This window comes from Notechis scutatus, chromosome 8, assembly GCF_049901735.1.
Source record: "Notechis scutatus isolate UNSWTSFEM ecotype Mainland chromosome 8, rNotScu1.2, whole genome shotgun sequence".
NCBI lineage: Eukaryota > Metazoa > Chordata > Lepidosauria > Squamata > Elapidae > Notechis > Notechis scutatus.
In genome coordinates this window covers 9186724-9251382 of record NC_142016.1, presented here as the reverse complement: position 1 = coordinate 9251382, position 64659 = coordinate 9186724, and the positions used below count along the sequence as shown (strand labels likewise).

Genomic DNA, 64659 nt, shown 5'->3' with positions numbered 1-64659 from the left:
TTGAATGGTTTCATCCATTGTATTTACTGGACAAAAATAATAGCTTCAAGAGCCAATTTTTTGTCTCCGAGAAGACTCTTCCAGAACTCTATGAACTTGTTTTAAGGTAAAAGCCAAACATTTTTGGACTGTGAAATAGTAGAGAATATCCGTAGCTCAGGTTGTAGATTTCTCTTCTGTTTATATATGTCTTGTGTATTGTCATGATCAGTTAGTCACATGACTGGTTGTTTGAATTAATGACAATGAATAACACCAGTTGTTTGGGACAAAGCCAGAATCATCAGCCAAGTCAAAACCTATCACGCACACAAATTCATTGAAGCCTCTTACTGTACAAATGGATCCATCAATAAACACATTGACTTAGAACCATATGAACCTATAAGAATCCAACAGAACCGATCACCTCCTCACCAACTGAATTTCACACCACGCATCTAGTTATGCGACCCACTGAGCACAACAACACACAAGACCTATGTAAACAGAAGAGAAACAAAACAAAACACTTCACCCCAAAACCCACTCTGTTACTAGGTCTGGTAACATCTAGTGTGGTTAGCTGGCAGCAGATGCAGACAGCTGAGGAGAGCGAGGACTCAGATGAGGGGCCAGGACCATTAGGGAGTGGACTGCTGCCTTCACAGATTGTGGAGCTGACAGCAGCGATGAGGAGGTTCCCGAGGAGCCTGTGCCAAGTGCGCATGCGCTCAGGGTTGCTCACAGGACAGAGCAGTTACAACAGCACGGGTGACTCGGGAGTAAGGCTGCAAGGTAATGGCCCCTTCTTCAAGAAGATAAAAGCCAGCTGTGAAACGAACATACTTTGCAGAAGGCAAAGACGTTTTGAAACTCCAGCCTCGTGGACATTCCAGTATCCCGAGTTTGTATTTGAAGATTCTTATTTTGCAAATTATTTCTTGTTTGTTATCTTTTGGCAAGTCTTGTTTTTTATCTTTTGGCAAGTCTTGCATATTGGCAAGCTATAATCACAGCTAATTATTTTGTAAAAGCATTGCAAGGTTTCTGTTCCTTTTGGAATCTGTTTGATTTGTTGGAAAAGGGCGTGGGTCAGAACCATCTAGGAGCTAAACAGCAAGCTCAGAGAACAAGCCAAAATTTTTGGATTGTCATTCTAGATGTCATTCCTCTGGACTGAGAAAATTTACAAACACCAGTCCTTCTTCCTCTCCTCTATCAGCTCTGCTCTAGATATGCTTTCTCAAAAAGTAGAGCTAGTTTTGCTATTCCTAAATAAGTGTTCCTTGGATTGTTGCCTTAGCCTTTACCATATGCTGTGCTCCTTTGGGAGGTGAGAACGATTCCCTTCCATTTCTTATTCCAGATTTGTGGAGCTGAAGAGAGAAGAGTGGGGCTTGCTTTGATGTTACTCAGAAGTCATAAAGGATAGCAAATGTACCCCATAAAATGAAAATGGATGTTTTCCAAAAGTTGGGTACCTGTTTCCATTAATTTGCAAGTCAACACAATTTAGAATGTGCAGGACAGATCCCAAAGGAGAAGATCAAGAGAGACACCAGGGCTACATAAAGCTTTATAACTAAAGCTTTTTAAAAGTTTATTAAAAATTGCCCCTAAATAAATGTCAGGAGGATACAACCCCGGTCAGCCAGGGGAGCCCTAATAGCATAATCACAGAATCCTTACCTAGGTTTTGTGGCCCGGTTCCAAACTGGCTGTGGCCCAAGGTTGGGGACCCCTAGCTTAAGATGGAGGCCTTTGGGTGTGAAATTGACTAGGATTATGCTAATTTCAGGTATAAGGTAAGCTGATCCTGGGTGGTAATCAATTAATGAAGATAGCAGATCTGAGCTAAGGTGCCCTTAACATTTGCTGCAGCCTGTGCACCAAAGAAATGCAGTTTAGGAAGAGATAACTCATCCAAACAAGCAGACCAAGCAAGAGACAAAATTCCGTGAAGGGGAAAAAGAAGAAAATACTTTAAAAATTTGAGTTGTTAAAATACAACAAATACAACCCTAACCTTAATCCTCGAGGCACAAAACAGTACCCCATCTCTGTTGCTATGTATAGCATTAAACCTTATGGCCTCCCTCTCTGTCTATCCTGCCGCCTCTACCCTCAACATTTTTTTTTACAAAATAGTGGTCTATACCAGAAGTCTCCAACCTTGGCATCATTGATAGGGTAGAGCAGGGGTCCCCAAACTTGGCAACTTTAAGACTTGTGGGATTCTGGGAGTGGAAGTCCACAAGTCTTAAAAGTTGCCAAGGTTGGAGACCCCTGATCTATACACAGGTAGTCCTTGTTTAGCAACCACAACTGGGACCAGTAACTCCATCATTAAGTAAAGTGATGCCTACATAAAACCACCGACTGTGCTTATGATCTTACTTCAACTTTGCTTCGCAGGCCCTCAGAGACCGTAAATGCATAGAATGGTCTTAAAAATTACTTTTCAAAGAGCAGGCAGCAGTGTGGAATCGAAAGTACATTCCATTCATATTTTCTTCAAAGACTGATTAGATGACTGAAGCTTCTGCCACGAAAAAAATCTAATTGGAGAGCATGATTGATGACTCTTGGCTATGGATGTGTTTCGTTGGATGATACACCCAGAGGGGTGGGGGGGGGGAAAAGCAGGATCAAGGGTGACAGTGAATTACGTATCTCAGAGTTGGCTACGCTCAGGCTAATGCCAGCATGTTAACTTCTAATAAATCCTTTGAAGTTTTGGGAGTGTGGCTCGAGGCTCATTATTTAATTGGAGTAACTGCCGGAATCCTGACATAGCCCTCAACAGTCGGTTGAAGTTACAATAGCACTGAAAAAGTGACACGATCATTTTTCACACTTGCATTCATTATAGCATCCCCGTGGTCACATGATCAAAATTCGGACACTTGGCAACTGGCTTGTATTTACGACGGTTGCAGTCTCCTGGGGTCATGTGATCTCCTTTTGCGACGTACTGACAAGGAAGCTGGATTCACTTAGCAATTGTGTTAGTAATTTTAACAGCTGCAGTGAGTCACTTAACAACCGTGGCAAGAAAGGTTGTAAAATGGGACAAAATTCACTTAACAAATGTCTCGCGTAGCAACAGAAATTTTGGGCTCAATTGTGGTCATAAGTCAAGGACTACTACAAGAAAAATGCAGCTGTTAAATATTTTGATTTTATCACTTGTTCTCTTTTAGATACAAGCCGGATCTTGTTTGGTCAGATGGCGACTGGGAAGCTCCAGATACTTATTGGAATTCAACTTCCTTCCTTGCCTGGCTATACAATGATAGCCCAGTTAAGGTATCTATCTGCACTTGCAGGTGTTTCGACTTGGAGGTTGTTCTCCTGTTTGCTTAAACTAAGAGGAAACCATTAAAATGACTTTTGATTCTTGGGTCCTTTGCACCTGGTTACATCCTAAATGAAACTTTGGCCTTGTTTTCCTGGTCCTGCGGGGAGAGGTAATGTGATGACCCGGAGTGTAACACAAACGTAACAAAATCCAAAACATAAATAAATGTCCTTTAATGCCTTTAATGCCTCCAGCTTGGCCCCACTGTTCAATAATTCTCAGTTGGAGATAAAACTTATTCAAAAATAGTCTTCAAAAGAAAGCAATACAGTCCGAACTTAATGAGCAGATAGAGGTGAAATAAAAAACCAAAACAAACTACAATGACGAAATTTCCACAACGGACCAGGATAAGTAATTACCAACTTCAAGGAGATAACAAGGCACAGTCTGTTGGAAGGACGCCAACCAAGATAACTTCAGCCCAAAATAACACACGCTTTGCAATGCTGTGTTTTAACCGTCTCTCTTATATACTATTCTCCCCAGCTGCAACCAATGAGGGGGATCATGGCCACTTCCTCTCTCGTAAGCCAAATTGTTGCCTTCTCCATTCCTCCCTGCATGTTCTAGGATGCAGAAGGGATGGGCCTGGTTCTTCCTCTGACTGCCTAGCCGGTCTCTGCCCTTCCCCAGCCTCTCCCCAACCTCCGGAGCCACACCTCCCCTCCTTGTCAGCTGTTCCTCCTCTCCCTCAGAGTCCGACTCTACCAAGGGACTCTACAGGTAACCTGGTGTCACTGGAGGGTTCATAGGTTGGGCACCTCAAGAGGTCAGAAATGCAAAAAAGTTCCTATCCTACATGTTACAAAGAAATGTGGAGAGAACTAGCTACACTTACGTTGTTCCAACTCCATGTATACAAAGTGTAAGATTGTAGAGCAGGGGTGAAAAACTGGATTTCTTTGAAGACCAGATCAGCATTGTAGTTCTCCTCTGTGGGCTGGCAGCGGTGAGGGGGATGTGGGACGGATGTCTCCTACAGTACTCTGCCAGACAAAACAGGGTGCACGGAGATCTGCGCCCAGCCCCCCCTGCACCTCGTTTTTGCCCTCCATGGCTTCCTGCAGCACTTTGCTGGCTGAAAACGGGCCACGTGGCCCGTTTTGGGGCCATTTTTCGGCCATCTTGGGCCTGTTTTTCAGCCCGGTTTCGGCTCAGTTTTCGGCTGGCAGAGTGCTGCAGGAGGCCATGGAGGGTGAAAACCAGGCGCCAGGGGGGCGCACACGGCCCACTTTAGCCACCCGAGGTACCACAGGCCAGTCCCTTGATATTTCCAGGCTGACCCCGTGGGCCTTGAGTTTGACAATCCTGCTGTAGAGGGAAAGCGATGGGAGGCACCAGCATCAAGAACCAACTTTGGAGTGCAACCTGGAGGGGAGACTTATCAATCAGTCGCCCTGTTCTTGTGCCTTTGCTCTCGATCAAATCAGGAGCATCTTGATTCTATATTATGTTGTAGTAAAACTTAATGTTTAGATAAGAGAGCAGAGGAAATCTGTATGATTAACATTAGCATGCAGAACTAATGTGTCTAAGACAAGTGTGTCGTAAGTTAGCCTGCAGCAATTCTTGGTATCTCTGCATTATAAATTATTTGCAGTATTTATTAATTGGAGCTATGCATTCAGATGCCTTGCCAAGTGAATTGGTACAACAGAGCACCAACTTTGCAGCATTAAAGTAGCTACATTCCATAATTCAAAGGCTTTGTCTAGCTAAGCATACCACATGCACACTCATGAACAGAAAACTAGATGTTTTATTCTGGGATCAAAATAAAGCATGTTCTTTGCTTTGTACACATCCTTTTACTTTCCCGTTTGCAAGTTGCTACCTCATGGAAGGGATGGATAGAAAGCTGCAAACCGTCCCTAACCGTTGCTTCCTGACACACATTTGATTCTGGGCTAGGCATCTTATAGCCCTCAAGAAGTAGACCAGTGTTTTTCCACCTTGATAACTATAAGATTGTGGTTTTAGATTCCCAGAATTCCCCAGCCAGCATTTTCTGTCCACCCCTCTTAAAGTTGCTAAGATTGAGAAAAAACTAATGTGGATGAACTGGGATTTTCAGAATCGCTCACCAGGCTTGACTGGGGCTGCTGAGAATTGCAATTGATTGATATTTGGAGGCTGCTTCCTTCCCATCCCAAGGGATGCCTCCCCTTGATTTTGACTGATCCACCCATGGATGAAGACCTCAGATGGAATAACATTGGAATAACAATCGGCCCACTTTGGAGGGGCTGGCAAGGGCTGCCCTAAAGCCTTTGCTTTACCCTTAAAAGACAGTAATGCAGCCCACCAACTTCAAAGGCCCCTTCTGGATTTCTCTTTCCAGGATACCGTGGTGGTGAACGATCGATGGGGCATCAATTGCTCCTGCAAACATGGGGGCTACTACAACTGTCAGGATAAATTCGAGCCCAGCTCTCTGCCAGACCACAAGTGGGAGATGTGCAGCTCTGTGGACCGAATGTCGTGGGGATATCGCAGCAACATGCAAGTTGATGAAGTCATGAATGAGTTTTCCATTATTCAGGTAAGGCCTGGGAGGGATAAGCAAAGGCTGAGGGGAAACCCAAGTTCAGTGGAACCTACAAAGAACCTCTGGATCTGCAACAATAGCATTATACTTAGACTTATATACAGGTAGTCCTCAACTTATGACCGCAGTTGAGCCCAAAATTTCTGTTGTTAAGCGAGACATTTGTTAAGTGAATTTTGCCCCGCTTTATGACCTTTCTTGCCTCAGTAGTTAAGTGAATCACTTTGATAAGTTAGCAACACGGTTATTAAGTGAATCTGGCTTTGCTTGTCAGAAGGTATTGTGGTTAGCAGGCAGCAGGTTGGGATGGCTGAGGAGAGCGAGGACTGAGATGAGGGGCCCGGACCATCAGGGAGTGGACTGCTGCCTTCAGAGATTGTGGGCTGGCAGCAGTGATGAGGAGGTTCCCGAGGAGCCTGTGCCAAGTGTGCGTGCGTGCAGGATTGCTCGCAGGAAAGAGCAGAACAACAGCACGGGTGACTCGGGAGTAAGGCTGCAAGGTAATGGCCCCTCCTTCAAGAAGATAAAAGCCAGCTGTGAATCAGACGTTCTTTGTAGGAAGCAAAGACGTTTTGAAACTCGAGCCTCGTGGACATTGCAGTATCTTAGTTGGTATTTGAAGACTCTTGTGTTGTAAAATATTTCTAGATAACTTTATCTGTTATTCTTGGCAGCCTTGCACACTTTTGGCGAGGCTCGTGCTTATCAAAGTTAATTAGTTTGCAGCAGCCTTTTAACCGGGGATTCGTAAGAATCATGAAAAGGTTTCTGTTCCCTTTGGTTTGTGTTTGTTTTATTGGAAAAGGGTTTGGGTCAGAACAGTAGGTCACAAAAGGTGATCGCATGATCTTGGGACACAGCAATGATCATGAATATGAGTCAATTGCCAAGCACCTGGATTTTGATTACATAATCAGAGGGATGCTGGAAAGGTCGCAATGGTGAAAAACAGTCACAATTCACTTTTTTCAGTGCCATTCTAAGTTTGAACGGTCACTAAACGAATTGTTGTAAGTCAAGGGGGCTATTCATATCACCTCAAGGTGCTTCACAGTCCTCTCTAAGCAGTTTAGCATATTTCGCCCAACCATCCGGCTCCTCATTTTATCGACCTCAGAAGGATGGAAGGCTAAGTCAATCTTGAGCCGATCAAGATTGAACTCCAGGCTGTGGGCAGAGTTTGCTCGCAGTAAAATACTCTCCACATTTGTATCCAAGAGAGTTGGTGAGATAGCAGCTCCCACCTCCACTTCAAGGGCAGGCTTTTGTTTAGTTGATTTCTCTCCAGTATTTACTATTATATAAGTCACTCCAGGCCGTGAATGTGTGTAATACGCCTTTTTTCTCCTCAACAACCACCCTGAGAAGTGGGTCTGGCTGAGAGAGAGGGACTGACCCAGGGTCACCCAGCCAGTTTTCCAGGGCTGAGGCCCTCACTGTTTCCTGGTTCCTTCATCACTAAACCAGACTGGCTTAAATCGAAAAGGTGAATGAACAACCGAGCAAACCTAGGCAGCTTGACAGAGAGGCGTCAATTCCTGCAACTGATATGCTATAAAGCAAGGAGCAGGAATTTTCTACAGATTTCCCCCAAATAACCTGTAGCCTTCTGGTGTTGCTTTCCACTCAGCTGGCTAGAGCTGGCTTGCTGCGTTGGCCTCCATTTTGTGTGTGCACTTGCTGACTGGGAGGCTAGATGTGTGTGTTGACCTCGTCTTACACAGGCAGCCCCAAAAGTACAAAGAGGATTACAACAATGAATATAAAAATTGGATTTTGTTAGGTCTTTGAAAGCGGGAATGATTTCCAGGAATTGTTGGACCTTTCCTACAATTGTTAGGCCTTTGAAAGTAAGATAGGTTTCCAGGAATACATAAATGCAACTAAATTATCTTTAATTATACTAGTTATTATCTCTTAATTATTAAGACACTGGGGGTGGTGTCAGTGGATGATGAGTAAAGCTTTTCAAAATCAGTACTATAAAGCAGGGGTCTCCAACCTTGACAACTTTAAGACTTGTGGACTTCAACTCCCAGAATTCCTCATCCAGCTTCAGGTGAATCACATATGCAATTTATTGTTATTTTTAGGGCTGGTTAGAAAACCCCTTGGGATGAATGAATATGTAGTTTACAGGTGGCATTGCTTAACGACTGGTTGCTTGCTTAGTGACTGGTTCCTTGTTTAATGGTCACTTTGTGACCATTTGAAATTGGTTTGAATTGGAAAGCGGAGTGTAATCCCATAATTAAAACAATTATGGATTGTGTGGAAATGAATAAGCTTACTATGGAGTGGCAAGAGAAGGGAAAAAGAGAATTCTATACAGTCTGGGAGAATCTATATACTTTGATAGATAACAGGAATAATAGATAATATATAATGTAAATATGAATATGAATAATGTATATATGTATATAGATATGAATAATAGAAGATGGAAAAAACCGATGCTAGAATGTACTGCAAAAATTGTAAACATGATTTGTGATTTTTTTAATTGTAAAACTTTAATAAAATCTATTTTTTTAAAAAAAGAAGTTGGTTTGAAGACCACCCCCAAAAGACACATAACTCAGATTCAAAGTTCTGAGCCAGAAATGTCATGTGATTGCATTATGGGCACTTAGGGACTGGCCCATATTTACAGCAGTTTGTGATGGACATGTGATCGCTGTTTACAATGTCTTTTTGCTGGACACCATTGTTTGCTTCCGGTTCTAGCAAAAAATGCTTGTTTCAAGAATGGGTTTGCTCACTTACCGCCACATTCATTTAATAGCCACCGCTAAAAATGTCCTAAAATCGAGTCCGTTGATGATCTGCTTAATGAACAGCATGACGTACAGCCATAATTCTGTGTTCATAATAGAATAGAATAGAATTCTTTATTGGCCAAGTGTGATTGGACACACAATTTGTCTTCATGCAAATGCTCTCAGTGTACATAACAAAAAGATACATTTGTCAAGAGTCAAGAATCATCAGGTAGAACACTTAATAATAGTTGTAGGGTCCAATAAACAATCAAATCATACAGTCAATATAAATCATAAGGATACAAATGACCAAAGTTACAGTTATGGAGTGATCATTGCAGTTTGCCATACCTGGGGGGAGGGAGTTGGTGCGGCGGTGGTGACAGGCAGCAGCGGCGAACAGCGGCAGCAATCCCTGCGCCTGGCACAGCTGATCGGCGGTATTCCAGGAGGCCGCCCAGTGGAGGCAGCAGACCTGGAAGAGGCAGCAATGGTGGCGTTTCCAGTCGGCCAGCCCATTGATTGGCAGGGCTACGGGAGGCTGGGATCCAGCTGTTGCCCGGCTGACCGAGGGTGAGCGCAAAGGAGTGGAGCCCTGCCGAGCCACATGCTGGGGCTACGATAACATGCTGAAGCTGACCAGGCTGTTTGTGGCAAGGGTGCAGAGGCAGATATATTTTTTTTCTTGTTTTCCTCCTCTAAACCTAGGTGCATCTTTATGGTCATGAGCGTCTTATGGAGCGAAAAATACTGTAAAGACCTTGGCCGACGTTCTGAGGCTATGCAGATGCTTTCATGGCTGCATACCCCAATGTTTTCCAAAGCCTGGAATGCCGCCAGACCGAACGCATGGCTGTAAAGGGTTTTAAATACATTTCCGTTCTCTTTCTGCTTCGCCATAGCAACTGGTGCGTACTGTCAGTTACGGAGGAAATTACCTTCTCAACGTGGGGCCCACCAAAGAAGGACTGCTTGCTCCAATTTTCCAAGAGAGGCTCCTGGCCGTTGGCGCGTGGCTGAAGGTGAATGGGGAGGCCATCTATGAATCCAAGCCTTGGCGGACCCAGAAGGAGAACCGCAGTGAGGAGACCTGGTAAGGCAAAGTTTGTTGACATCGGCTGCTTGTTCTCGGACCCTCTGCTGCATTGAACAGTACAGAACAACAGAGTTGGAAGGGACTTTGTAGGGTCTTCTAGTTCAGGGGTCGCCAACCTTTTGGACCTCGGGGACCACCAAACTCATAAATTTTAAATCCTGCAGACCAGACATCCTGGGAAAATGCCCCAAAAAGTCTGCTCCCCACCCCATTTTCCTACTGATCGATCATTCTTTATTTGGGATCGCAGGATATTGTCTCCAGATCTCTCTCAGGGGGAGAGAGAGAGAGACTTTTGGCTTATGCAAGGAAAGCAGCAGAAGTCTTTCTTTCTCTCCCCTAAATTCCGCAGAAATGAGTCTTTGGGAGACTTGTCGTGCCGGCGCAGCCTCTTGGAGCAGGAGGCCTTGCAGGGTCCCAAAGACTCATTTCTGGCGGAGTTTGGGGGAGAGAAAGAAAGACTTTTGCTGCTTTCCTTGCGTGCAGCCAAAAGCAGAAGAAGAAAGAAGCGGAAAGAAGCAGCCTGGTGGCCAGGTGAGGCACGTGGGGTGAGTGGGGCAAGTTCCCCCTCTGCCCTTTTCCCCCCTCCCCTCACTACTTTGTGGTGTTTGCAGTGCAAGCGACGCAAGCCTTGTGTTCCCGCGGGCCATGTGGGCGTTGCAGCCTTGTGTTTCCGCGCCTGGATTAATTGCTTTGGGGGTGACCACCAAAATTTTCTCGCGGACACCAGTGGTCCCCGGCCCACTGGTTGGCGACCACTGATCTCGTCTATTCCACCACCACCCCCAGCCAAGCAGGAGACCCTACTACACCATTTCTGACAGATAGAAGTCCAATATTCTTGGAAGCTTCCAGGGATGAAGCTCCCACAACTTCCGAAGGCAACTTCTGTTCCATCGGTGGATTGTTCTCACTGTCAGAAAATTCCTCCTTATTTCTAGGTTGAATTGCATTGTTTCTAACGCTCCTATGAACAAAAATTTGGCATTGCAGATAGTCCTCGACTTACGACCACAATTGAGACCAAGATTTCTGTTGCTAGGTGAATTTTGCCCCATTTTACAACCTTTCTTGCCACGGATGTTAAGCGAATCATTGCAATTGTTATCTTTGTAATCTGTTATTAAGTGAATCTGGCTTCCCCATTGACTTTGCTTGTCAAGTTGTCAGAAAGTTTGCAAAAGGGGATCATATGACCCCGGAACACTGAGACCGTCATAAATACATGCCAGTTGCCAAGTGTCTGAATTTTGATCACATGACCATGGGGGATGCTGCAATGCTTGTAAGTGTGGAAAACGGTTGTAAGTCATTTTTTCCAGTGCTGTTGTTAAGTTTGAACAGTCACTCAACAAAATGTGCAGTCGAGCATTGCCTGCATCTGCTTGGAAACCAGAGGAGCACAAAACATAAGCCATGGTGGCTCAGTGGTTAGAGTGCAGTACTGGAGGCTACTTCTGCTGCCTGCCATCTGCCTGCAATTTGGCGGTTCAAACCTCACCAGGCTCAAGGTAGACTCAGCCTTCCATCCTTCCGAGGTGGGTAAAATGAGGAGCCAGATTGCTGGGGACAATAGGCTGACTCTGTAGACCGCTTAGAGAGGGCTGCAAAGCACTACAAAGAGGTATATAAGTCTAAGTGCTTATTGCTCTTCCTTCCTTCCTTCCTTCCTTTCCTTCTATTCCTTCTATTCCTTCCTTCCTCCCTCTCTCCCTCCTTCAGCCTTCCATCCTTCTGAGGTGGGTAAAATGAGGACTCAGATTGTTGGGGTCAATATGCTGACTCTGTAAATCGCTTAGAGAGGGCTGTGAAGCACCGTGAAGCGGTATATAAGTCTAAGTGCTATTGCTATTGCTGTTGCTATACACAAATGTAGAAGTCACAAGGTTGAAGTTCTGAGCAAGTTTCTATAACTTTCTGGCTGGAGAGTAGGCCTTCTCCAGGAGATTGTTATGATTACAGGGAGTCTTCTACTTTTCAAAGTTATAATGGACCTCTGTGTGTGTGTGTCGGGGGGTGTAACATTCCAGATTGGAAGTTCCAACCCCTCCCCTGCAATCACATGACCTCACTTAGTAGCCAGTCCACAATTGCAGCGTCCTGCGCTCATGTGACCATACCTTATGGAGTTTTTGGTGAAAATGGGAATTTTCTTACTGTTTTCAGTTTAAGGAGTGCAGTTTCACTTAACAATTGCAATGATTCATTTAACAACCACTGCAGAAAAGCTTGTAAAATCTGATTCATCATGTGGGCGACCTGATTTATAACCGTCCAAGTTACGACTGTGATAGGCAGGCTCTATTTCCAGTTGTAACTCAAGGACTACCTATACGCACTGTTACCTTAGAAGTGGGCATGTTTTTGCCTCTCTTTATTTGGTTACCCTAGGAACATTCAGAAAAATAGCTGAAAGAATAGTCATCAAGCGTCTCAGTTAAGGTTTAAGTGTGTATTATTTTTACTGAAGTGGTAGACAGCAACTTTTGCAAAACGCTGCATGTGATGCTGCACTTTTAAAATGCAGGAAAAATCTGGTTAAATACAGATAACTAGTGTAAATTCAGTTGACTGAGCACGAGAGCCCTCTCCCCTCTTTTACTGTTCACAGTCCATGAAAATTTGTTTTCAAAATTGGCTTTTTTTTACTGCTTTGTGCTACTTTGGACTTAGTGGCAGGACGTGGCTACATTACAGCCTTTTACAACTGTTGTTTGAAGGACTTTCCTAGTACCTTCTCCTTGTTCAAAAATAATTAAAACTTAAGGCTTTGTTTATTTTAGTTGACTTGCTTGTGTTTTGATGGATCTGTGGAAAGTAAGAGAAAGAGGGTAGGATTGTTTTTATTCTGTAAAACAAAACCAAATCTGAATCTCCTCCCCTCACCACCACCACCCCCCGCCACCTTTTAAAAGGAAACCTAAAATTGTATGAAAATTTCTAGCCCAGCTGTGAAGGAGTGACAGATGGTCATAAACAAGGAAGGGTAGTTTTGGAGGTGACAAAGAGAACATTAGAAGAGCCTTTCTCTGCAGTGGCAGTTTGTGGAAAGTTTCGCACATGTCTTGCCAGGTTCCCTGCCATGTTGTTGACGGCAGCAGTTGAAAAACAAGGACGGACGGTAATGCAATGTTTGCATGTTCAGAGGGTGTGCAAGGCTGAGGGTTTCATCACACAGGGCTGATCAGCCCCAGCGTGTGAGAAAAGCTAAGTATTCTGGCCTTCACCTCCAGTCAAAGTGATCAAGGGAAGGAGTTGCACAAATGAAAGGCCTGTTGTCTGTTTCAATACTTCCATATTGTTTGCCACAATTCAAGTGTTTTGCCTTATGTTCCTCTCCAGGTACACCTCAAAGGGGCCCGCAGTCTATGCTATTTTCTTGGTGTGGCCAAAAGACAATGTGCTGACTCTTTCATCACCTGTTGTGTCTGCAAGTACTCAAGTAAGCAACGTGAAAAATAAAAGGCGGTTTGGAAATCATCTGGAGTAGCACATCGTGATGTTTGGGAAATCTAATTTGTTTTGTAAACTTAAGTCAGTTTCTTTTCCACAACAACACAAAAGTCTCTCACAACAATTATGCACAGAGGAAAGCCAAATCTGCAGGATATCTAAAACAAGATTAATAACATCGAAACACCAAAAAGCCCAACATTCTCCCCAACCAAAACGTTGCTGATAAATGCAATTTTTTTTTAAAAAAAGCAGAACATAAAACTGTTTTAACCAAATGAATACCCACATACCACACTTCAAAAATAATTTGGGAAAAATACTCTGCAACATGAATACGACTCCTGTCTGCAACTCTTGAATGCATCACATGGAAGATGTTACCTAATTGGATAATGAAACATCTTCAACAAAAACAAGTCAGCTTAGAGAACACTCAGGACCGCAGAGTTCAACCCCGAGCTACAAATATGCTATTGCTCCTCTTTAAATAGGTGCAACTTTTTCCAGAATTGTATGGCTGCTTTCCACTGTTGCTGTATCATCCTGGGAAAAGATGCAGCTGCTTTAAAGTGTAAGGTCCCAGCAGTTTCCCCGAGTCACTTAAAATGCCAAAAACAGTGAGACTCCAGACGAGGCTTGTAAAAAGAAACAGATTTTATTTATGGCCAGAAATAAAGATCTGGGTGTACTCTATCCAGGATATATAGATGCAACGCGTGCCGCACCTTGGAGAAAGTATGGTTTGCTTTTATACCCTGAAACCATCCTTGTCTTATTTTCGAACTCCAGCCTCCTAACCTCCTGCAAAAAGATGCTTTCAATGTTATCTTAAGCTTGGGGAATTTCCTTGTTGTCTTAATTAGCCAAATTAGCCACTTGGTTCCCTGCTGCTACACGGAACTAACATCTCAGATCAAAGGTGTGTGTGTTTTGCCCGGAGAGCTCGAGATACATTACGTGACCATTCCTCGGGAATAGGGGTGACAGGAAAAGGATTTATGGATTTAGGTTGGATTCAGATAACAGAACCATTTGTCTGACATGCCTGGATACAGGAAGGATAGAAGAGGGTTGCAGGAGATTACATAGCACATAACGAATGTCAAGTAAATGCTTGAATAACAAGCCCCCACCAATGCCACAATATATTCTACTTTTATTTAGTATACCCTTATTAATATTCCCCTACAAAAGCATTGCAGAGATTGGCAATTGGGGTATTACATGCTCTGGAGCACTTTGGGGTATTTAATCCAGAGCACCAGGTGACTCTTTCCACCAGAAGGAAGATGATGCGATTTTACTGAATGCACAGGAATTTTATTTTGCCATTTAACGTATCTCTGTCGAGAGGGCATTCTATGACTGTCAGCCTGGCTGCAACTTGCATTTTCTTGGGTTTCAGCTAGCCAAGAAATCTCGTACAGGTAATCTTCGACTTATATTAGTTCAATTAGTGACCGTTCAAAGTTACAACAGCACTGAAAAAAGCAACTGATGACTGTTTTTCACACTTACGACCATTGCAGCAACTCCATGGTCACGTGGTCAAAATTCAAATGGTTAGCAACCGACTCATGACGGTTGCAGTGTCCTGGGGTCATGTGATCTCCTTTTGAGTTTCTTATAAGCAAAGTCAACAGGGAAGCCAGATTCAACGTAACAACCATGACACTAGGTTAACAACTACTATGATTCACTTAACAACTGTAGCACGAAAGGTCATAAAATGGGGCAAAATTCACTTAACAGATGTTTCACTTAACAGAAATGTTGGGCTCAATTATGATAGTAAGTTGAGGGCTACCTGTAAGGCTCAGCTGTTAAAACGTAACTACGGGAGGAAGAACATCTACAGAAGAAAGCAGTCTTGAAATTCTCCAAGTCTGTCAAATTTTAGATTCATGTTCTAAGATTTTTAATTTAAAATAAGTGGATTATAGTTACTGTAAGAACTTGAAAATTCTATTTCTCAATCAATTAGAGGAAACTCTCTTACTAGCCAAATGGATGCCAGACTGTTCCTGTAATAGGCAGGAAATGAAAAAGCTTGCAGAATTCACCTTGTTAAATTCTTTCATCTGGTGGTTCATCTGTGTTGCAACTGCGGTGTACCTATTGCTCACATTAATTTTTAATTGTCTAATGCAGGAGTCTCCAAGCTTAGCAACTTTTAAGATTTGTGGACTTCAACTCCCAGAATTCCTTTGCTGGCTGAGGAATTCTGGGAGTTGAAGTGCACAAATCTTAAAGTTGCTAAGCTTGGAGACCCCTGGTCTAATGCTAACATACCATCAAGGGATACAATTAGACTATGTTCAGCCCTTGGGAAAGAAAGAGATGCTGTTTTATGGCTGTTGGCATTTAAAACAGGTCATAATGCAGCTCCCCATTGTTAAAAGTTACACACTGGTTCTTCTTCTGACACATCCGTCATCGGACGTTGGTGATCATGTTGGCAATCCTATTTTTATCAAACAGCCGCACGAAAAAGTGCTGCTGAGTTCTGTCCAAACCAGCCCCTTAGATTTTGGAGCCCTGGTGTTCTTCTGCCTGGACCTCATTTGCTTTCCATCTTTCCCTGGAGGATTAAGTGAAATATGCCGTTATTTTTCAGGGTGTTGCATCACATGTCCGAAATATTCTAACTTTAACTTTTTTATGGTTTTGATGATTTCCCTTGGCTTTCCCAGGCAGCCTCATTTCTGATTTTGTCAACCCAGCTTATAGGCAACAGCCTCCTGTAAATCCACATTTCAAATGCTTCTAGTCTCTTCAAGTGGCTTTCTGTCAGACCAGCTCTCCACTCCATGAGGCTGGTTAGCACCTTGGAAAACCTCTCTGCTTTTAAATTTTTAATTCTCTTATTGTTTTAACTGCCTGCTAATGAAGTATTTATATATAGCTTTTATGTATTTATAACTTATTTGTACACCACTCAGAGTCACTTTGTGAGGGAGATGGGTGGTTTCCAAATGTAGGGGATGGATGGATGGATGGACAGACAGAGTGATAGATAAAAATATTGTTGCCAAAAAAAACCTTACTTATGCACAGAGTCTCTAGCAGCTGAGCCCAACTGAAGGAAGTGTTTTACCTTTTGTTTCTTATCCTTGGCAGATCACAATGTTGGGATTCTTCAAGCCTTTAAAATGGCAGTCATCACCACAACAAGAATTGCAGGTCTTCTTGCCCCCAGAAAATCGTTGGCTTCTCCCATTCGAGCACGGCTGGGTTGTGAAACTACTTGGAGTATCCTGATGGGAAATTGGGAAACAAAATCGCAGAATGACTGTCCATCCTTTTTATCTCGTGCTTAAACCTGGTAATTAAGAGAGCCTGAACAAATCTGGAAGAAGCTGCACATAAAAGAATGCTTTAGCATTTCCAGGCTGGCCATCCTTGTGCTTACCATTTTCAAAAGGATGGTTGTAAATTAAGAGATCCAGCTTGAGTTAATCTCGATGTAACACAGAAAGCCAAAATTGGGCTGAGATACATCGTAACTTTGCTTCAGTGAAAAGAAAAATGTCTCGGGGAAATTACATTTTCTGACGCAAAACTGGTTGTGGAAGAGGCCTGAAATGCCATTTTTCCCAGGAGCTGGTTTTGAAATGCAAATCTACTTCGCTCAATTAGTCCTGGATGAAAAAAATTATATGAGGTTAAACTTCAGAAGGTGACTTCAAAAGCCTCCACAGACATTCTGGTTGAGGCGGAACAGAGAAGTCTTGAAGCTAGCAGGGGATGAGGGAACACTGAATGATCTGGGACTGCTAATAGCAAACCACTAATAATAGATCCCATTATGGGGCAATAGAGAACGATATGCCAGGTGTACTGAAATGATGAAATGACTTGAGAAGAAAAATAATGTCATTCTTGGAAAGCAGAGTATTATGATACGCAGTTTTGTTTTTGGGGATTTCAATATTGGGCAAGGCAAAGAGCTCTCCTGGAATAGGATCTAATGCTATGTTTGTTTTCATGAAAGTTACATTTAAAAAAAAATCCTATCTACTGGTTCCATCTGTGGAGGTGACAGATATTGTCCTTTCTTACTTTTTAGTCTTTTGTTGGTCATTCTTGCATCCAGGCAAGATTTGGTAGCTCAAAAGATCCAGTTGAAACAATTTGATTGCAGAAAGTACGATTTCAGCAACAGAGTGGTCAATGCCTGGAATGCACTACCTGACTCTGTTGTTACATCCTCTAACCCCCAACTCCTTTAACCTCAAACTATCCGCTATTGACCTTACCCCTTTCCTGAGAGGTCTGTCAGGGGCGTGCATAAGTGCACAATTGTGCCTGCCGTCCCTGTCCTATTGCCCCCATTTATTCGTACCTATTTCTTGTGTTCATACTCATGTTTATTCTTATACCTATTATCTTGTAAGCGATTGACAAATCAAATAAATAAATAAAAATAAACTGCATATTTACTAAGCCCCTTTCAGCCATAGGTTTCAGCCAATGGTTCTCTATTTGTCTACATCTACTTTCCTCACGGGCTTCTCATTCAATCTTCCTTTGCTACTACCTTCCCTTTTGATTTTTTTTTAAAATAGACTAGGAAATAGGTGATGAAATGCACTTCTGTTCCATCCCTCAAGGATCGTTCTGGTTTTCTAAATGCAAACCAGTCATATCCTTGTTCGGGAAAGAAAACGTATTTAGTCACAAGATGGAGCACTGGAGTCTAAACTGATGTTTCTCATTTAGACACTGTAAGATGTGAGCCTCATTGGGCAAAAAAAATCTGATAGCACCTTTCCCCAATAAACTGATTTTCCCCTTGCAAATTAATGTAACCCAGATGGTAAAAGGATCAAGGAGCTGGCCTGATGCTCTCGCAATCAGGTGTTCTTTGACAGTTTTTTGCCTGAAATAATGACCTTAAGAGAGATGTGGAGCAGTGTGATGCAGTGTGTGGAATATTGTCACCTCTCCACAATCTCCAGATTAGGAGAAGGGAACAGAGCAATGAATTAGCCAATATAAAGAGGTTTAAGTATTGTATGGTTCGTGTTTTGCAATTCTTCCCATTCCAATGATGTGTCATACGGCCAGATAAGACAGGGAATGAGAAACTGGGAGAATATCTAGAATCAAATTTCCAAAAAGAATAGCCTTTTGCATGCATAAATTAAATCAATGCTGGTAAATTAGGGGTGGGTGGGAAATACAGCAACATGTAGACTGTACAGGTAGTCCTTGATTTACAATAGTTTATTGACCATTCAAAATTATAGCACTGAAAAATAAACCGTTTTTTAATAGCTTATGACCTTTCCAGCATCCCATGATCATGTGATCAAAATTCAGATGTTTGACAACTGGTTCATATTTATGACGATTGCGGTGTTCCAGGTTGTGTGATCACCTTTTGCAACCTCCTGACAAGCAAAGTCAACGGGGAAGCCAGATTCACTTAACGACTGGATTACTAATTTATCAACTGCAGTGATTATAACTGAGACAAGAAATGTTGTAAAATAGGGCAAAATTCACTTCATAAATGTCTCAGTTAATAACACAATTTTTAGTCTCAGTTGTGGTCATAAGTCACAGACCACCTGGATAAGATTTCAAGAGATTATTCTGATTTAGATTTCTGAAATGTATCAATCACGGTGCCTTTATTTTTTTCTATCGGCTTTAGGAAAAAAAAATTTTAATGAATAAATATTGAAATACAAATAAATGTTTGCATTGGTCTTGCTTTATGGCGCAGCAATCCGTGGAACAAATTTGAGTAGAAATATTACTTTTGGCAAGATCATTAGAATGTTTTTTGGGGATCTTCTTAATTCTGTTCTGCAGGAGCACACATTTTTGTAAAACTACCTCTAAAACACATTTCAACTAAAAGAAGAATTTAACCTGATTTTGGATTAAATCATGTGCAATAGAATTAACTGTATTTAGTTGAACAGAAAAGTATGTGCTACCCCACATATTTTATCTCCCCCTTCCAAAGAGAGGACTGTTGTAAACTAGCAGAGACAGTGGAGACAAATAGGTCCTTACATTTTAATCCTCTTTTGAAGAATCAAAATCAAAGGTAATCTCTTTCAAGTAACGTAGTACCTAAGCCATACTTGAAATAACTTTTTAATTTAAGATAATGTAATTACAGAAATTCTACAAAATCAGAGGCTTGCTTCTGAGCAGAGTTTTTAAAGGGGAAGTAAGGACTTGAACTCACAGAATAGAAGCAAATTCTTGAGGGTCAAAGGAGAAACTGGCAATCTCATCTGGTGCATATCTTAATATTTCCAAAATGTTTGCTCAAGTGAAGGCAGGGCTAAAGTCGGGCATCACAGTTCAGGTTTGGCCGCTGCAACCCCTTAAGTAAACTGTCTGTTCACAGATAGGGGAATATGATTTGTCAATAGTCAATTTTAGCCTCAGTTTTTATTATTTAATTTACTCTTCATCGATGACGAGCAGGGATTTTCTGTCAGCATAATACAGATACTCCTCAACTTCCAAGCATTCATTTAGTGACTATTCAGAGTTACGGCACTAAAAAGTAGACTTGCAAACTAACACAGCATCCCCGTGGCCACATGAACAATATTCAGGAGCTTGGCAACAGGCGTGTTTATAATGATTGTTGCGTCCCAGCTCATGTGGTCCCCATTTGCAACCTTCCCAGCCAGCTTCTGAGCAGTTAATGGGGGCAGCTGGATTTGCTTAAAAACCTCATGATTCACTTAACGACTGCAGTACAGATAGACCTCAACTTACAGCCATTTGTTTATTGACAGTTTGAAGTTACAACGGCACCCAAAAAATGACTGACGACTTTTTCACAGTTACGACTGTTGCAGAATCCCCATGGTCACATGATCAAAATTAAGCCGCTTGGCAATTGAGTCTCATTTATGATGATTACAGTGTCCTGAAATCGTGGTATCGGCTTTTGTAGCCTTCCAACAAGCAAAGTCAGATTCAGAAGCCAGATTCACTTAACAACCGTGTTACTAACTTAACAACTGTAATGATTCACTTAACAACTATTGCACGAAAGTTGTAAAATGGGGCAAAACTCACCTAGCAAATGTTTCACTTAGCAACATAAATGTTGGGCCCAGGTGTGGTCGTAACTCGAAGACTATCTTTAACTGGCAAAAGTATTGTGAAATTGGGCATATTTCACTCAATAACCACCTTGCTTAGCAACAGGAGTTCTGGTCCCAATTTTAACAAGTCAAGGACTAACTACATTTTAAAGCAACTTTACTTTCAAACTATAGCTATAGTACAGGGGTGTCCAACCTTGGCAACTTTAAGACTTGTGGACTTCAACTCCCAGAATTCCTCAGCCAGCTTTGCTGGCTGAGGAATTCTGGGAGTTGAAGTCCACAAGTCTTAAAGTTGCCAAGGTTGGACACCCCTGCTATAGTATGTCAAAGTTCACTTGCAAAACACCACTTTCTGCTCTCAGCTTGACAAAGAAACGAGGGAGGGTATGAAGGGAATGTGTGGGAAGCTGGGAAGGGAGAAAGAAATCAAGTGAGCCATTTGCAGCTTGAGAAAATCTTACAACCTCAAGGTCACGAACCGAGGACTTTTGAAAGGTGCAGACTGTTTTGGCCAAAATAAAATGCTTGACCTGGATTGGTGGACAATGGACACTGGGCGGCCTGAGGAGGGGGGGAGTAAAAGGGGTTTCGTTATACTGTGCTTCCCGCCAAAACCTCAGAACTGGTTTTTCTTCTATGCCTGTATGGATCTCTCCGTAAATTTTTACTCTTGGTAATTGAACCAATGTCCCAGGTGTTTCTTTTCCTGTACAGGCCAACGGGGCGGTTGACATTGTAAGCTCTTTCCCCTGATCCAAAGACACCCCTGCCCTGCTCCTTTCATTACTTTGGATCAGTTTGGAAGTGATTTCTTAATGCCCCCAGGGGGAAAGAGCCAGGGTCCACTTGCTCCAAATAAAGGTGACTGCCAATGAACGTCATTAAATGCCGGGTTGTGCAAGAAGGGCCTGCAAAATAGACGGTCAGGTTGGAATCCATTCCAGCCGAAAGATCAAGAGACAAAGTTGATGTCATTGCTCTCCACCGACCTTATGGGATCTGTGGAATCCAAGACTACCGTAGTCCAGGCTGGCAAATGGGGCTTGGCATGGATTGCCCCTTGCACCACAGTGAAGAGCCACGGTGTTGACACGTGCCTTGTGTACAAGTGAAGGATGTGGCCTTGGCAACGCAGCACAAATATTGTTGAACCCTGGGAGAGAGAATAAGGGATACGCTTCTCTTCATTTTACCAGGTGGAAGGGACGATTGCTTGCAAGAGCCAAAACAAACAGTGGTGGGTCTGTTCCCAAGCCATCTTCTCTTGTTGATTTAATGGTATAAATGTGCTGAGGACACTTCTCCAGGTCTACAGCACAAGCTACACCTCTGCCTGAGCAGGAAGCACCAGAGTGCCAAATGGGGCCTTTACGGAGAGGAAGCTTGATAGGGCAGGTATGTGACATTTATTTTTTTGCCCCAAATACCAAAATGAGAGTAGAATTATCTAAATTGCTGCAATGGGTATAAGATGCAACAAAGAAAGATGGTCTGATTCTTAGATTTCAGTTAATATGCACCCTCTTGTGTGCATGCTAGGATAAGGGTAATCCCCATGGGATTTAGTGGGTTTTGTTTTTTTAACAACTGTGCATAGAATCAGGTTCTAAGAGGTTTGGTTTAACCAGAAATGTTCCAAGCAAAGGAGAATTTACAATTACAAAGGTTTATGAATGGTGTTAATTAAATTCAATTACATAAAAAGTCACAACAAAATGAAAGTCCACCTTGGATTCAAGAAAGACTTTTAACTAAATGATATAACTTTTTAATCCGATATCAATCTTGACTCCTAATGAGTACATGGATAGTTCATGTAGTTTTCTTGGCAACAATTCAGGAGTTTTCATTTGAGAGTTTATGGACTGACCCCCAAATCACCCAACTGTTTTTTTGTGCCTAAGGGAGGCCTAAAACTCTTCGTCTTTCCTAGATCAGTGCATTTAACCATAATATCAAACCACAGTTCTATACAATTTCCCAATTTAGGCACTTTCGATATACATATGAACTTTCAATTCCTAGAGTTCCTTACCAGACAGGTTTAATCCAGCATAGCTGTTTAAGGAGCAGCAAACTTTGGCTGGGCCGTGAATGTAATTAAACCTCAAATATAGTTATTCAAAACTTAAGTCCTCAAGGGTAATGATTACAATATGCTTATGACTGAAACTTCATTTAAGGGGAATGGAAATACGTAGGCTGAGAAGGTGTTTCCTGGCAAAGGTTAATTTTAAAAGGCGAGACAGATAGCATAATATATTTAAGAGTGATGATCACCGTCCTGTAGGAATACTGGGTAGGCTGGAAGCACAGGTAATACAGAGGATACCTGCTTTGCATCTAGGAAATCCCAGGTTTGATGCTGAAGAAACTCCTCCCGAAATCCTGGAGAGCCATTGACAATGTAAATACTGGAATTGGCAGTTTCCTCTGTTGGAAGATAAGTAGGCAATTCAATTCCTAGTGACAGAAAAATCCACACCAGTATGGTGCTGTTGTAAAGGAATAGAAGCCAGAGTAGAGGAGCTGTCAGGTTGGAGGATGAAAGGTTTGCAGCAGAGAGCAAGGAAGGAGTAAACCACACAAAGCCTCAAAGGTAGGAAGGTTCAGTTAAGGTCTGGAGTAAGCACTTTAAGAACTTCATGAGTGTTGTTTATGGCAGGGTCTCCAACCTGGGCAATTTTAAGCCTGGCGGACTTCAACTCCCAGAATTCCCCAGCCAGCTGGGGAATTCTGGGAGTTGATGTCCTCCAAGCTTAAAGTTGCCCAGGTTGGAGACCCCTGGTTTATGGAATGCTTAACCTAGTCCCTGAATTTCCTGACTCTGCCCCATAAACTGACACAGGGAGTCGAGTCTGCTCAACAAATTAAGCCACAAAAACTTAAATTTAGCAGGTCACGGGATTGCCACTGCCAGATTTGCAACCCTGTAGGCTTAAAAAGCAAACCTGCCCTTTCTCTGTATACTGCACGAGTCAAAAAGAGGGCTGGGGAAATATTTAGACCTCTCACATCCTGGACATAAACTGTTTCAACTCCTACCCTCAAAACGACGCTATAGAGCCCTGAACACCAGAACAACTAGACACAAAGACAGTTTTTCCCCAAACGCCATCACTCTGCTAAACAAACAATTCCCTCAACACTGTCCAACTATTTACAAAGTCTGCACTACTATTACTGTTAATCTTCTCATCACTACTCATCACTCATCCCCTCCCACTTGTGACTGTATGACTGTAACTTTGTCGCTTGTATCCTTACAATTTATATGGACTGTTTCCTAGTATGATTTGATTGCTTATTGTACCCTACGACTATCATTAAATGTTGTACCTTATGATTCTCGACTCTTGATGAATGTATCTTTTCTTTTATGTACACAGAGTATTTGCACTTGTGTGTCCAATCACACTTGGACAATAAAGAATTCTATTCCATTCCATTCCGTCCCACTCTACTCTACTCATCTCATCTCATTTCAGGCCATCTGGGGCTTCCTTACTTAGGTGCACTTTGCACGCTCTCAGAGGAACACCGCCTTTTCAATTTGAGTTTGAATTCTTTATTGCCATTGTACGTATATACACAATATACATACAACGAAATTCACATAACACCCAGAGACCAGACTCAACATGCACGCGCACACACACACACACACACACAACAAAATTCCCCGCCTCCTTAAAACACACAAGCATCCACACAACAGACCAAGTAATACTGTCCAACAGCTCACCCACCGATGGTGGTCCTTCAGTTCATTGTGAAGTGCAATTATAGCTCTGGGATAAAAACTGTTCAGAAAACGTGTGGTCCGTTTTGCACATGTTTGCAGCTGAACCTCGCCAGCAGCACATCCACTGCACGCATTTCCCTGCTCCTCTTTGTAACGGGCAGGAGTTAGGTAGGTGTGAAGCTCGCCCGCCTCCACTGCTCACAGGGAAGCCCGGGGTGACTGGAGGTTGCCCAGAAGTTTGGACTCCATATCCCATAACCGCCTCAAAAGGTGCTTTTTCAACTAAATTTGAGACGACGGGGGCCCTGGATGATAAGAACCTCCCAAGACATCGCCCATAAATCTTGCTGGCCGGGGATGATGGGACTTGTAGCTCGATGCTCAGAGGATGCCAGGGGAGAGAGACCACCCAGGGCAAGGGTCTTCAAACTTGGCAAGTTTAAGGCTTGTGGACTTCAACTCCCAGAATTCCTGAGCTAATAGGACTGGAGGAGGGAATTCTGGGAGTTGAAGTCCACAAGCCTTAAAGCGGTCACGTTTGAAGACCCCTGTCCCAGGCTCTCAGAACTGACCGCGGCCACGTGGTCCAGGGCGGTCACGTGACGCGACAAAAAAAAGGTTTATCACGTGACCCTCCTCCGCCTCCGGAGTGAGACGACGCGGCGGGATGGTGGCACTGAAGCGCGGGCTGCCGCGGCTGGTGGCTTCGCTGCGGCCGGTGAGCGACCAAGGCCAGCGGGGCGGCTCCTCCTGGGCCTTTTTGCAAGGTGGCCTCGGGCGCTGCCCTAGGTGGACCTTCGGGCGCCTTCCGCGCGCTCGGGACTACAGTTTCCAGCAACTCTGGCGTAGAGGGTGAATGGCAGAGGATTCTGGGAGTTGCAGTCCCTCCAAAAATCTGGAGGGCGCTTTCCTTGCCTGGGTTTCTTAGCTTGAAACCCCGTGGCTGCATTCGCTTCAGATACTGACTTGGGTTAAGTTTAAGGTTAAGGTTGTTGGCTGTTGGCTTCTTTGTGTTGGGAGAACGCCACCTGCTTCAGTCCTTTGCCAATGCAAACCATTTGAAAAACTCCCAAGCATCGCCTGAGCCTGTGTGTGTGTGTGTGTGAGAGAGAGAGAGAGAGAGAGAGAGATTTGCACTCGGGGATCAGAACAAGTGGGCCGTGAGGTGGGTTCCGCGAGTCTTGAAGTGTTTTGAGAAGTTTGTGATAAAGTTTAGTCTGCTCAACAAAACAACATGGGCAGAACGTTTGCACCTCTCCTTACTACATGGGTGTATGTCTGGAGTAGGGAGCTGCGGCTTTGAGCCTTCTTCGACTCTGGCTGGGAGTCCTGGGGAGAGGTGAAGTCTGCATGCACAACTCTGATCTGTGGCTGCAACATGTGCGGGATAAGAATAGTAGCTTTAACTTTTCCAAGGACTTAGGATGCACTCCAATTTGTTTGGTGGCTGGTCTTTTTTTTGGGGTGGGGGTGGGGGGGTCATTCTTATCCTAAGCTAAGCATGGCTCCCTTTTTACTATGTGGCGCTGTGCCTTTTTGGGGGGCAAGGACAAGGAAAGAAACATGATGTAGCATATACAGGTAGTCCTTGACATGACCACAATTGAGCTCAACTGTTGCTAAGCAATACAGCTGAGTTTTGACCTTTGCCACAGATGTCAAGTGAATCGTTGCAGTTGTTAATAACATGTTTTGTGAAGTGAATCTGGCTTCCCCACCGACTTTGCTGGTCAGAAGGTTGCAAAAGGTGACCATATGACCCTGGGATACTGCAACTGTCATTAATATTGCCAAGTGTCTGGATTTTTATCACGTGATCGTTGGGATGCTGCAACAGTTGTAGGTGTGAAAAATGCTGTAAGCCACTTTTTCAGTGCTGTTTTAACTTTGAACAGTCACTAAATGAATTATTGTAAGCTGAGAACTACCTGTATATGCTAGGACTTTTATGTGGATGGAGATGATTTAAATATTCATGCTTCAGTAGCACTCAAACCTTTGAGCCTCATTCACTGGATAACTTACTAATGCAGCCTCAAGGGCATTCCCAGGTTGCCTCTCCATGCAGCTGCCTTTTTACATTCATGAGAACTTGGGAATGGCCTTGGAACAGCAGCATTGAGCTTTCTGGCAGACATGGCTGCCTCAGTGCTTTGTGGAGGTGTGTATTGTTTGTACCCATAAGCTTCATGAAGTTTTTTTTTTTTTTGCATGCTTTGTACAGCTTTAAATTTTGTGTCTTTCACACCTGAAAATATGCAGAAACATAGCTAGTTTTTAAGTAGTTGGGGAGGGGTTCAGAGGCCACTAAATCATGGCTTGGGAGCCAAAGATAGCTATGGAGCCTCAGATTGCCCACTCCTGTCTTAAATGAAGAAAGCTTCCTAGGTTCTCTGGTTTCAAATCTACATGTTTTTTTGTCATTTTTTCCAACTACGTGTGGATTTTAGTCCAGTATTTTTTAGCATCCGCACAGGTCCACCACATATGGTAATATGAGCCAGGTGTCTGATGACATTTCCAACATTTTTCGGATTTATTCTTGAACATTCTTGCTATTCTTGTCCGGGGAAAATGCCACCTGTAAAACATCTTGTACAAATTTTCTTTATATGCTGTTGACATTGTCATTTTATAATTTTGAGACCATAATTTTTGCCATTTCTCAAGATCAATCCCATATCCAAAATTCTTCCCCCAAGCAATCATAGTTTCTTTAACTTGTTCTTCTTCTAGTTTATTTTCTAATAAATATCCATACAATTTTTTAATCACCTTTTCATCAGTACCTGTCAAAATCTTATCTAAGTCAGTCAGTTTATCATAGAAACCTTCTGTTTTAGAATCTTTATTATACCTTGAATGTATTTGCGCATATGAAAACCAATTCATCTTTATACCTTGTTCCTCTAGTTTTTGTATAGATTTTAGTTCACCCTTTTCATTCAATATTTCACCATATCTAACTGTTTGTTCCTTTTTGTATGTTATAGAATAAGAAAATGCTTCAATAATCGATAACCAGACTGGAATTTTCAAATAACATTGTCTTTTAATCTTCTCCCAGTTTAACCACAGAGACTCCCGTATATAATGTCTTCTAAAATACCCCTGTGTTTTAGTTCCTTTATACCATAAGTTTTACAATGAACTTTTAATTTTGCGGTTTCCTGCAGCATAGAGTTCCCTAGAACACAGTGGTTTTCAAAAACAGATGTTTGAAGACAACAGCCATATTCTGCATTGAAGAAGTGTACAGTATATAGTATCTGCATGCAGGAATGTCTTACGACAGTGGTGAATTACACCCCAAATGAAGCAATATAAAAGCAGAAACAGAGTCAAATCACAGTAGTAGAAAGCAAGGCAGGAGTTTCTTGCTGAGCCAACCTAAGGGAGATAGAAAGCTTCTTGATTTGGGATCCTCTAGTTTAGCATTGAAATCTGGGGCAGTGATGGTCCGTGGTTTCTAAAAGGTCTTTCCCAGCCCTGTCTGGATGTGCCAAGACTGTCTTGGAGACCTTGTGCTTCAGAATGGATTCTCTATCGCTGTGCCAAGGCACTTCTTATTTTCTAAAGGTGAGGCTTGAGGCTGGCCAGTGCTACTGAATGGAGCATTTGTAATTGGATGCCAATCCTGTACAGTTGTTTTGCAAACAAAATTAGTTGGAATGGAAGCGGTATTCCAAAAGTGTAGACATGAAATAGCCTTAGCTGCTTTGTACTTTGTTGGGATGGCAAGATAATTTTTTTTATACTACTTCAGGAATAAAAGTAAATTGGAGGGAAAAAAAATGGTTGAAATTATAAGTGCCAGCCTTGTGTTAATAAGATCTTCCTGGACCTGATTTATTCTAAAGACAAACTGCAATTCCATGATTCTCAAGGGGTTATAATCTGACATATCTGGAGATTGAAAGGTTAACGAATATTAACATATCTATCGCTAACAAAATGGCATCTCTTGCAGAATCACAGCAGGAGCAGAGTAATTTTTCATACATTTGATACACTCAGGATACTATAGATGGTCTACTGAATTGGCATTTTTTTTTCTTTCCCTTGTTTTACAGTTCAGTTTATCAGCCGCTGGAACATTTCCCAAGCATGTGAAAATAGTGGAGGTCGGTCCACGGGATGGCTTGCAGAATGAAAAGGCAAGTGACCTCTGCTAAGCTATGTTTGGCTTGTAGCTGAAATCTGGAATAAGTGGCTTTGGTGGTTTTATGCTTGTGAAATGAATGTTTTGACATCATTGCTGTTTTGATTTTTCTCCTAGGTAAAACACTGGCATAGCTTAAAAATTCAACCCTCACTCTGTGTTCCCAGAATTCCTATTAGTTTAATTACTTGAAATATGCTGGAATGTGCCAATAAATCAGTGTATACCAAAAATGCCCATTTGGGAGAGTGGATTTGGACATGACCATGTGATTTGCTTAATGACCACCCTAAAAGTGGTCAAATGACTGAAATTCCAGTCCCAATTATGGTTTGTAAGTTGAGCACTAGTTGTAAGCAATGAGGTTGTTAAGCGAGTTTACACATGACTGTGCCTGATTTTACAACTGCTTTTGTTGTGGTTGTTAATCTTCACTCTCTGACTTTGTTTTGGGAAACCAACTGGGAAGTAAATGTTGATCACATGACCTGGGACACTGCAGCCTTTGTCATGCCGATTGCCAAGCATCCAAACTGCAATCAGGGAATGCTGCAGTGGTTATAAATACATAGGCCAGTCATAAGTCCCTAATTTCAGCACTGTTCTAACTTTGCACAGTTGCTAAATGAGTGGTCATATGTCGAGGACTTACCTGTATGCAGAATCACAAGAATGGAGCTTTATTTGCAATGGGTAAACATTTGGGTCAGTCTCAAAGTCCATTCTAGCATTGGCAAACCTGAGAAAAGGAAGTGTTTACAAATCTGATTGATGTCACAAAGTCAACAAAATTAAATCCGGCAAATGTGTTTCTGTTTATTATAATAGGTATGTTGTTTCTGTGTGGCTGTTTGTGGGCTCCATTTTAAAAATCTACGGTTAGGGAAATATAGTATAAAGGAGCAAAAAAATGGGAAATATTATAGAATGTAGTAATTCAGCCAACAGCTAAATGTCGATAAGGAAATACCATTATAGAATTGCTATTAAAAGGGGAATTATCTCTCTCTTTTCAGAATATTGTTCCCACCCAGGTGAAAATTGACTTAATCGACATGTTGTCAGAGACTGGTCTCTCCGTTATAGAAGCCACCAGTTTTGTCTCTCCAAAATGGGTACCACAGGTCAGTATGGAAAAGAACGCAAAGAAGTTGTCTACACAAGCTACAATTACTTTGCTCCTTTGCAAGATCTAGTTCGGCTTATTCAACATAGCTTAATTAAAGCAAATTTTGGCTTCGTCTTTGGTATAAATCAGGGGTCTCCAACCTTGGCAACTTTAAGCCTGGTGGACTTCAACTCCCAGAATTCCCCAGCCAGCAAAGCTGGCTGGGGAATTCTGGGAGTTGAAGTCCACCAGGCTTAAAGTAGCCAAAGTTGGAGACCCCTGGTATAAATGAATGTCTCAGCTTGGTTTCTTTCATAACGAGAGGCACAATTTTATGTTTTCCTGCTAATCGCAGTAAATGCAAGATCTAAGGGCTGGAGGTACACCAGGGGTGTCCAATCTTAGCAACTTTAAGACTTATGGACTTCACCACCCCAGAATTCTGGGAATTGAAGTGCACAAGTCTTCAAGTTGCCAAGGTTGGATATGCCTGTTCTACACTTACAAAGGGTGATTAGTCATCTCAATTTAGTACAGCATGTGGCAGGATTATCTCCGAGGAATTTAAAAACCTGTTTGTTTTTCATTTTGGTACTTAGATGGCTGACCACACAGAAGTTATGCAAGGCATCAGGAAGGCCTCTGGGGTCAGCTACCCTGTTCTGACGCCCAATCTCAAGGGATTTGAAGCAGCGGTAAGAAATCTGCAGTCAAAAAGCTCCTAGGTCCTTTCACTAGTGGGGAAGGTACTAATGAGTGGAGCTATAAAACCTGTGGCACTCTTTTGTACTGCTCTTTGATAGGTATAGGAAGTCCTCAAGTTATGACCATAATGGAGCCTTCCCATTACGGTCGTAAGTTGTGACAAGTAAATCCATGGTTTGCTATGGGCCAGTTTTATTGAAAATGGGAAGTAAAAGTGCCGGTTTTCAACAAAACTGTCTTAAATTGAGCTCATGTGACCACAGGGCCTGCAAATGGCTGTAAATATGGCCTGGTTGCCAAGCACCCAAAATGTAGTTATATGACCCTGGGGGACACACACACACACACCCAACTATCAGAATTTTGAATGCAGGTAAAAAGTACCTCCCAGTTCGGTCCATCAGTAGTTCAAATGGTCACCAAGCAACTAGTCGTAAGTCGAGAAATACCTATCTGTCTTCTCTATCTCAGTTGAAAAAGCAGATCCACCCAGGCAGATCATTAGTCTGAACTGAAGAGCTACAGCTGGCTCTCCCATTCGTTGCTTTGGCACTGCCATTCTGGTTTCTCATCCAGAGTTTCTGCTTCCCTGTGTCTTGAGGACGTGGTTGTCTGGAAGACCTTGTGTCCCAGCAGGTTGGCTTGGTGACCTTGGCCAGTTACACTCCCAGCCTATCTCACTCAGAGAGTTGGTGCTGTGAGAAAAACAGGAGGAGGGAATATTAGATATGTTTGTCATCTTGTGCTAGCATGGGGGGAGGAGTGAAGAGGGGGCTGAGCTTAGAGTCCTTGCACTGCAGGAAGCAGGAGAAGCCTTATCTGACTCATCCCAAGAGAATCTGGCAAGATTCTTGTAAATAGGCATTGCGACAACATAGAAGAAACTTTTATTAGCTCACAGAGTCGTTCTGATTCCTTGTGCCTGATACTTGTAAAGTAAAAAAGGTGGGATAACAATCTAATAAGTACATAATGGATAAACTCATCACAAGGGGAGGAACAAGTGCTAGGCTTTTCTGAACAGAGAAATGTATAATATCTAAGCTCTTTTTTGTATTGTTTATAGGTGGCAGCCGGAGCCAAGGAAGTGTCAATCTTCGGAGCAGCTTCGGAACTCTTCACAAGAAAGAACATCAACTGTTCCATAGAGGAGAGTCTGCAAAGATTTAGTGATGTTCTGCAGGCATCCAAAGGAGCCAGTATTCCAGTCCGAGGGTAAATATTAGCACTGCATGCTGATTTGGGTGAGGAACAAGCATCCTTATGTGTAGCCCGTGAGAAGGAGGAAGGAAGGCTGAGACATGGACGAAAGGAGGATCTAAGCAGGAAACTATCCAGCGTCCTTTCCAGGAAACACAAAAATGTTCCTCTTAGCTCCGTCTTCCCAATCTAGCACTCTTCAAATGTGTTTAGCCTGCAACTCCCAGATTTTCAGGCTGTCTTGGAATTCTGTTTAGCAGTTAGTCCTCATGATGGCTGTGAAAATATTTACAGACCCGTCACATCCCGGACATGAACTGTTTTAACTCCTTCCCTCAAAACGACGTTATAGAGCCCTGCACAACAGAACAACTAGACACAAGGGGAGTTTTTCCCCGAAAGCCATCACTCTGCTAAACAAAGAATTCCCTCAATACTGTCCAACTATTTACAAAGTCTGCATTCCTATTACCATTAATCTTCTCATCACTCCTTATCACCCATCCCCTCCCATCTGTGACTGTATGACTGTAACTTTGTATCCTTACGATTTATATGGACTGTTTCCTAGTATGATTTGTTTGCTTATTGCACCCTATGAGTTTTATTAAGTCTTGTACCTGATGATTCTTGACTCTTGACGAATGTATCTTTTCTTTTATGTGCACTGAGAGCATTTGCAAATTCTTTGTGTGTCCAATCACACTTGGCCAATAAAAGAATTCTGTTCTGTTCTATTCTATTCTATTCTGTTCTATATTTTCTATTCTATTCTGTATTTTCTATTCTGTTCTGTTCTATTCTATTCTATTCTATTCTGTATTTTCTATTCTATTCTATTCCTATTCTATTCTATTCTATTCTATTCTATTCTATTCTATTCTATTCTATTCTATTCTATTCTATTCTATTCTATTCTAATAAACAGTCTCCTCCTCCTCCTCTGTAGATGTTTTTAAAAACCCTACATGACCTGGTAACTTCCCCACGTACTAACTGTGGGAAGAGGTTGCGTTGCGCCTGTTCCCCCCATCAAAAGATATTACGTGATGGATCGATATCTCGTGAACGAAACAAAAGGGAGCCAGGGGCTGCTATTTTTCATTAACTGGCCTCCATGCATTTCTCTTCCCTTCTCCATGCAGCTACGTCTCCTGCGTTCTTGGCTGCCCTTATGAAGGAAAGATTTCTCCTGCTAAAGTGGCAGAGGTAAGTTTGTGACGTGGGCCTGTTCAGAAGAAGTGTTCTTTCTGGTAGACTCCACTTTTCTACAAAAAAAAAACTAAGACGAGCCTTTGAGAAGAGTGTTAAATCTCACCACGCATGTATTGTCCTACTGACTGAGTAGGATTTGCCTTCTGTTCTGATTTCATTGCAAGGACAGGAGAGAGCACAGGTTAGACCAGAGCTCTCCAACCTTGGCCACTTTAAGCCTGGCGGACTTCAAGCAAAGCTGGCTGGGGAATTCTGGGAGTTGAAGTCCGCCAGGCTTAAAGCGGCCAAGGTTGGAGACCCCTGGGTTGGAGGATCTGTATGGAGAAAGTTCCATGTTCTATTTCAGCATCCTACAGTATCTCCGGACAGGTTGTTTGTTTCTACCTAGCCGGGCCTTGGTGAGCTGTTTTAACTCACCATAAACAACACTGAATTAGATGCGAATAAACCTCTTGAGTTGGAATGAGGCTCATAAATATCCAACCCTCTGACCAGCAGCTGTCAGTGAATGAGGAAAAACACACACTGCACCTCTGCGTGGGATAAATTGAGCTCATTCCCCCTTTCACCCCGTTGCTTTTGTGATGTGTTAGAGTTCAGTTTGAGTGGTGCAAATTGAAATCCCAGAGGTTGAAACTCTGAAAGCTGGCTTTTCCCTGAAGAACTAGTGTTATTTTATACAGGTAGTCCTCAACTAATAGCAATAGCAATGGCACTTAGACTTATATACCGCTTTATAGTGCTTTACAGCTCTCTCTGAGCGGTTTTACAGAGTCAGCCTGTTGCCCCCAACAATCTGGGTCCTCATTTTACCCACCTTGGAAGGATAGAATGACCGTAATGACGCCTGTCATGGAGTCCAGAATTTATGTCATACATCATAATAGTTCTAAGCCAAGGCTTTCATGTGACTAGAACCAATTTTACAACTTTTTTGTGGTTGAGCAAATGCCGTGGTTGTTAAGAAAACACCACTGCAACTAGCTGTAAAGTTGAGCCAGTTGCCAAATGCCCAAAATGTGTTCCTGTGGCTATGGGGAGTGTGTGTGTATGTGTGTGCAGCTGGAATTTGAGAATTGGGTTTTATGTAGCTTTTGGGAGGGTTGTCATAACTTCAAACAGCTGCTAAGTGACTGGTCATTAAGTGAGGATGACCTGTTATGAATATTTTTGATTTTAAGAGTTGTGTGCCCATGTTATCCATTGCTTTAATATTGAAGTAATTTTTTTTATAAACTAACAGTCATGGATTGCTGTAAAATTCAGATCACGGAGGAATCTGGGTTGAGGACAAGAAGATTTCCCATCTAAAGGAAATTGATTGTGTGAACAAGTAGATGTAGGTTTCTGGATAAAGATGGAAAGCTTGATTTGGGTGGCATAGATGGCTAGGGCAGTTTTTATGATTTGGAATCTTCATGATCTAAACTAGGGGTGTCCAACCTTGACAACTTTAAGACTTGTGGACTTCAACTCCCAGAATTCCTCAGCCAGCTTTGCTGGCTGAGGAATTCTGTTAGTTGAAGTCCACAAGTCTTAAAGTTGCCAAGGTTGGACACCCCTGATCTAAACCGTACTTTTCCTGTGGATTCCGCAAGGAAGATTCCACAGATTGTGTTCTCAGTCTCACCTGAGAAGCTCAACCTGGGGGAGTCTATGGAGATTCCCAATCATCCAGGTCATGGTTGTCCCAAAGGTGTTTTTTTCCGAAAAGGCAACTGGACTTCCTTGGTGTTTTCTTAGAAAACACGTTGCTTCACATCCAAGAACTGAAGAAGCATCTTGGATGAGAAGCAAAATATTTTCAAAGAAAACACCAAGGAAGTCCAGTTGCCTTTTGGCAAAAAACCAACAACTTTGGCTCAACCTGAAGTTTATTTACCTGCCATTTGCAGCTATGGCAAGAGAAATTGGGCCAACTGGACTGAGCACCAGTTCCAGGGAAAGAAAATCCTGAAGACGAATCCATCCTAATTATTACAATTGTCTGTTGAATTTGCAAAAGAAGAAAAACAATAAGAAGCTACATTTAAAAAAAAATCTCCTTTGCGACAGGTGTCAAAGAAAATGTATGCGATGGGGTGCTATGAGATTTCTCTCGGCGACACCATTGGTGTGGGGACCCCAGGCAACATGAAGGAGATGCTGTCTGCAGTCATGAAGGAGGTGCCCGTTGAAGCCCTTGCAGTTCACTGCCACGACACTTATGGACAAGCTCTTGCCAATACACTAGTCGCACTACAGGTGAGTTTTCATTTAGTCTTCGAAGCAACCTTTAGACCAGGGGTTTCCAACCTTGGCGACTTTAAGACTTGTGGACTTCAACTCCCAGAGTTCATAAAGTGGACTTGTAGACTTCATAAGTGGACTTGTAGACTTCATAAGTGGACTTGTGGACTTCAACTCCCAGAGTTCATAAAGTGGACTTGTGGACTTCATAAGTGGACTTGTGGGTTCATAAGTGGACTTCTGGACTTCAACTCCCAGAGTTCTGAGAGTTGAAGTCCACAACTCTTAAAGTTGCCAAGGTTGGAGACCCCTGCTTTAGACCATGGGTGACAAACTCAATTGTGTCACATGACATATCGTGGAGTTTTTTGCCTTTGCAGAGCCGGGGTGAGTATGGCTTGCACATAACGCATCCAGTTTACGGGCCACCAGTTTAACATCCCTGTTTAGACGTAGTCCTTGACTTATGACTGACACAAAAAATGACGTCAGGGTGGAAAATCAGAAGTCCAGGCAGTTCAAGGTTTATTGCAAGCGTGTGCTCTCTACAAGAATCTGAACTATTAACTGTTAAAGGAAATTTAATGGGAGATAAGAATAGAAAAGAATTCAAGGAGGGATGGACTTGGGCATGAAGGGACTCAAGATTGATGACGCATTTGACCCCTCCCTTAGGCTCACCCGGGTGAACTTCTACAAACATGGATTCAAAGTTCCAGCAGTGACGGCCCCCCTCTGCAATCATGTGACTGAACTTCTGATGCTCAGCGACAAAACTCCATTTGCAGGCATAGTCATGACTGCATTTTATCACTGCTAACAATATCTGAGCATTACGGTCATATGTACCTGTAATAGAACGAAAGCAGTTTGCTCACCATCTACCTTCTCTAAATCAAATCTGAGCATTAGACAGGCCCTGTGAATGAGAATATTGGTAAAGGAGGCATATATATGGAAGATAATGTAGTATTGCAGGCAAACTCTGCCTACAGCGTTGAGTTCGATCTTGAACAGCTCAAGGTTGACTCAGCCTTCCATCCTTCTGACATCAATAAAATGAGGACCCAGATTGTGGAGGCAATGTGTTAACATTGTAAAGCACCCAGAGAATGCTGTAAAGCACTTTAGGGTGGTATATAAGTCTTACGTACTATATACTGTATATATAAAAGTGAAATACTACTCATGCATCATCACAAAATCTCCAGAACTGTAAAGCCTACAAACTTGAAATTTTGGCACATATGTTCCTCTTGGCTTCTAAGTGCTCACTAAGAAAGGATTTTGTGAAATGACCATCAGAGCATTAGTTTTTCATATATTATTATTAACATGCTCTGATGCTAAGGAGTTCTAGTCCCCCTCCCCATCTGAAAATAAATTTGTTCCAGTATGCAAAAACACAAGCAGAGGAGAGGAGTTTCAGTTTTAGTTTCATAGCACCAAGCAGCTTTAGTACAGAACAGTTGAGCTAAGCCACGCCCAGGCTCCTTGCTGTCTCCTTGTTCACAGAGCAAATACTGTTTCAGTTTCCAAACAGCTCTCAACTCACTGACAGGACGCTAGCCAGATGAATACTGATGGATGCTGCTAGGTAGAGGCAGAATTCCCCCCCTTATTTTCCTCCCCAAAAACTAAGCCCGACCACATAGTTTCGTAGTAAAGTATGGGTATCAAGCTAGTAATACATATTTTTCAAAAAAAAAGAGAGAAGAGAAACCTTATTTGGATCTTCAAAAGCTTCCTGTAATTTCTCATGATTTATTATAACGATTGCAAATGGTTCTTTGAGGGTTCTGTTTCTTTTTGCAGATGGGTGTGAATGTGGTCGATTCATCGGTTGCTGGCCTTGGAGGCTGTCCTTATGCTCAGGGAGCATCAGGAAATGTGGCAACGGAAGACATGGTGTACATGCTGCACGGCCTTGGGATTCACACAGTAAGTGGGAAACTGCTTTAGTTCTCTCTCCTTAGCTGGCCATCGGAGGTAGGCCTCAGCAGATAAACTAAACCTATAGGTTACCAAGCTTTCATTGGATCTTGAAATGCTAAAAGTGCGAAAAATTAATTAGCGGGATAGCTTAGCAGCCTTTTTATTTATATCCTACCTTTATAATTTTTTTTATAAGCAACACAAATTGGTGAGCATAGCCAATACTTCTCCCTGCAACAATCCCCTGTTGGGTGAACTGGACAGAGAGAAAGTGACTGGCCCAAAGTTGTCCACCTGGCTTTGATGGCCAAGTTGGGACTACAATTCACAGCCTCCTGCTTTCCAGCCTGGGTGCCTTAACTACTACACCAAACTGGCTTTAAAAGCCTAAGTTCTCCACTATTGTGCAAAAAGTCAGTTGCTCTTAATTCATACAAGGCACAGAACAAAAGTGCTTCCCAAAGTTAATACTAAGCATGCTTAAGATGTGTGAATGTAGCTGTAGGTTTATAGCTAAATTTAGTAAGTGTATGGTATGAATCTAGCCAGTGGTCATATCCATTGCACGAGACAAACATACATTGCTTCTGAGAGCAGATGGCCCATAAGAGAAAAGTGTTTGTTTGCTCCTGCATTTAATAAAGTTGCTGCTCCTTTGTAAAGTAAAACACAATTTACTATTCGCCTGGTTTGACTTTATTATTTTTAATTCTGTAAAATAAGACCAAAACTAAATAATCCCCAGAATTTAGAAATTTAATGTTTGTTTAAAATACTCTATATTAATCAACTGCAGCTACACTTTAAAAAGTCAGTAAATAAATCTCCCAATTAAAGCTTGTAGCTCTTTTGTTCCCAGCATATCTTAACCAAATGTTGTTTCACACATGAAAGGCTTCTAACCCACATCTGCTCTTTAAAGAGTATGAAAAGAAATTTTAGACTACTGTCCTCAAAAGATTCTGCACTTGAGTCTTTTGGATGTTTCTGTAAATGTTCCCAACCCACATGAAACAGGAGCCTGTCAGAATATCATACAGGTCGTCCTTGATTTACAATAGTTCATTTAGTGACCACCAGGGGTGGGATTCTACCAGTTCGCACCTATTCGCTAGAACCGGTTGTTAACATTCTAAGCAGTTTTGAGGACCGGTTGTTAGAAGAAATTACTGGCCTAATCCTGTAAGGAAGGCAGGAAGGAAACATTCTGGTGTTGCTTACAGAAACTGCCTCTCCGTTAACCCTTATTACGTTCTTGGCAGGACTAGACTTCCTGTCTCTGGTACGTCTCTGGAGTTTTTTTCCCTCCTTTGCTGGTACTTTGCTTGTGTGGAGTGACCATTCAAAGTTACAATGGCACTGAAAAAAGTGACTTATGAGCTTTTTTCACACTTACGGCTGTTGCAGCATCCCCACAGTCACGAGAGGCCAGGCGAGGAGATGGTGCTTCGATGTGAGTGATATTGAGTTGGCCACCCCCAGCCAATAACATGACCACCAAGCCATGCCCACCAACTAAGACACGCCCACAGAACTGGTTGTTAAAAAATTTGAATCCCACCCCTGGTGACCACTCAAAGTTACACTGGCACTCGAAAACTAACTTTATGTCCCTTTTTCACACTTACAACTGTTGCAGCATCTCTGTGGTCAGTTGGTTAAAATTCAGATTCTTGGCAAGTGGTTCATATTGATGGTGGTTGTGGTGTCCCAGGGTCACATGATCACATTTTGTGACATTCTGACCAAGTGAATGAAGATTCACTTGATGGCCATGTTGCTAACTTAACAGCTGCAGTGATTCACTTAACAACCGTGGGAATAAAGGTCATAAACTGGGGCACTTATTCACTTAACCGTCTTGCTTAGCAACAGAAACTTTGAGTTCAATTGTGGTTGTAACTTGAGGACTGCCTTGTAGCTTCGTGAATGCAAAATAAACAGCTGTCCTTTTTTTCTCCTCTCTTTTAACCTACCAAAGGGTGTGGATCTATCAAAGCTCCTTGAAGCAGGCACTTTCATCTGCAAGATGCTGAACCGGAAGACCAGTTCAAAAGTTGCACAGGCCACCTGCAAACTGTGAGGTAGATCAGTGCCTTTCCTGGACTTGCTGGGAATCAAAACTGCATGGCAGTCTGGAAACTGCCATGCTAGCATTTGTTCCCCTCACTGTATTTAAGCACTATCCAATGACTCAGAATTAAAAGACCAGAAAATGAAACGGCTGGATTTTACACTAAAAGGAAGAAGACTTTAAAAGAATGTAGGATGCCAGAGCTCCCTAGCAAATGTGTTGGATGTGTTTGAAGATGGATGTTGCAATTGTTTTAAGGGGCAAAGGCATTGTTCTCGCCCTTATTTTTGATCTAGGCCTCTTGTGCCTAACCCTAAACCCTGAAATCTGTTTTGTACCTAGGGCCATCACACTGCCTCCAATGTTTCTCCAGTGCTGGGTTTTCTAAAGGTTTTAACTGTCAGGACAAACTTCCCTTTTCATAAGCTGTTGGGTCATTAGGATCCTTTTTAGGGGCAGTGGTCCTGGGGAATTCTGGGAGTTGAAGTCCACACAACTTAAAAGTGGCCAAAGTTGAGAAACCCAGACCTACAGGATTTGCCTCGTCAAACCTTGAAACAGAAAAATGTATGCTGGGATTTCTTTCCAAATAAAACACATTTTTACTCTGGATTGAATGTTATTTGTGCCATTTGATTTTCCTCCAATGTTCTTCACAATTGAACCAAACTTGAGATAGTCCTTAACTTAGAACCATTCATTTCATGACCAAAGTTAGAATGGCACTAAAAAAGTGGCTTATGACCATTTTTCACATTTTTGACCATTGCAGCATCCCCGTTCAAAATTCAGACGCTTGGTAACTGGCATGAATTTATGACGGTTGCCCGTATCCCAGGGTCATGTGATCTTTTGTCAAAGTCAGATTTTTGGGAAGCCAGATTCACTTTATAACTAAGTTACTAAATTAACAACTGCAGTGATTCACTTAACAACTGTGGTTCAATTTTCTGAGTGACAGGACTGATGTTTGCAAATGTTTTTAGTGATTTTGCAAGTGGTCTGTCCACTTATGACCGACCGACCAAGCGCATGTTGGATTTGCTTGGCACTGATTAACTTGTTGCTGGACTTTCAACCTTGCAGTTTGGGGCTGCTCCTGTCACTGAGCTTTGCACTTTAGCGCTACTTTTTTGGGGATCGATCTTGGGGCCCAGCTTAGGTCCCACACATGAAGATAAATAAGGTCCCAGACTGCAGCTCTATGGGTGGGTGTCTGGGGTGCTTCCGGATGTTTGACCCCCATTTCCTTGTCTGAGCTGGATATTATACTTAGCCCAAGGGTGTCCAACCTTGGCCATGTTAGCTGATGTGGTTCGCCGGCAGCAGGTATGGACAGCTGAGGTCTCAGAGAGCGAGGACTCAGATGAGGGGCCTGCGTGTGATGCAGGGATGGGGCCAGGACCATCAGGGAGTGGAATGCTGCCTTTGGAGATTGTGTAGGCTGGCAGCAGTGATGAAGAGGACCCCGAGGAGCCTGTATGCCCAGTGCGTGCAGGGCTGCTAAAAGAGCAGCTGCAGCAGCACGGGTGACTTGGGAGTAAGGCTGCAAGGTAATGGCCCCTCCCTGAGGAGATAAAAGCCAGCTGAGAAACTGGAGTTCTTTGCAGGAAGCAAAGAAGTTTTTGCACTCAAGCCTGGTGGACGTTCGGAATATCTTGGTTGGTGTTTGGAGACTCTTTGTGTTTGAAATATTTCTTAGTAACTTTATCTTGTGTTCTTGACAACCTTGGCAAGGCTCATTCTTACCAGAGACAATTAGTTTGAAACAGCCTTTTAACCGTGAAGGAACGGAATTCGTAAAGAATCATTAAACAGTTTTGCTGTTACCTCTGTTTCATGTTTGTTTCCTTAGAACAAGGTTTGGGTCAGAACACTAGCTGGGGAATTCTGGGAGTTGAAGTCCATAGGCCTTAAAAAGTAGTCAAGGCTGGACACCCCTGACAGCCGCTGATGATATATCACTTGCTTAGCCACAAGTTAAGCAAGAATAAATTGTTTTCCTCTCTTCTCCCACATTTTTCTGCCCCAACCATTCTAAATTCCAGCTGGCTTCTCTATCGACTTTGCTTGTCGGTAGCCAGCTGGGGAAAGTTACAAACGGTGATCATATACTCTTGGGACACTGCAACTGTCCCAAATGCATGCCACTTGCCAAGAACCCAAATTCTGATTATCTGATTATGGGGATGCTGCAACAATCGTAAATAAGTCTGTTTTTTAGTGCCGCTGTAACTTCAAATGGTCACTAAACAAACGGTTGTAAGTCAAGAACTAGCTGTCAACAATACAGAGCTGGCCACTAGAAGGCAGGATACTCCAAAAGTTCACTGCTGATTTGAACCTATCCAAATACATTTAGGTTTTTTAAATAACAAAACATTTAAATTAGGGCATGTTATTTCAAAAATATATATATACTTAACTCCTTTGTGGAGATAAAGTAATTGTTATTGTATTGCTCCGAAATACTGGTCATGTTGATATATGAACTTAGGGAATGTTTGTCTAAAATAACGAGGTATTAAAAGGTTAAGACAACAGTTCTAGAGCCAAAATAAAGCCACATTTTGCATCCTGGCTTGTTTTAAACACTCTTTCAGAGCCCAGTTTGTAGTCATATGTAGGAAAAAACATGCTTCTACAAATCGAAACAAGGTACTGAAACAGCAATTAATTGTAAATAAGACTTCTCTGGACAATGAACTTTCCAAGTCAAGCAGTCTGAAGTGAAGTCAAAGATTTAGGATTGATTACAATGCCAATAAGGGAGTTACAAGGTTGTGGTTACTTAACAAGCCCAGATTATAAATAACTAGATTCCAAGTGTCACAATACACAATGATGGGATTATTTACCAAGAGAGTAACAATAGCAATAACACTTAGACTTATATACAGCGCCACAGAGTTTTACAGCCTTCTCTAAACATTTTACAGAGTCAGCATATTTCCCTCAACAATCTGAGTCCTCATTTTACCGACCTCGGAAGGATAGAAGGCTGAAGTCAACCTTGAGCAGGCCAGAATTGAACTGCTGACAGTCAGCAGCCTGCAATACTGCATTCTGACCACTGTGTCACCATGGCAGTAGCGTTTCTGTAAAACCTCTCTGCTGAGTATCCACAGTCATGATCAAACCTTGCTGGAAAGTTCAGCATCTTGCTGCTTGCTCAGAAGTCACACACTTTGGCAAGGTTCAGAGATCTTGGGAGAAATTCCTGGAGTGGAAGACAAGCGAGTGCCTGGGGCAGCCTTCCTTGCAATTGAGTCAGATTCCAGGATAGCTTCATTTAGCTGAACTCTGGCATAATCACAATTGTTCATGTTGAACATAACCTTGAGCATACAACTATAATAGGTCCTTGTGATGGACATATTTGAGTGTTGATCAACACCCTGGAGGAAACCTGAATTTTTGCTTCACTGTTGGAATCCATCTTTCTAAGAATCTCAATCATCAAAGATACTTTATTGTATGATCTTGACCAGAGATCCTAGCCTGCCAAGGATTAAGGCCCTAATGATGAGGAGCTTAGTTCTGGAACCTGATCTAGCTTGACTGGCTCAACTTTCCTTGTTCTGGAACTTGATCAGGTCTGGTCTAGCTTGTTAAATCTGGCTAGACTAGACCTGCCATCTAACTGGCAGGGAAGGACAGGTCTTTTCAACATTGCTGGCTGGCCATAAGTTTCCCACCAGCTTGCCTAATAACAGCTGTCCTTCCATCTTCTCCAAGCAAAATTGAATATATAATGTCAGGATCTTGCTTCTGATTCATTCTTTTCTGACTTTTCAGCAGAGTGTGAAGATTTGGTTCTGCCAATTAGCATAGTGAAGTAACCCTGGGGATGGCTGGTGACATGAGGTTGCTCCGTCTGCCCGGTTAAGTTTTTTAGGTTTCTGAATTTTTAAACTTTTTAACGTTGTTACATTCAGTTTTTCTCTGTGCTTTTAGTCCTGTGTTTATATTTATTTCACTGAGGAGTGTGGTGGCTCACATGGTTAGGATGCTGGGTTGGAAGTTAGCAAACCTGCGCTTGAGACCCAAATGCTGCTGCCTGGTGGGGTGAGCTCCTGTCATTCGCTCTAGCTCTTGGACAGGGACATGAAAGGAGTTCTCACAGCCACCCCCCAAGCAATGGTGATGTCACTTTCAACCTGGAAACGCCAACAAAGTGCCTACGACATGAATGGGACATGTTGTTGTAAACCACTCAGAGCAAGGGTGGGCAATTATAGTTCTTTTATGACCTGTGAACTTCAACTCCACAGAGTTGAAGTCCACAGGTTGAAACGTGTCATAGCTGTCTACTCCTGATCCAGAATCACTTAGGCGAGGTGGGTGGTATAGAAATTTAATAAATAAATAAAAGTATTTGATAAATAAATAAAAACAAGTCTCACCATTTTGTTCAGACTACCTAGCTTTGGCCCTGTCCACAGTCAAAGCACTGCACCTGAAGGGTTTTTCCATCCTGTTGTGACATAGGAAAAATAATGGTTATCATTCTCAAAGCAGCTGTGCAAAAATGATTAAGATACTTTATCATATCTTCAGATATTTTCATTATGCATAAGTACCAAATGTATAGTACAGTATACAGAATGGATAGTATACATTTGTACTTTTCTTATGTGTTGAATTTTTGAAAAAAGGTTGTTATTGAAAATAATTGCATTGTTGATAAGCAGTCTCTACATAGTTACCAGTAGTACCACTTACAACCATTCATTTAGTCACCATCTGAAGATCCAATAGGACTGAAAAATGTTATTTACAACCAGTACTTGCATTTACAACCGTTTACAATCATGTGATCAGAATTCGAGTGCTTGGTATCTGGCATGGATTCATGATCGTTGCAGCATCCCAGGGTCATGTAATTACCATTTACAACTTTCCCAAATGGTTTTCATGAAGCAAAGTCAGTGTGGGAAGCCAGATTCTCTTAACACCCCTAGCAAACTTCACAACTGGGGCAAAAAAAGTTCATAGAATCAGATGCAACTCACTTCAGCCACCATGCACAAATTCAGGCCCTGATTGTGGATGTAAACCGAGGACTGTAGGATGAAGTTTATGGATACTTTATTATGATTCTTCCTTTCATATGTTTATGGCTCTTATTGCATGCCAAAACAACTAGATATAGGGACAGGTTTTTTTTCCACTCATGCTATTACTGTGCTGAACACTTGATTCCCACAGCACTGTCTTACGGCTAAGGATATTTACTCATGTAATAGGGCTGTACTACTACAGCACTATAGTTCTTCATCTTTCCCATTACCTTCCCCTATTGGTATCTTATGATTGTTACTTTTATTGTTGTTCGTATGTGCAGAGAGCTTATGCACTAGAGACACACTCTTGGTGTGTCATTTGGCCAATAAAAAAGATTGTATTGTCTTAATCTGTCTTGGGAAGAGTGTAAAAGATAACTTTCTCTTTCTCATTCATGCTGGGTTTCCCAAAACTGAATGGGAAACTGAATGCCTTATTTAATTTATTTATATTTATTTATTATGTCAAGCATGTGTTAACAGATGTAAATATAAACATGATTATTAATACATGAAATGGGTACGAATAAAAGGGAATGTTTGGACAGGGACAGTAGGCCTATGCTTATGCATGCTCCTTACAGACCTCTTAGGAATGGGGTGAGGTCAACAGTAGACAGTAAGGCAAGGGTCTTCAAACTTGGGCAAGTTTAAGACTTGTGGACTTCAACTCCCAGAATTCGTGAGCTAACATGACTGGAGGAAGAATTCTGGGAGTTGAAGTCCACAAGTCTTAAAGCGGTCAAGTTGGAAGACCTCTGCTCTAAGGCTAAAGTTTTGGGGGTTTGGGGAAGAAACCACAGATGCAGGTAGTGCATCCCAGGCATGCACCACTGTTGCCTTGAACTATAAAACCACATACAGCAACTCAGAACTTTGCTGTTTTCTTCCGGGCTGAGAATCCCCATTTGCAACCTCCGGTTGTGGGGGGGGAAAAAAACCCTCTTCCTAAAACAGGATACAAAGACACCACAGCACTTTCCGGAACTCCCGGTAGCTGCAATCAAAGGATGCGTGGCAAATGGGGCACCTTTTTGGCCCTCGCCACGTTCCGTACCAAGGAGGGGGTGGGAACAAGGCGGGACCAAAAAAAGAAAAAGGGACACGTTTCCATGGGGAGGCAGCGGCGCGCAGGCGCGCAACCCGCGGGGGCGTGGCCTAAAGGGGAGAGGAGGGAGCGGGGTCCGGGAGAAGCCCATAAAGGGGCGGCGACCTCGCTGCTTCGGAGGACTCAGCGGGAGATGCAGGTGAGGAGGAGGAGGAGGATGCGGGCTGAGTGGCGGGGCAGCGAGAGTGCGGCTGCACGTGTGAATGGCGCCCCCGGTTGGGGTGCAATGCAGTGCGGTGGGGTTGCCCGCAGGAATCCTGCCGCCCGGCTAAGAAGGGAGACGGTGGCAGGGGTGCGGGGAGGCCATGCGGGTTTCCGCCTTGGCTGGCAAAGGTGGGTCGGAAAACGGGCAAGAAGGTTGCCCCGTTGCCCTTCTAGAGTACCAGGGGTCTCCAACCTTGGCCACTTTAAGCCTGGAGGACTTCAACTCCCAGAATTCCCCAGCCAGCTTTGCTGGCTGGGGAATTCTGGGAGTTGAAGTCCTCCAGGCTTAAAGTGGCCAAGGTTGGAGACCTGGTCTAAACGGCTCTTCGGCTCCAGGGAAGATCTGCCTGGCTCTTTTCAGGGAAGCAAGGAGTCCCCTCTCTCCCACCCAGCATCCACCACCCCGCCTTGGCTGGGAGACAGGTATTTCAGCCAGAAGGGGAAGGGCTGACGATGGATTTCTTTGGCTTTGGAGAAAACTTCCTGCACCTTGTATCCCCAGAACAAGTGTTCTCTGCCTTGGCAGCTTGAACATGGGTGGATTTCAACTCCCAGAATTCCCCAGCGTACCGTAGCCTAGCATACTCACGCTAGGGGATTCTGGGAGTTGACGTTCCCCACGTTCATCTGAAAAGGTGGAGAAAGACTGCTCTAGTCTAGAAGGTAGAAGGAAAATGCAGCATCTTTAGCCTGGTAGGCAGGCAGAAACTATATGAAGTTTGAGGAAGTGCAAAAGTTTGCTTGTTCAAACTCCTAAAAAGCAAAGTTTTGTTTTGTTTTTTTAAATCGAGATCAACCGCTGGGGATTATGAGAATGTATGCTTGTCTTGGCAATAATGCCTAAGAGTTTCCCTATTATAGACACCTTCTGTATATATATTTTTTTAATTTCCCAGCCCAGGCATGGGCCATTTCATAGCTGAAATAGTTTCACACACACACATGCACATACAAAAAGTTTCTTGCTGAAAACAGGACTTTCCACATTTCAAATGCCAGTTTGAGATGGGACATTCTGCACATTCTTATAAGTCGGTGATATATCTATTGGACCTACAACAACAGCTCCACCCCGTCTCACTACTTGGAGTGTCCAAGCAGACACTCAGGCAGGGCAGAGCTTATGGTGCAAAGATGCTTCTATCATTTTGACCCTCCTATTGACATTTTGGCAGTTCTATGAATTCAAGGTGGTACATGTCTACTACTACCTGCCTGAAATCTGTTCCAAGTCTGAGCAATCAGGCTATCCAATGTCCCAAAGGTGGTTTGTTGGTTTTTTCAAGACAACTGGACTTCGTTTTTCCTTAGAGATGTTTCACTTCTCAAAGAACTTTCTTCAGTACTGAACTGAAGAAGCTTCTTGAACGAGGACTAAAGAAGTTTCTTGGATGAGAAGCGAAACATCTTCAAGGAAAACAGAGTCCAGTTGTCCTTTGGGGGGGGGGAAGCACTTTTGGGACAACTTTGACCTGGATGACTGAGAATCTCCATAGACAGTCTATTCAGTACTGGAGAAAGAGGACAGATAGTAATCTCAACAGTGATTTGTTTTTCTCTTGGAAGGGCTGAATGGAAGCTGTTATTTTACATGGAGAAAATGTAAAGAAATTGATTGTCTTTTGAGCAATGTCTTGAATAGCCCACATTAATCATTTGACCATTTCAGTATGAAGAGAGCTCAGCAGGTTGATTTGGCACTCTGCTCTGTTTGAGGGGATGCAGTAGGATACGATTTATTGTGGTTTACTTTTCTTAGTAGAGCTCTTGCATTCCTGAAGAGCACCGCACAGAAAAAAAAGAACAATATAACAATCTGTTGATTGGCCAAAGGCTGTAATAAAAATTTATTCAGTATAACTGTCTGCAATAAAAGCAGTCTACTGAGAGAGAAAAAAACTCACTATAAAGCATAAAAAGAAAACAATGGAAAAAGCAATATTTGATTGGGTGCAATTAATTTGAAAAGCAGTATGGCCCTGCAATGTTTTGAGTGAATCTGCTTGCCATTAGTTGTCATTTACAAATAGACTGGGAGGGAAGAATACACAGTTAGCAGAAAGTTCCAGCTGCTTAAATTTCAGTTGCATATTAGTATATACCATTTTTTCCAGTAAATGATGTATTCCAACAAACTTCACGTATTGTAAATTGCTTTTGGTTGACATGATTATTGTTATCTAAATGGACCATAATTTGTAAGGTTCACCTAATGTGTTAAAACAGGAATAGGCAGTCTGTAGCACATAGGGAGATCACAGCATCCCATCCTCCCCTTATTAAAGTGAAGGACTAATGTTTAGTACAATTTATTTTTGTTGCAGTAAGGATAAATATTGCAGTGGGAGGCTCTGGAGGGAAACTACTCCAATTCCACTATTAATTCCCTCCCTAAATTCCTCCCCTTCACCAACCAAACGATGCAGCCAGAAATCAGCCAGTTTCTCAGCAAATGTATTTGAGGGTGTAGGGAGGCAGTCCCATTCTCACTCTTAAAAACCTGAAAGACGAGCCAGAAGAGAAAAAAAAACCCCATCATGTCAGGGTTCTGACAGATACCCTAATTAAACCATGAGCCTAGAGCCAGTTTTCAAAAGAAATACAGTTATTTATTAGGAGCAACATGTCTGCAGGTACCCAAGTGAAGTCAGCTTTGCCTCACTTAATTTATGGCTCAACTATGACCCTGTTTCCCCCCTCCCCCCAGGGTGTGCCATAAATCATATTCTCCAATGTGATTTATTCTCCAGCACCTTTGAGGGCTGTAGAGATCACACCTCTGGAATACAGCCTTGAGAAAGGTATGCATGGAATGTGCCTCTGGCCATAATGCTGCTTCACCAGTTCCCCCCCTCCTGCCCATGGCAACTCGATAGCCAGCCAGGAATGCTTTACGAGTTAACATGTCCCTCCCTGTTTAGCAATTTCACCTGCAAATCTCGAGCCACTTGTGGGAGACAGTTGTAGCTTCGTTGTGGGGAAGTTGCCCAACCCTGTGTTAAGTGAAAACCAAGTGAATCCCATAATGGGCTGAGTCGAGCAATGCACCCCTATGGGTCCAATAGAAATTTTACCGACTTGCGAGAGTGCGCAAAATGTCCCTGCTCAAACTCTTGCATGTGAAATGTGGAAGGTCTTGTTTTCAGCAAGAAACTTTTGTGTGTGTGAAATTATTTTAGATATAAAATGGTATGTTTTGCACACTTATTCATGTGGATTGACCTGATAAAGGGGCAAACATTTGTCACATATTGTTTAAAAAGAGCCACAGCAAAGTGACAATTGTAGTTAATATGCCCAAAGCTAAAAGTCATAAGGAAGGAAAATTTGGCAAGTGGAAGATTTCTTGATCCTCCATCACCAATTCCTGGTTGCTAATTTCTTGCACTTGGGTTCATGCATTTACCTAAGCAGAGGTGTCAAGGTTGCTTTGGCTCTAAAGTCCCTCATGGATTCCCCAGGATTGTTACATTATAGAGTGACAAACTGGAGAAATGTTTTTAAATTGATGGAATAGTAATAAGTCCTCTATTTAACTTCACTATCAATGAAATGCAATCAAATTTCATTTTGGACCTATCTTACTACTTTTTGGAGAACAGTTCTCAGCAATGTTCAAACGGATATTACAAATTTGTTTCAAAAAAAAAATCTGAATCCCTGCGTTGAATGATAGTTGTTTTAACTATGGTTTGTGAACAAGCCACTGTCGGCCAGATTCACTATCAAGCTTGCTTTAAAACTTGCTTTAAAAATAGACTAACTTGCTTCACCTGATACGTTGGACTACAGGTGAGCCAATCCTATTATAAGGTGTCCTTGCGTATTAAGGAATTTGTTCTGTACCAGCTCCGGTTGGGCAGGTGTCAGCTTTGATGGATAAAACAAAGAAGCAACGTCATCCTGCCCCTTTGCTAAGGTATCCTGATTCAGGCAAATGGCCCAGGTGTGGACAAGGTGTTGCCAACTTGGCTCTGCAACTGCATGCTTGATTGTGGGTTGGCCTGTTCTGCCCACGTGGAACTGGCTGCGGGAAGCGCAACCCAGCTCGGATCTCTTCTCCCAGTGGATGAACGTTTTGTCACCCCATTGCACCAGTCATACCAAGTGTTCAGCTTCCTGGTTTTTAATATCTCTGAGTAAATAGTGAATAATCACTACATCCTGAACCAGGTTGGCTTTTAGCCAAGTAAAAGGTTGGCGATGAAGGAAGAAAGTGAACTGCTGCAGATCCTTTTTTTTAAAAAATCCCTTCTATACCTTGCTAGCAGCATGGGAGCCAAATAGCCAGGATTTATTTTTTTATTTTTTGCTCTAATCCAGAGGTCTCCAAACTTGGCAACTTTAAGACTTGTGGACTTCAACTCCCAGAATTCCTCAGCCAGCTTTGGAGTTGAAGTCCACAAGTCTTAAAGTTGCCAAGTTTGGGGACCCCTGCTCTAAACGAACACATTTCATAAATACCTGACAAGCTGGTACTAAAGATTGGACATTAGATTCCCCACCCCCGCTAGTTCCACTTGCTAAATATTTGCAAGGGAGACCAGTGTGAAAGGGTGACAGAAAACAAACCAGGGAATTAAAATATTTTTAAGAATGAGGACAAGGAAGACGCAGCCGTTTCCAAGGATTCACACTCTCAGCTTTCTCCTGGAAGACAGGTTTATTTGCCCTTCAGCAGAGGCAGCAGATCTAAAGCAAGCAAAATTGGAGTGACAGCATGATTTTGGCCCAGCCTGAGTGTTGATGGGTGGAGGAGCAAGTGAGAGCCAGACAGATGGCTCGTTCCTCTTGAGAAAAGGCAGAAAAGGAAAGCACTGCAACTGCAAATAGTGCTCGGAGCTTCTGTTTTGGCCAAGGCGGTGGGCCTCAACCTTGGCCACTTTAAAATGCCTGGACTTCAAGTGCTGCATGCTGGCCAGGGAATTCTGGGAGTTGAAGTCCATACGTCTTAAAGTGACCAAGGCTGAGAAACACTGTTCTAGAGCAGAGGTCTCCAAACTTGGCCACTTTAAGACTTGTGGACTTCAACTCCCAGAATTCAAACACAGAGAAGAATTCTGTGAGTTGAAGTCCACAAGTCTTAAAGTTGCCAAGTTTAGGGGCCTCTGTTCTAGAAGAAGGAAATGGTATTCTACCCTCCATTCCTTTCAGCCTGCAGTCTACCTCGGGGGTCAACAACACCCGGTCCATGAACTGGCAGTGGGTCATGGCATGCCAGAAACCGATCCACGCAAATAAGTGAAGCCCCATTCATGGGATGCAGGCAGCACGCAAAACCACGTCCCCTCCGATCCACAGAAAAACCTCTCTCCATGGAACCAGTTCCTAGTGCCCAAAAGGTTGGGGGCCACTGCTCTACCTGACTGAGTAGTTAAAAGTGAGTGAAAGAAGCACTGGAAGGATGAGGCCTCAATCTGGTTCTACATGCAGAGAAACAGTTGTGCTTGGTACCGTTTTTTGTACTGGAAATTGTGCCAACCTTTGAGTCGGAGGAAGAGAGGAGCTTTGACGCAGCTTCAGATCATTCTTTGCTGCAAGAACGATCGATCTGAAGCTGTGTTTGAGTTCTTGTTAATGGCCTTTGGACAGCTAAGTAGAGTTGAAGGGGCAAAAGTCAGAGGGAGAGTATTAATGAGAAATTGAGAGTTAAGAAATAAGGAGCGGGAAAGCTACGGGAGACTCTTGAAAGCAAGAATGAGGAGCTGAGGCTGGATCCCACAAACAAGTATATTTTATAGATCGGCAAACTAAGATGTTAGGGGAAATGAATCAGCCACCTCTGGCTGCTGAGATATACTGGGTGTTTCCGATAGTTGAAGTTGAGTCTGAGTCTGAATCCAGGATCAAGCCTAAAACTTTGACCGGCATTCAAACGGTGTGTGTGTGTTTCAAGATGAATGTCTTCCTTGTGGCTCTGGGCACACAGACTCTCTCTCTTCACTGCCCTTTGGGGTGGGCAGTTCTGTCCAGGTGGCCCTCCACTCCCGCTTCTCGGCAGCTCTTCTGAGTCCAGTTCTTCTCTTCCTGTCGAAACCTCAACCTCGTCATTTTCAGACTGAAGTGCGTCTGTTTTCACAAAATATTATATTTTCAGGGACTGGAAAATAAATAGCAATAGGCTCCTGGAACAGAAAGACAGAAGCTTTTCTGTGTAAAGAGAGTGGCTCTGTCCATGATTGAGCATGGAAGGGAGGAGAAGCTGGCAAAGACATGGTTTTAGGGGAAGAACTACAACATTCCTAGGTTAAGTGTGATTTTGACAACGCGTCAGCTTTCTCCTGCTCCCCCAGAGATACTTAGATAAGCTGGATTTGAGTTCTCAGTCTAAATTCTGGAACACAAGCAACTCTCCGCCTGCTAATCTGCTAGGGAGGGAGGGAGGTCAGTGTGAAAGATCGGAAGCCAGACCAGGAAATTAAAACTTTAAAAAAATATGACAACAGAAAGGACACTGGTGTTTACAGAAGGATTAGATCTCTCTGGTTTCTCTTGAAAATATTTTTACAGGCTAAGAGAGTTGGAAGGGTCGTGGAAGGTCTTGTAGTCCAACCTGCTGCGGTCCCCAACCTTTTGGGTACCAGGGACTGGCTCCACGGAGAGAGGTTTTTCCGTGGACTGGAGGAGGCGTGGTTTTGTGTGCTGCCTGCATCCCACTGATGGGGCTTCGCTTGTTCGTGCAGCCCAGTTTCTGGCATGCCACAGCCTGGAGGTTGGGGGACTCCTGCCCTATTCAGACAAATGGTTGTCCAGTCTCTTCTTTAAAGCTTCCAGTGTTGGAGCATTCACAACCTCTGGAGGCAAATGATTCTGCTGATTAATTGTTCTAACTGTCAGGAAATATCTATCCCAGAACACTTAAATGATCTGGTGTCTGAATCATGTGCTGTGGCGATTTCCTTCCCTGGCAATAAGGACAACAAATGGAAAAAATGGGAAGGTGATAGGTGGGTGGAAGAGTTGTCTGTTTCTATTCCTTTTTTCTTATTTATCACAGTCTCATAACAAAACATATCTTGGTTACTGAATTAACCCATTTTCTGGGTCTGTAATCAAATGGGCTAGGCTCACAGTGGGTTCTGAACTCAAAAAAAAAAAAAAAAGGCTAACCAAGATTAAGCATGTTGTACAAATGTAGCCAGTAGATCTGTAACTGCTTATGTTGAATTGTGCAAATGCAAACAATACCAGTTTGTTAGATGAGCTCTATAAAGGCTTATGAACATCTGGCAAGCAGGACTTTTATGGAGACTGACATTAATTAGACAGGGTGGGGAATTTAATTCATGCTCAGTGGTTGGCTTACTTTTTGCCAGGAACTCCAGCACAAATCTGGGGAAAGGAAATACTTATTAAGTCGGATTGATGACAAAGAGGGAAGGATTCTATTATAGAAAGCTTATTCTTGGGCAGCTTATATTACTTGCATAAACCACATTTTTCGTTCTTTTTCCAACCAAGATCAATATTGATTCTGCAAACTTTGAGGGTAAAAATGATTATAGCAATAGCCCTTAATTTTGTATACTGCTTCATACTGTTTTACAGCCCTCTCTAAGTGGTTTACTGAGTCAGCATCTTGCCCCCAACTATGTGGGTCTCTGTTTTTACCGACCTTGGAAGGATGTAAGGCTGACTCAGCCTTGAGCCAGTCAGGATCGAACTACTAGAGTGAGCAGTGAGTTAGCCTGCAATACTGCATTCTAACCACTGGGCCACCATGACTCTTAGAAGATATAGAGGTGTCATTTCTTTTTGAGGAAGAAATGTGGGAATGGAGGGTATATAAAAGGGGCTTCCTCTGCTGTTAAAAGCTTTCAGGAATATCAATTTGTCAAGACTGATGCAAAATGCTTCAAATTTGATTTGGTAGTTTCACAACAGCTTTGCAAGGTGGAAGAAAATACACTGCTCAAAAAAATAAAGGGAACACAAAAATAAGACATCCTAGATCTGAATGAATGAAATATTCTTATTAAATACGTTGTTCATTACATAGTTGAATGTGCTGACAACAATCACACAAAAATTATCAATGGAAATCAAATTTAGCAACCTGTGGAGGTCTGGATTTGGAGTTACACTCAAAATTAAAGTGGAAAAAAACACTACAGGCTGATCCAACTTTGATGTAATGTCCTTAAAACAAGTCAAAATGAGGCTCAGTAGTGTGTGTGTAGCCTCCATGTGCCTGTATGACCTCTCTACAATGCCTGCGCATGCTCCTGATGAGGTGGCGGATGGTCTCCTGAGGGATTTCCTCCCACACCTGGACTAAAGCATCCCCCAACTCCTGGACAGTCTGTGGTGCAATGTGGCGTTGGTGGATGGAGCGAGACATGATGTCCCAGATGTGCTCAATTGGATTCAGGTCTGGGGAACGGGCAGGCCAGTCCATAGCATCAATGCCTTCATCTTGCAGGAACTGCTGACACACTCCAGCCACATGAGGTCTAGCATTGTCTTGTATTAGGCGGGACCTAGAGCCAACCGCACCAGCATATGGTCTCACAAGGGGTCTGAGGATCTCATCTCGGTACCTAATGGCAGTCAGGCTACCTCTGGCGAGCACATGGAGGGCTGTGCAGACCCCTAAAGAAATGCCACCCCACACCATTACTGACCCACTGCCAAACCGGTCATGCTGGAGGATGTTGCAGGCAGCAGAACGTTCTCCATGGTGTCTCCTGACCCTGTCATGTCTGTCACATGTGCTCAGTGTGAACCTGCTTTCATTTGTGAAGAGCACAGGGCGCCAGTGGCGAATTTGCCAATCTTGGTGTTCTCTGGCAAATGCCAAACGTCCTGCACGGTGTTGGGCTGTAAGCACAACCTCCACCTGTGGACGTCGGGCCCTCATACCACCCTCATGGAGTCTTGTTTCTGACCATTTGAGCAGCCACATGCACATTTGTGGCCTGCTGGAGGTCATTTTGCAGGGCTCTGGCAGTGCTCCTCCTGTCCCTCCTTGCACAAAGGCGGAGGTAGCGGTCCTGATGCTGGGTTGTTGCCCTCCTACAGCCTCCTCCACGTCTCCTGATGTACTGGCCTGTCTCCTGGTAGCGCCTCCGTGCTCTGGACACTACACTGACAGACACAGCAAACCTTGCCACAGCTCGCATTGATGTGCCATTCTGGATGAGCTGCCCTACCTGAGCCACTTATGTGGGTTGTAGACTCCGTCTCATGCTACCACTAGAGTGAAAGCACCGCCAGCATTCAAAAGTGACCAAACCATCAGCCAGAAAGCATAGGAACTGAGAAGTGGTCTGTGGTCACCACCTGCAGAACCACTCCTTTATTGGGGATGTCTTGCTAACTGCCTCTGCTTTCCACCTGTTGTCTATTCCATTTGCACAACAGCATGTGAAATTGATTGTCAATCAGTGTTGCTACCTAAGTGGACAGTTTGATTTCACAGAAGTGTGATTGACTTGGAGTTATATTGTGTTGTTTAAGTGTTCCCTTTATTTTATTTTTGAGCAGTGTATATTTGACAGAGACTGTTCAGAGCTTAGTAAACATGTAATTCTCACTTCTGCAGAGCTATGGCCCTTGCTATCTCTTTGGTATTCCTGCTACTCAGGCTGCCCAATCCTTTTGCTTCCATGTAAACCCACCTTGCTCACTACTAAACTGTCTCCAGGCACCACCCCCATTTTCCAGACTGCCTTGGTCCAGATTTTTACCTGCCTTTAGCCTAGGATCAACATTTGTGAATTCTGACAGAATGCTTAGCCTTTTAGTTTTGAGTGACTTCTCTCAGGAAGGTTTCTATTGGCACCGAATCTGACCAAGAAAATATATGCTGGAAACAGGCATTGTTGCTTCTACCCATTTTAGTGCCCTCCGGACTTGTTGAAACCACACACCCCAGAAAACCAATCTAGAGATTTGGAATGCTCATTCTGCGTTCCCAAAACATCTGGAGTGTTCTAGGTTGGCCTAAATCAGACCTGGGCATTTTATGGGCCCTGGGCCACATTTAGCCCTTTGGCTGTCCTTATCCGGCCTGCATGGGTTGCTTTTATTTTGAAGCTGTTATTTTTTCTTCTTCAATTTATATATATTGCATGCATGCTTGCCTATGTACCTTCATAGTCCTATTGGCTCAGGTCTCCATAACAGTCCTAGTTTCTCATGTGGTCTCTTGGGGAAATGAATTGCCCACCCTGGCCCCAGTTTTTCATAATACACTTGTTCTTCCCAGAAAAAAAACAGTTCTTCTCTTCATCCAAAGACTTTTCTGTTTCTCTCCAGAAGACCATGTCGGAAAAGATCCTTGTGACAGGTGGAGCTGGCTATATAGGGAGCCACTGTGTTCTGGAACTGGTTGAGGCTGGCTATACCCCGGTAGTTATCGATAACTTCCACAATGCCATCCGAGGTAAGGAGCTGATTGATAGCAAAATTTGCATCCAAGGCTGTTGTTTTCCACTTAGCACAGAGGTCTCCAGACTTGGTAACTTTAAGACTATGCTGGCTGAGGAATTCTGGGAGTTGAAGTCCACAAGTCTTAAAGTTACCAAGTTTGGGGGGCCCAGATTTAGCAGAACACCTTAAATTGATGGTGAAATGCCTGGTTTTGTAGGCAGGCTGTTCAAACAACTGCTTGCTTGAACCAGTGACTCAATTCAGGCCTTATTCTAAGCCATGTTTATCATCATGGGTTACTTTACAGATAATAAGTTAGTCATAAACCATGGTTTTATAAACAAGTGGTTTTATAACACACACTAAACCAGAATCAAATAAACCCCAGTGTGTGTTGCATCCATCTTGCAAATTATGGCTGGGTCTATCAACTAAGCTAAATAAAAGTGGCTTAGTTGGAGTGAGGAGCCAAGTGTTGCCTTCCCCACTGATTCTCATAGGCAAAGCGCTATTTCACTTTCGCCTCAGGGTGGCACTGAAACATCAGCCAAACCCTCACCTTAATATCCTTTACTGACCTCTTAAAATACTGTCAGAAAGGCCCAGGTTCTAGTCCTGCTCTCATTTCCTACTCAGATAGCCACTGGGATGAAAGTGGAGGGAGTATTTATGATGGAATGACTAACAGTCCTGGGAAAAGTGAAAGATATTACGGGAAGATAGAGGACCATTGCAAAAGTCAAGTTCAGGGGGAGGAAAGTGAATGCAAAGAGACTCCACCTTGGTTATGCTAGTTATAAGTTGAGCTGGACGATTGCTGTAGTGGGCTTTCAAGGTTCTCTTACAAATAAGCACTGCTACCTGTCAGTGAATACTTCAGCTTCAACCATAACAACACAAGAGCGCACAATAGATACAAACTCAAAGTAAACCGCACCAAACTTGATTGCAGGAAATACGACTTCAGCAATAGAGTGGTCAATGTCTGGAATACTCTACCCGACTCTGTAGTTTCTTCCCCAAACCCCAAAAACTTTAACCTTAGACTGTCTACTATTGACCTCACCCCTTTCCTAAGAGGTCTGTAGGGGGCGTGCATAAGCGCACCAACGTGCCTACCGTCCCTGTCCTATTGTTTCTCCTATTCTTTTATTTTTCATATATGTACCCATTTCATGTATTCACAACTATGTATACTCTTATACTTATTATCTTGTAAACAATTGGCAAATCAAATCAAATCAAATAAATAAATAAATAAAGAAAGAAAGAAAGAAAGAAAGAAAGAAAGAAAGAAAGAAAGAAAGATCCTTCAGAAATACAGAGGATTGTTTCTTGAGTTTGCTTTTCTTAAAGGCCTTGACAGTACCAAAGCATTTCTGAGTAAATGGACGAGAGGCAAAGCATATCTGGCTGTTCCCAAGGGGGGAGGAGATGTTTGGTTTATGTGATGGGAAGCAGGAATGATGGAGATCAACAGCCCTAAGGTCCAAAGGAGCATCCAGACTAAGGGCTTGGGGAGGGGAGGCTTTCTTACCCTCTTCTCCCTAAAGAGGGCAGCAACAGACTGGCATGAGGCCGAGTCCATCCGGCATCGCGTCAAAAACACTAATTCACTCTGCAGGAGAAAATAGGGTGCCAGAGAGTATTCAGCGTGTGATGGAGATTGTGGGAAAGGAGATCCCATTCCAAGAACTGGATGTTCTTGATGAGAGCGCCCTTCAGGAGCTCTTCAAAAAGGTAAGACATCTCTAATCTGATGGTTTCCCTTTCCCTTTTCATTGTACCAATTATGAAACTGGCTCAGCTTCTGCAAGTAAGCTGAGTTTTTGCCTGCTGGGCAGCATCACTAACTTTGCCTAAGGAGAAGGCTCATCTGCCTTTTCCTATCTGGTTGCCTCCCTCCCTTTTTGGTTCCTCACCCCATCAATCTTGGGCAGGGTTCCTTCAAACTTGGCAGCTTTAAGACTTGTGGACTTCAACTCCCAGAATCCCCCTTCCTCCAGTCATGTTAGCTCAGGAATTCTGGGAGTTGAAGTCCACAAGTCTTAAAGCTGCCAAGTTTGAAGGGTCTTGATCTTGGGAGAGATTTGGTACTGCCCAAGGAAATTCTGCAAATTCTCCATAGTTTGATGGTGCATCAATTTTATCATGACTACATTGACTTCTAGTGTACCCGGTTGTGCTGAAAAACTGCAGGAAAAAACTCTTAAGTAACTCAGTCCATTCTTGTTGGGATATCTCTGCTCTGAGGACATGGAGGTTAAAGCTTTGGCTTGTAACTATATGAAGGATTTTATAAGTGATTTTTGCATCGTCAATTCAATTGAGTCATCTGAATTGGCCTTTTTCCAAAAAAACGGGCAAAGACAAAGGGGCAAAGACTCCAGTGTATTTTTGTGCTCTGTGAGCAGCCATCAGAATGGAATGGGCGGTCTGTGGGTCACACAGACTCGTAGGCATAATGTTGGTGGCCCTGGAGTTCAAAATTGTACTTCTGAAATTCAGCAGGAAAATGAATGCTTCTCATTTGTAGAATGTTTTCTTCCTTCTCGAGTTTCTTTTTTCCTTTGTGAGACTTTTAAAGATGGGCATGGGAGAGGAAAAACCAATGAGACACAAATACTTCCAAACTCTTGAAAAACAGTAGCCTCAGATAATGTTGTGGGGTTGTTTTGGTGATTCTTTGGAGATGGAATGTAGTCACCATATAGGCCACGTATTCAATAATCATTCTGATCCAGGCTTCATATGTTTGCCTTCTCAGTTTAGACCACCCTAAAGTAATTTAATGGAAAAGTGGGCTTAAAAGTTAAATATCCATTAATGAGAAAAAAGAAACCCACAATGAAGGTGAATTTTGATCCGAGTAACAGTGACATCATTTTGGTCCTCCTTCCATTTCCAGCATCACTTTTCTGCAGTGATACATTTTGCGGGTCTTAAGGCCGTTGGAGAATCAGTCCAGATGCCACTGGAATATTACAAGGTGAATCTGACAGGGACCATCCGGTTGTTAGAGGTGAGTTTCCGTTATGCAAGATTATAATGAAGGTTTAGCTATAGAGAGTCAATAGAAGATGGTTGTGAGGAAGGGGCTCCCACTCAGCCACCAGCAAACGTATCTGAGAAGAGCAAAATAAATAAATCAGAATTTATACTAGGGTTTGGGTGGCCATTTTTACCAATCTGCAGATCAGAACATCTAGGGCTCAAATGTTGATAGGCCAGAATCTCTTGGAAATCCTGAAACTGTCAGTGCGCTATACGGCAGCATCTTGCAAGTGTTTAGCAGAGCCTTCCCAAATTCTCCAAATTTGTTGGACTTCAGCTTCTGTAGCCAAGTAGTACATGGCTGAAGAACGTGGGAGATGGCTTCCAAGACATCTAGAAGCTGTCCAGTTGGGGATCAACTAGTTTATGCCCTTTTAAGGCCATCTTGGATGCTAACACAAGACCCCATACCCAAAAACCATAGCACAGAGTATCCTCTCATTAAGCACTGGGATGGGAACATCAGTTTCACCAGTCTTCATCCAGTCATGCTGGCCTGGATACAGCAAGGGCAAGGAATATTGTCCCTGTTGTCAGATTTATCTGCTGCCCCTGACCCGATTCAGAATCTAGCTCATCTGTCCTTTTCTTTTGCCTCTTAGACCATGAAAGCCCACGGAGTCAGGAACATTGTGTTCAGCAGTTCAGCCACAGTCTATGGCGACCCTGTTTACCTCCCTCTTGATGAGAAGCACCCGGTCGGCAGCTGCACCAACCCCTATGGCAAATCCAAGTATTTCATTGAAGAGATTATTCAAGATTTGTGCAAGGCGGAACCAGTAAGAGATCAACAGCGCACCTTAATTTCCTTTTAGTCTGCTCTGTCCCACCAGATTTTTTCATCCTAGGATTGTTCTTTTTTTCATCCTAGGACTGGAACGCTGTTCTCTTGCGATATTTTAACCCTATTGGAGCTCACAAGTCCGGAAAAATTGGAGAAGACCCCCAGGGCATCCCAAACAATCTGATGCCTTACGTTGCCCAGGTATACAGATCTTAAAAGAGTTTGTGCTGCTCCCATCAGCTGCACTAAGATTTTCTGAGTTTACTTTTTCATTTTCCCACCCATCTTCTGCCTTTTCCAGGTAGCTGTGGGGCGCAGAGAGCATCTGAACGTCTTTGGGAATGATTATGACACAGTGGATGGGACAGGTGCGTGGGGCTCAGTATCATCCAAACTATAAAATGAAGACCCCACTTCAAAAAAAAAAAAGGCTGAGTGGAGAAGCTCAATGGAAAAAAGAAGAAGCATAGCGAGTTACAATCTGAAACTTTTCCCCCAAGGAAGATGTGAATCTATTGCCCACCAATTCTTCTGAAATCAGTACTTACTTTCTTGCCATCTTAAACCAGGGCTAAGCACCCTTAGGAAGTCAGGCGTCTCTGCTTCATATACATATTTTAAAAAACATAATCTTAATAACCCAAGACTCAAGATTCCGTTATCACCTTCTGAGACATTCCAGGACTTAATACCAGAAGATTTAACAATCCCACAAAATTTCAAGTGCTTTATAAAAGTAAATTTATTTGGGGGTTGAATGGTTGCGAGTGTCATTTATGGCAACATTTTAGGAAAGTGTAAAACACTTTCCTGGTAGAATTACTTGATGGTAAACTACTAGTTAAAGGGACAATGAAATGTACATGGGCTGGATTAAAATGGAACTAGGTATATTCACCTCCTGGGTCTCAAATACTGATTTTCTTTGCTGGGAACTGAGACTTACTAGACCTTCCAGGCCTCAAGAAATAGACAAGCAGTTCTGGTTGAGCAGAATCCCTAAATGGCTTGGAAAAGAGACACACTATTAATGCCACCCCTGGCCTAATGTGCAAAATGTCTTCTGTTATATTGTATTGTGTGTATTTGAATGCACATCTCCTAAAGTTGTGGAAATACATGTGCACCAGCTGGGTGAACAGAACATTGACAGATTGTCCTCTGACAGGCATTCGGGATTATATCCATGTAACTGATCTGGCAAAGGGCCATATTGCAGCCTTGCAGAAGCTCAAGGAGAACTGTGGATGCAAGGTAAGGATGCTCTTTATAAAAGTGTCCACCCTTTGAAAAGGAAAATGCCCTGCTTAGGTCAAAGGGTGTCTTCGTAGTCATTATTTTTCTTTATTTCATTTCTGAATGATCTTACAACGCAGGAGGATACCAAACTTAATAGCATTAAATCAGATGCACCCTCTGCATCCACCTGCTAGATCCACACTGAAAATAAGTTGGTGTATCACGTATTTAAGGTCTCCTTTGCTTCCCCCTCCCCCTCTAACAAAGGAGCATAGAATAATATGAGCAAAAAAAATGCATTCTTACAGATTTACAACCTTGGGACTGGTGTTGGCTACTCGGTCTTGCAGATGGTCAAAGCCATGGAGAAGGCATCTGGGAGACAGGTAGGCTGACAAACGAAGATGAGATGCAGGGACTGACAGCCAATATGGCGGTCTCCTACGCCAAGACTTAAAAATGCTCAAGACTTACACCTGGAGAAGCTGTCCATTGTGAAGCTGTCCACTTTCTGGAGCTTTCAGCAGAAATCCACCATCCGCTCTACTAGGTTTTATGATCAGCCTGGGACCTAACCTCAAGCAGTCCCTCACTTGGCATCTTAGCAACTGTATCCAACTCATTTCCCAGAAATGTAAAGGCAGGCTATTTATTTATTTTAGATAAACTACAAGATTGTTGAACGCCGAGAAGGGGACGTAGCCTCTTGTTATGCAAACCCTGGTTTAGCTGAGCAGGAGCTGGCTTGGAAAGCTATCTTTGGCCTGGACAAAATGTGTGAGTAGAAACTTTCTGCTTGCTGCTCATCTTTCAAGGAACATTTTGCTCCCCCCCTCCTGCTGGAGAACAAAATGGCCATCTACCCTTCCCGGTACGTTTTGATACCTACCTAAAGGCAAGCTGCTGGGCCCTCACGGTTCCTCTCTCTACTCCCCTTCCTCTTCCTCTTGTTTTCAGGTGAGGACTTATGGCGGTGGCAGTCACAGAATCCCACCGGTTTCAGTAAGAACTAGGAGATGGAAGATGTTGCCTGTTCTTCTCATGCAACCACTAGCACATTGGTGCAGACCCAAGGGCTGACTAGTTTTGAAAAAGGAAGATGGTCCATGCTCATTTCTTCTTTCCTTTTTGGAGCAGACTCACCACATCAGAAGAGGATGCCATTGCCCTCTTAAGTGGCCTGGTTCTCTTCTCCTCATCCCATCTCTCTGCCAGAAACTCAAGAGCCTTTTTACCGACTGAGGCGACGTCTTTTTTTACTGAATGAGGAGCAACGGGACACCTAGCTGGATGTCACAGGAGGACAAAATCTAAATGTTTCCCTAGAAGCCTGGTTGGTTTTAGGGGAACTTAATCCACAACTCTTTGGGTTTTTTGGCTTCAAGAGATGAGAGCTGCTTGGGGTTAAGAGTGCAAGATTTCAGAGACCTGGTTCTTTCATTTGAGCGGAAGAGCCAGGGTCAAAAAACTAAGCCTGAGGCGGGTAAAGTGGGTTTTGTCATTATCTCCATTTCTTTTTATAAATTATAAACTGTACTTTTTTGGAGCAAAATAATAATGGAAGTATCTCTTTTAAGATGCATACTGTAAATTTTAACATTGATCAGACTATAATCCAAAACCTGTTGGGCTTGTTGATCTCTAAAACAGACGTCAGATTCTTAGTGAAGTTTTCAATTCTTCTGGATAGTGATATAACTAAAGGTACTACATGCAGTGAAGTTTCTAACATCTTGAAAAGAGATGCTCCCACCAATGGCTCTAAGATTGTAAATTGAGAAAAAGCAGAAGAGCATAATAGTCTGACAGCAATGTAGGTAAACAGTATAGTCCTCCAGTTGTGACCATAATGGAGCTTCTCATCAGTCATAATTTCTGACAGTCATAAAGCATCAATTTTATTACTTTTGTCGTTATTAAGTAAATATTGTGGTCCTTAGGTGGACCAATAGTTCACTATGGAGAGTTTTGCTGAAAGCCATCATGAAATGAGGCTGTGTGACCTAGGGACGTTGCAGGCGGCCATAAATGTGGCCCAGTTGCTGGGCACCTGAAGTACAGTCACATGACTGGGGGAAGGACAGACCTAACCACCATAACTTCAAATCCAGGTCGGAAGTAGAAGATAATTCCAGTGCTTACTGCTGTGAAAGTATCTGCTCATGTTGCACTAGACTGGCGTGCTCTTTAAAATATTTGCAGTAGACTTGCTTTTGCCCACTTCCATTTTTTGATGTAGGGACCACCAGTGTGCTTCTAATGCAAATCACTACCTCTTTCCTTGGCTGTATAAATGACTTCATTATTCAGGTTGAAGCCTAATACAGGCTTGTTTTGATACACTGAAAATAACCCAAATCAGTCTCTCATCTCTTCAGAGGTGGTATTCAGCAGGTTCTGACCACTTCTGGAGAACCAGAAGTAGCGGAAATTTTGAGCAGTTTGGAGAACCAGCAAAATCTGGAGATTTTACAGTATCCTTCCCCTGCCATGCCCAACCAAGCCATGCCCACAGAACCGGTAGTAAAAAATTTTAAATCCCATCACTGCATTTCTTGTTTCCAATGGAAGCCACTATTTCAGGCTCTGGATCAATGACCATCTGTTTACAAACAGCATTTTGTGCAGCATAAGGAATCTAGCTCCGTCTGGTTAGCATTTTTGTTTTAGCTTCTTATGCCAATTTGAGTTTACAGCTTAAGAGCAAATTTTGTTCTAATTTTCATACTGCAAACCACCTGGTCAAAATCCTGGTATGATGATCATGATTATCCACTAGAGAAGTGATTAGATTGCCTTCAGGGTTCCTTCCAACCCAAACGTTCTTGGAATATCCAGTCTTTGTGTTAACCCAGAAGAGCAAATGACAGACACTTGTGGAATCTGCAAGGGGCAAGATGGAACAGCTCTATCTGCTTGGCCATAAATTATCTTCTTTTGCATTCCTGTTCCATTCCTCCATTAGAAGCTACTTTGATTTATTATTAGCAAGTATGGACTTATTCTTTAACCTTTATGGTTGTGTTCTGCCTTTCAGATTATTATACATAATCGAGTACTTCTGCCCACTCCCTGGCCAGTAATTCACAAGTGGTTTTTGAAATCCCACTGTTTTCCCCCTAATATTAGCCTTATGAGGGTAGTCATTTGGAGAACAACTCTTGAAAGTGATTTAAATGGATTTCAAGGCTCAGGACATCAATGTTATATAATTAATATTAATGTGCACATACATTAAAAAACCCTTTTTGGATGCTTCAAGAGTAGGAATGGGCAACCTTTTTGTAGCCATGTGAGTTTCACTTAAAAATAAAAATTGCTTCAAGGGCTTGAAGGTGGTGATGTAGTAATATTCCTAGGAAAGGAGGGAATCCTATTTTTTAAAAAAGCTAATTGTGTTTTACTAAAGCACGGCACATTATTTATTCAACAGCCTCCCTTACCCATCTGTTTTGCTGGCAACACTTAGAATTGCTCTTTCTCAGGCCAGAGAGGATGGACTTTGGTGAACTGTGCAGAGTTAGGGAAAAAAACAGCAAGAATAAAAAATGCCACAAACAACTCCCCCATCCCAAAGGCAGGGTTACAGATTTGCACTATTATCAGAAAAATGCCTAGCCACTCAACCTACTATAGTACAACCAACATAAGCTATGAAAAGGACAGCACTGCCAAATATCAAAAACCTCTCACAATCAACCAACAGACTATTACAACTACAAGGTACACAAATCAACCAAAGCTCTCCAAAACCTCTTAAGAAAACCAAAAGACCCATCTACAACTTGTCTGAGTCAGAGAAGTATAAGATTAGGAGAGCACATTCATGAACGTCAACTAGTAGTCGGATGACACAATGAAAACTCCTAAAACTCACAACACATGGACAGATCTACCATAGTTTCATTTTTAGGAAACAATGAGCATTCCAGATCAAGTCAAATCTAAAAATGCTAGAGAATTCCTGGAAGCTTAGCATTCAGATAAATCAGCCATCAATAGACACAGAGATAAACCACATTTGCACACCATTCAAAAGAGACAATAAAAAAGCTAAGAAGGAAACAAAAAGATTAGAACACATCCTTTCCAGCAACCTATACCAGATAAACAGGGATCAACACCAGACAAGCAATCTAGAAAACTATAATTAAGGAA

General features: G+C 42.8%; 3 protein-coding genes across 7 annotated transcripts in view; all 3 read left to right on the top strand.

Annotated features, from left to right (window-relative positions):
• The window catches only part of FUCA1 (alpha-L-fucosidase 1), a 23042-nt gene extending 5388 nt beyond the window's left edge, over positions 1 to 17654 (top strand). Inside the window, exons 3-8 of the mRNA XM_026680651.2 lie at positions 1 to 106; positions 3186 to 3291; positions 5688 to 5888; positions 9559 to 9749; positions 13095 to 13194; positions 16329 to 17654. The exon at positions 1 to 106 is cut by the window's left edge and continues 32 nt beyond it. Coding sequence (XP_026536436.2) covers positions 1 to 106; positions 3186 to 3291; positions 5688 to 5888; positions 9559 to 9749; positions 13095 to 13194; positions 16329 to 16469 — 845 coding nt within the window. The 3' untranslated portion in view covers positions 16470 to 17654. The remainder of the gene's footprint in view (positions 107 to 3185; positions 3292 to 5687; positions 5889 to 9558; positions 9750 to 13094; positions 13195 to 16328) is intronic.
• A 3954-nt stretch (positions 17655 to 21608) lies between these two features.
• Positions 21609 to 39284, top strand: HMGCL (3-hydroxy-3-methylglutaryl-CoA lyase). Of its 2 annotated transcripts, none has more exons than XM_087970579.1 (9): positions 21609 to 21694; positions 28118 to 28201; positions 29223 to 29330; positions 29914 to 30009; positions 31086 to 31234; positions 32365 to 32428; positions 34490 to 34678; positions 36479 to 36604; positions 38580 to 39284. In XM_087970579.1, the coding sequence occupies exons 1-9, from the start codon at positions 21659 to 21661 to the stop codon at positions 38679 to 38681; spliced, it is 954 nt and encodes a 317-aa protein (XP_087826705.1). In that variant the 5' UTR covers positions 21609 to 21658; the 3' UTR covers positions 38682 to 39284. The 2 variants fall into 2 exon arrangements, with proteins under 2 accessions (XP_087826705.1, XP_087826704.1); XM_087970578.1 differs by lacking the exon at positions 21609 to 21694 and adding an exon at positions 24602 to 24762.
• A 5656-nt stretch (positions 39285 to 44940) lies between these two features.
• Positions 44941 to 62122, top strand: GALE (UDP-galactose-4-epimerase). Of its 4 annotated transcripts, none has more exons than XM_026680648.2 (11): positions 44941 to 44985; positions 55311 to 55437; positions 57049 to 57164; positions 58333 to 58446; positions 59081 to 59257; positions 59350 to 59463; positions 59564 to 59630; positions 60431 to 60516; positions 60810 to 60887; positions 61164 to 61278; positions 61459 to 62122. In XM_026680648.2, the coding sequence occupies exons 1-11, from the start codon at positions 44980 to 44982 to the stop codon at positions 61512 to 61514; spliced, it is 1056 nt and encodes a 351-aa protein (XP_026536433.2). In that variant the 5' UTR covers positions 44941 to 44979; the 3' UTR covers positions 61515 to 62122. The 4 variants fall into 4 exon arrangements, with proteins under 4 accessions (XP_026536433.2, XP_087826697.1, XP_087826698.1 ...); XM_087970571.1 differs by having other exon boundaries at positions 44967 to 44985; positions 55261 to 55437; XM_087970572.1 differs by lacking the exon at positions 44941 to 44985 and adding an exon at positions 47755 to 47851.
• Positions 62123 to 64659: the final 2537 nt, after the last annotated feature.

Excerpts from the sequence above, each read along its gene's own strand:
- GALE (XM_087970570.1), top strand. The coding sequence starts at position 55,191 with ATGTGGTCTCTTGGGGAAATGAATTGCCCACCCTGGCCCCAGTTTTTC. Across the intron at positions 60,517-60,809 it reads AGGAGAACTGTGGATGCAAG|ATTTACAACCTTGGGACTGG; the intron begins GTAAGGATGCTC and ends GCATTCTTACAG. Across the intron at positions 61,279-61,458 it reads CTTTGGCCTGGACAAAATGT|GTGAGGACTTATGGCGGTGG; the intron begins GTGAGTAGAAAC and ends TCTTGTTTTCAG.
- HMGCL (XM_087970578.1), top strand. The coding sequence starts at position 24,712 with ATGGTGGCACTGAAGCGCGGGCTGCCGCGGCTGGTGGCTTCGCTGCGG. Across the intron at positions 31,235-32,364 it reads GCCAGTATTCCAGTCCGAGG|CTACGTCTCCTGCGTTCTTG; the intron begins GTAAATATTAGC and ends TTCTCCATGCAG. Across the intron at positions 34,679-36,478 it reads ATACACTAGTCGCACTACAG|ATGGGTGTGAATGTGGTCGA; the intron begins GTGAGTTTTCAT and ends TTCTTTTTGCAG.